Source organism: Pygocentrus nattereri, chromosome 15 (assembly GCF_015220715.1).
Source record: "Pygocentrus nattereri isolate fPygNat1 chromosome 15, fPygNat1.pri, whole genome shotgun sequence".
NCBI lineage: Eukaryota > Metazoa > Chordata > Actinopteri > Characiformes > Serrasalmidae > Pygocentrus > Pygocentrus nattereri.
This window is the reverse complement of record NC_051225.1, coordinates 30,315,046-30,381,248: the sequence shown is the minus strand read 5'-3', so window position 1 is coordinate 30,381,248 and position 66,203 is coordinate 30,315,046. Positions and strand designations below refer to the sequence as shown.

At 39.1% G+C, this 66,203-nt stretch overlaps 2 protein-coding genes across 7 annotated transcripts; both read right to left on the bottom strand.

The window, feature by feature from the left end:
- Window positions 1-5,993: 5,993 nt before the first annotated feature.
- On the bottom strand, window positions 5,994-38,580 carry LOC108430063 (interleukin-6 receptor subunit beta-like). 5 transcript variants are annotated; one of them, XR_005131529.1, is made up of 15 exons: window positions 31,090-34,396; window positions 30,271-30,351; window positions 29,526-29,658; window positions 24,591-24,748; window positions 21,882-22,042; window positions 20,286-20,442; window positions 18,693-18,775; window positions 16,665-16,872; window positions 15,348-15,551; window positions 10,512-10,613; window positions 10,041-10,184; window positions 9,355-9,486; window positions 8,486-8,582; window positions 8,213-8,378; window positions 5,994-6,492 (listed from the first exon to the last, which is right to left on the bottom strand). XR_005131529.1 is itself a non-coding variant. In XM_037545443.1 (14 exons), the coding sequence occupies exons 2-14, from the start codon at window positions 30,326-30,328 to the stop codon at window positions 8,312-8,314; spliced, it is 1,704 nt and encodes a 567-aa protein (XP_037401340.1). In that variant the 5' UTR covers window positions 30,329-30,351; window positions 38,458-38,580; the 3' UTR covers window positions 5,994-8,311. The 5 variants fall into 5 exon arrangements, 4 of the variants coding, with proteins under 4 accessions (XP_037401340.1, XP_037401339.1, XP_037401341.1 ...); XM_037545443.1 differs by lacking the exon at window positions 31,090-34,396 and adding an exon at window positions 38,458-38,580 and having other exon boundaries at window positions 5,994-8,378; XM_037545442.1 differs by having other exon boundaries at window positions 5,994-8,378.
- A 221-nt stretch (window positions 38,581-38,801) lies between these two features.
- Window positions 38,802-61,479, bottom strand: mier2 (mesoderm induction early response 1, family member 2). Of its 2 annotated transcripts, XM_017717564.2 has the most exons (13): window positions 60,735-61,476; window positions 59,868-60,043; window positions 49,896-50,021; window positions 49,128-49,242; window positions 48,650-48,741; window positions 47,830-47,899; window positions 47,561-47,712; window positions 46,837-46,918; window positions 46,444-46,538; window positions 45,502-45,632; window positions 42,623-42,723; window positions 42,183-42,308; window positions 39,202-39,272 (listed from the first exon to the last, which is right to left on the bottom strand). In XM_017717564.2, exons 2-12 carry the CDS (start codon window positions 60,033-60,035, stop codon window positions 42,226-42,228), a joined length of 1,215 nt encoding a protein of 404 aa, XP_017573053.1. In that variant the 5' UTR covers window positions 60,036-60,043; window positions 60,735-61,476; the 3' UTR covers window positions 39,202-39,272; window positions 42,183-42,225. The 2 variants fall into 2 exon arrangements, with proteins under 2 accessions (XP_017573052.1, XP_017573053.1); XM_017717563.2 differs by lacking the exon at window positions 42,183-42,308 and having other exon boundaries at window positions 38,802-39,272; window positions 60,735-61,479.
- Window positions 61,480-66,203: the final 4,724 nt, after the last annotated feature.

The window sequence follows — 66,203 nt, the reverse complement described above, 5'->3', positions numbered from 1 at the left end:
CATGGTGGAAATATGGAGGGTGTTGTAAGGCAAGGTAGTCCTCAATAAAACTGTTTGTTTATAGATTTGCCACTATTTAACCACCATCAGCACTACATTGTATGTGTATTAACACTCCTATGTTAGTGTATGTGTATTAAGACTCCTATGGTCCACTGGTGGTTTTGGATAGTAAATACAATGGCTATATTTGTGTTGTGGTCATGGTGACTCCTGGTTCCTGCTGAGTCGTTAAGTTTCTCTACAATGAGGCTTTTCACATCAATTTCAAAATGAATTGGACTTCTTTATAATTTGTTTGTTCAGATGTAAGAAAAGTCATTCAGTGGATTGATTCAAAACGTTACATTGTAGAGAAATATAACAGGGTCACTTTTGTGAATTTTAATTTTGCTCATCACAGTCTGTTATACATATAAACATCCATCCATATTCTAAAGTGCTTATGCGACTGGATTGCGGGATGTGCTGGAGCCTATCACAGCGGTCACTGGGCGGAAGGCAGGATACACCCTGGATAGGTCGCCTGTCCATCGCAGGGCAGACACACAGACATACACATTCACACATAGAGGCAATTTAGTGACTCCAGTTGGCATGACTGCATGTCTTTGGACTGTGGGAGGAAACCCACACAGACACGTGGGGAACTTCATGCAGAAAGAACCCTGGTCGCCTGGCTGGGGAATCAAACCCAGGGCCTTCTTACTGTGAGGCATTACATACGCTATACTGCCAAAGGTATTCACTCACCCAACCAAAATCATTTAATTCAGGTGTTCCAGTCACTTTCATGGCCACAGGTGTATAAAACCAAGCACCTAGGCCTGCAGACTGCTTCTACAAACATTAGTGAAAGAATGGGTCACTCTCGCTGCCTCCAAGCCTTACATCATCAAGCGCAGTGCAAAGCGTCGAATGCAGTGGTGTAAAGCGCCGCCACTGGACTCTAGAGCAGTGGAGACGTGTTCTCTGGAGTGACGAATCACACTTCTCCATCTGGCAATCCAGTGGACGAGTTTCGGTTTGGTGGTTGCCAGGAGAATGGTACTTGTCTGACTGCATTGTGCCAAGTGTAAAGTTTGGTGGAGGGGGGATTCACCATCTCATTGTTAATGGTAAATGCTAATAAAGTAACCTTAACAATAGGCCACCCTAGAGAACAGTAAGAGACAAAAACAGAAGGTGTTACAAAGATGGTAGAGCTATTGCAGTAAACACTTGGTCGAGCTGATATTCATGTTTCAAAAATATTACAGCTTGAAGTTGATGTGGCATGAACGTTACAACTAACACACAAACACAAACCCATAACATTGACAGCATCTCACCACAACAATTCAAGTCCAACTAGTTCTCATTTTCAACTAGTTCAGCCTGAGGAGTCAACTCACTGCACTCTTTATATAACATACACATCAGATGAAAAGATGATCTATACCTTGTTTGTTCTGCATCTTGAGTCATCTAGTGTGGGTGATGAGGACATGTGCACTGTGTACTCACTTGCTAATTCTCTTTCCTTAAAAACTAGATTTGTGTGGCTTTGAACAAACTTTTACTATGGAATAGTAAATAGTGTTGCGGTAAGGACTCAGAAGTGTGGGACAGGCATATTTAGATGAAAAAAATCCTAATGATGAGTAATGAAAAAAGAAAAATAAATAGGAGATTGTGTTTTTTTTCCTGCGCCATGGAAAATTTTGACAGCAACCTTAGATGTCAGGTGTCTACACACACACACGCAAAGATTAAATACATTATTAATCATCATTACGTTGATTAAGGGGGAAAACAATGTAAATTTATCAGTAAACTATTCCTTCCTGATTGTGAGCTGCTGTTATCTGGTAGGGTGACTAAACGAACCTAAATCTACATACAAAAGTCTTGATATCTCAATGAAATACTGACTCAAGGAGAAGTAAAAAGCAACAAAAGCATTTTGATAAGTTGACAAAAGAAGTGCCCTACAGACCTGCGGAACCAGTTAATTCATACAGGAACTTGTTAGGTGCTGTTCTCAGTTTTTTTTTGGGATCCCTTTGATCAATGATAAAATGCAGAAGCTCAAAGGTGAGAGCTGTGAGCAACAGCAAAACAGTTCGTCAACAACATAACAAGAAATTAAACCAAAAAAGGAACTGGGAGTTAAATGTGGAACTGAGTAAAATGTAGATTAGTTCCTTCACAAATATACACATGTATCGTTGCTGTGAAAGGAAAAACAAGTATCTCCAAAATGGCAGGTATACAGTAGAGGATATTACAGTAGAGGTTTTTAATGTAAAGAGACTTTATTTGAAGCGATTTTGTAGCATTTCTGTCAGTCAAGTCATCATGGACTTCTTACACAATGTAAATGACAGCAGCTGTGCTTAAAACTAAACATGCAGAAAACTAAACATGGCAAAATTGGAGATAATTGTTTGTTGTTTAAGAGTATTATGGTTTTAAAATAGGAAACATACAAAGCTCAGGAAACACACACATCTATTAAAATGATGCTTAACCACCAACCAACCAACTCTGTAGCTACAGTACTCTGCAAAAATTGAGAAATCTAGATTTAAAAGCTATTTTTCTAATTGAGTAGTAAGTTTTTATTGGCTCAGGAAAATTACAATAAATGCACAAAATTAATATTCATACGGAATGTGGTGCTTTTATATATGGTCTTGGTTTGGCAAAACAAAATGTTATTATGTTAAAAAGCCATAACATTTGTTCTGGTATATACATTTTTTGCCCTGGGGTCCCCTTAGAACGTTTGTATGGTTTATGTGACAAAAACAGTCAGAATGAATTGTTACATCATTTTCCAGCATCTTGTTTTCCCTTTGTTATTAAGACTGATATATGTAAATTCACATTGTTCTGATTGGCATCCCTGCCAGTTCTGTGCATCATTCAATTAGTACTGCTGTAGGCCGAATATGCAGATATATGTAAATGTGTTCATTTTTCATGGCACCACAAAGACCACAAATGCAAAACAGGCTGTTTTTGAAGAGTAGTTTCCATATGTGGACTGTATGGACTATGAGGTGAATGATATTGACGTTGTTTACATACAACATCAGGCTCCTTTATAACAGAAAAGCAGAGTGAGTTTGTTTTTTTACACTGATTTTATTTAAATCAAGTACGCTGTTAATAAAACTGGACAAATCTGGGTGAAAGCTGGGAGCATTGAGGAAAAATCTTACCGTATTTAAGTTTATTTGCATTTATCATAATGCCATATGGTGCTTAGGGGTCTAAGACGTTTGCATAGTATTGTATATAAATCAGCTACACACGCATACCACTTTTTTGTCAGCTTACTCTGTTTTCTGGGCACAATTGACAAGCCCACAGCTATTAACATGAAACCAAACCAGTGGCCTTCAATCCAGCTCACAAGATCACTTTTTTGAAAATGAAAGATTTGTTACTGTATTTGTTTCTTTGCATTTATTATAATGCCATATGCTGATTTTACAAGCAAAAACACACTTTTTGCCAAGATAAATGGTTTTAAATAATATGATGTTTACACAGTGTTGGATATAAATCAGCCACACACACACATCACTTTTTTCTTTTTTTTAGCTTACTGTTTTCTGGGCTTTCACAATCGACAAGCCCACAGCTATTCACATAAACATACTTCTAAATGAATGACTGGCTTCAGCTTTGGTTCACAATGATCCAAAAACACAGTTGGCTATATTTGTATCCACGGATGCAGAACTTTTAAAAAAGAAAATACATAAAAATCCTTTCTCTTGTAGAAGTATAAGCCTTCCCATTGTGACCTTTGACACTAATTCTGTGCTTTGCTGTCCCTTCATGTGCTGCCAAGGCTCCACCTTGAATGTGTTGTGGTCATAAAACTCTATGTGCATTTAGATGTAACAGTGGGCAAATCAGCTTAGAAGGGCATTGCACTATTGAAATGTGACATGACTGGCCCACCCAAAGATCAGATGTCAAACTGTGAGTTCTTTCCTCTTTGCTCCAGACTCCCACTCCCATCCAGCGGGAGAGTGGTTTTTCCCTCATTGTGCGGTGTTGTGGAGATGGATAGTAACTTGTTCCATTTTACTACCATTTATTTACTCAGTTCCACGATGTGGTTTGAAACAGCGTCATGCTCTGCGGAGAGCAAGAATCAGTGCAGCCATGGGTGATGGGCTTTGGGGATATTAAATCAGGGGTGGGCAGTTCCATCCCAGCCACAGCACTGCAGGTAGGGTTGCCAAGGAATTCGCCGGAGCCTCCCGAAATGAGAAATATTCCGTCCTTGAGATTTTTCGTAATTTAAATTTTTCAAACGTCACTGTTCTGTGATTTATGCTCTACATACTGTGTGCATAGTAGAGAAGAATGTGGTTTTGTAGCACAGGGAGTTGGTTGGCACAGTATTGACTTCTGGGTCAATACTGAAATAGGGGGACCTCTAACAACAGTCTAACATAAAAATCATCTATTGACCAACACTGATCCATTTCGTCAAAGCTCTGAAATTACAATCTGAAAATATTTTTGTTTTTTTTTGTGTTAAAGCAACAATAGTCCTGATTGGACTATTTTGGATATGGTCAAACATATCGTATCATATGTGGTCAAACGTATCATAATGTGGACATCCTCCCAATTGTTGAGTTCAGGTATTTCAGCCACACTCGTTGCTATTTGTGAAATAGAAATGTCTACAATGGCTCAGCCATGAAGTAGCAGACCACACAAACTCAGAGAGTGAGGCCACCAAGTGCTGAAACACATACTTCCAAACTGCCTCTGGAAGAAACATCAGTACAAGAATTGTTTCGTCAGCTAAATGAAATGGGTATTCAATGCTGAGCAGAGGCACACAAGCTTAAGATCACTTTGCCAAGCATCACCTGGAGCTGTGTACAGCGTGCCACCACTGGATTCTTGAGCAGTGGAAACATGTTCTCTGTAGTGAATCATGCTTCACTACCTGGCAGTCTGATGGACAAATCTGGGTTTGGGAGATGCCTTTAGAACGCTACCTACCAGAATGCATAGACACAACAGTAAAGTTTGGTGGAGGAGGGATAATAGTCTGGGATGTTTTTCAGTGTTTGGGCCCCTTAGTTCCAGTGAAGGGTCATGTTAATGCTATAGAATACAAAGACATTTTAGACAACTATACACTTCTAACTTTGTGGCAGCAGTTTGGGGAAGGCCCTTTCCTGTTCCTGCGTGCCTGTGTCCCAGTGCACAAATCGAGGTCCATGAAAACCTTGTTTGATAAGTCTGGTGTGGAGGAACTCCAGTGGCCTGTACAGAGCTCTGACCTCAGCCAAACTAATAACCTATGGGATGAACTGGAACACGCCTCCTCATCCAACATCAGTGTCTGCCCTCACAATCACTTTTTTGACTGAATGGGCAAAAATTCCAAAAATCTTTCCATTGGGGGCCAACTCCACATTAGAGGTCATAATTTTGGAATGGGATGTCCACCAAGCTTATGAAGGTGTGATGGTCAGGTGTCCATATACTTTTGGCCATACAGTGTATAATTTGAAATCTCGTGCTAAGTAATGTTACCTAGCTAAAGTCAAGTAAATGTGTTGAGTTGTGTCCTAATGTGGATGGGGTCGGTTGGCACGTCAGCCTGTCCAAGTGTAGGGCTATTATCATAAACATATTTAATATATGCTGCACACATACTAAATAGCACATTAAATAACACAACTAGAGTGTTGTATTGTACTATATCACTGATTAAATAAAATAAAAACAAGTTGCTCTTACTTTTAAGGTCTGGGGCATTGATAATAAGACTCACTTTTTATCTCAAGATAAAAAAAATGGATGTAATGAACATATTTTTTTTTTTTTATTGGAAAAGAACATAAATGTTCGGTAACTTATACCTTATTTTAAAAATGCAACATTCAGTGCACTAAAATGTTTAGAATGAATTGATGTTTTAATGTAGGCAAACAAAAGAAAAAAAGAATTTAACGATAAAATACAAAATACAAAATAACCTTTATTTTTTGCAGTAAATTACATAAAAGGAAATGTATAACTACAAAGAGTTTGATGGAAACAACCTGCAGGGTAGCTAAAATCACAAAAAAAGAAAATGTTTCCATCAAATTCCTGCACAAGTTCAAACAATACATTGAAAATACATAAACAATTTTGCAGGTTTTGCTGCCCAGTGGCTTGTTTTCTTCAAACTGAATTTAAAGACTTAAAAATCTTTTAATAGTAAAAGAATTGCAAATTTCATTGTATCCCTTGCACTTTGCTCAGAAACGTGATGATGATGTAGCTATTGAGTGTAAAATCACAGGGATAATTCAGGCTCAAATTTGTTGAATATTGATGTGTTCCAGTGTTGAAGACATTATACTGTGCAGGGCCATAACACTCTGTGACTGGCATCGCCCTTCCTGCCCTTAAACCACAAACAAATGAAGAAAGCGACGCTCTGGGACACAAATAGAGACCACCCCCCACACCCTAAACAAAAAAAACAAAACAGTCTTACTTAAAAAAGCAGGAGCATTTCATTCAGCCAACAAAGAACATAACACACCTCAACAAAGTGATCATTTGGTGTGGCAGGACTTGATTTGGAAATGTTTTTCATCTAAAAGTATATGCTATTTACATGCTACATAAGGCTGGGCGGAGACTTAGATTAAAATGGCATCACTATTTCAAAACAAGGGAGCACCTATGCAACACCCAGCTATAATTTACTCAACTCAAAAACCAGGTCAGTCTGAATTAGCAGTTTCCTATCACAGTAAATGTGCGAAGGTCATCCTATATTTGTCTTCCTTTGGGTCCACTTTGCACACTTTTATGTACCAAAAAAGGTCATATCTCATCTTAACATGACCATCTTCCAACCTCTCTTTATCCTTTATAATTACACTGGTTTTGTTACTGTGCCTTAGGACTGATATATGTAATGATCTGTATTTAATCTGTATCTAAATATGTTATGAAAAGATTTCATTTTCTGGTTTTAATACCAGTTAAAACATGTCTTCATTCACTTGGCCTTACCATTCCACTTGGGGAGATCCCTGGTATTATCTTTAATCTCTGGCATCATCTACTTTTATTGACTTAAGTGAAGTTTCTTAGATGAGCCCCCAGAAGGGTGAGGGACCAAGTGAACACAAGTGTTGACATCAGCAGAAGCTGCCCAGGAATCGTGAGGTGACGCGTTTCTCAGAAATGGCTGACAAAGCAGCCATTATTATAAGCCAGAGAAATAAAATACAAATTTGCAATACAAAAAAAATTATGTGCAAATCATTTAAACCCTTAAACCCCTGATGCCAGCAACACAGTTCAAAACGTTTGGTAAAGGGGCTGCAAAAGACTGGTAAAGCTGTGTAATGCTAAAAAACACCTGGTGGAACATCCAACAACTAACTAGGTTAATTAGCAACAGGTCAGCAACATGACTGAGTATAAAAAGAGCATCTCGGAGAGGCTGAGTCTTTCAGAAGAAAGGCTGAGGAGGGGTTCACCACTCTGTAAAAGACTGCACAGGCAAATAGTGCAAAAATTCAAGAATAATATTTCTCAACGTAAAATAGCAAAGAATGGGGATTTAATGATCTACAGTACATAACATCACTAAAAGATTCAGAGAATCCAGAGAAATATGTAGCCCTAATTGGTCAATATGTGCAAAGCTTAATTCCATGATGTCTCAAATTAACTTGTAAATAAAAAAAAGCTGGAAAAAAGAACAGCTGGCTTATAACAAACTTTATCAAAAAAACAAGGTATACTTGGCATTATTAATCAATGTAGATCTTTGTTGTACGTGTGAAGCCCACTCCCAAAACATATATCATGAAAAAAGTGGCATTTAAGGAAGGAAACCCTGCATGTGTGTTGCAGCTTAGTTTCAATATAGGATTGTATGATTTGAGGAGTGAATGGTACATTTTGAAAGTTTTTTTTTACAAAGTTGCAAAGTTATTTATTTATATATAAAAAAAATCATCATAAGAGCCCTTTGAAAGACAACTGCACCTCCAAAAAGTAAATGTTTCTTTTTATATGATGTGGATTAATGATTAATGTCTTTGTATTTCTATTAACTACAGAATGTAGGACAAAAAATCCCCCCCAAAATATACTCTTGTGGGGAGAAATGCTATAATACACCTATAAGAATCTCTTTATGAACATAATATACAGTGTTATTTACATTTACTGTGACTTTCTTTTAGTCACCTGCCCCCTGGTGGATGGTTACATCCCCTGCGACTCCGATCAGACAGTTAAGGCATGAACAGTGTAGCTGTTGTTAGAGCCAGTCAGAAAGGCTGCTGAGAGCTGGGTTAGGGACCTTGGGCCAGATATTCTGCTTTATCCTGCAAATACATCATCATATCAACAACAGTGACTTATGAAATTATGAGTAACTGATTCAGTTATGCTCAGCACATTTTGGAGCTCTTGTGGTGTGGATTTCTCCTACCTCCATCTCATTCTCCAGCACATACAGAGCAGTATGGAGAATCCTGCTATGAATACACAGCCACTCAACAGCGCAATGTGCATGGAGGTACATGGCCCTGCCAATCAAACAGATTCAACCAAGAATGAACAGGAAGAGAGGGAGAAAGAAGAAAAAAAAAACACTTAGAAGGATGGTTCTTTAAGGGTTCTATATAGAACCATTGCATGCTTAAATGGTTCTTTGCACAGTGACATGGTTGTTCAGAGTGATGGAGAATGTGTTGTATATGGTTTTACACGGAACCTTTGTAAAAATGTTTATGGTTCTATGTAGCACCAACAAGGGTTCTGCGGAACCCTTTTTGGTGCCATATTGAACCATGTACAACACATTTTCCATCAATATGAAAAAAATGATTTCACCATGAAAAGAACCATTTAAGCATGAAATGGTTTTATATAGAACTCATGGTTCTAGACAGTACCACTGCCTTTATTAAGGATAGCATAAAGCAGCATAAATATTTCAACACTGCTATTATATTTTTAAAGGCTTTTGAAACTCCAGTTATAGGACTTTCTAGCAGTGCCGCATGTGCATTCATGACATCACTGAGTCTGAATATTGTGGATATTGTCAGTATTAAGGCCTGCAGTTTGTACAGTGCTAAGTGGTGGTGAATAGGCTGCCATTACGTACTGATAGTATCCCTGTTGCTTCAGAAGCAAACTTCAGACACTATGCATGTCTTAACTGATCAGCTACGTTTATCGTAAGAGGACACTTGTGTAAATCTGCTATTTTGCTAAATTACCGCTTTAGAATTTCACTGCTTTGACCACTAAAAAATGACGTCTATAAAGTTATATTGTTCTGCTGTGAGTCACCTAAGAACACAGTGAGAACAGGTCCAGCCGGTCCCGTCCCTGCTTCAGTGTGGGCTTTCATATAGAACCTGTACTGTCCAGATACACCAAGGAATTTGTACTGCTGCCAGTCCACAGGCATGTGTAGCTCTCCTGAAACACATAATCCACAGTCCACACACACGGTGTATGTCAGCATACACTGTTCTTCAAAGGACTGGAATCACTTATAATTGATTATACACTATATATTTTATTCAATAACAATACAGTACAGACTGAAATATTATAGATATGAAAAGGTATTTCAGATTTTTTATTGTACTTTATTTAAAAAAAAACTCTCTGGGGAACAACATGAAATAATTAAAGAACAAATAATATTACAAATAATATAAAAATGTAAAGCATTAATATTTGAAAGTTTGTGGGAACAACAAGAAATTATTAAAAGGTAAACAATATAGACATCACCATAGATAAAGAGTAAACGACCCAATACATATGCATAAAGTCCCCATAGCTCAAAGGGAAGAGCCTCACACATCCTATGAACTCATCCTATGCTGAACAGACAGATCTCTGGGGCAGCGATAACAGTGACCCAGGGGCAACAACTCTAAGGCCCAGTTCATTTACAGATTATGTTGTTATAAATTGTGTTAAAGGTCATGGTTATCACAACTACTGCCCTCTTTTATACTCACGTATGAGATCGTTCTCATTCTGATAATGCAGGGTGTATCTGGTAATAAAACCATTGCGAAGGGCCAAAGGTACTGGACTCCAACGGAGCATCACATTTAAGCAGCTGTTCTCTGCAACATACAGTTTTGGACCAGCAGAGGGTGCTGAAAATAAGAAGTAGAAATGAGGATGCAACATCAGGCCTCTTCCAAGAGACAAGGAGATAATCAAATGTAGTGAACTGAACAGAGCTGTATATTTGTTTTAGAAAAGATATGTGATGTAATGTAGCTAAAGAAGAAGAAGGCTAATAAATATGTCTGGTGCTTGGGCCCCTACATTCACAATATTTTGGCATCTTTTTCTTGTTTTTTTTGTATCAAATACATGTTTTTTTTCTTTATTATGTAACATTGCTGAGAAACAAGTGCAGCCCTTAAAGCTGATAAAGGCAAAGTGAGCAGACCTCACTTGTCTGTGTGTGCGTGTACCTGCTTGGCGGCTATAAGCTAGTACTGTTAAGCCAGGGTCAGACATCACTCCATACACTGCTCTCACACTGATAGAGTAGGGTGTGTTTGGTTCCACTCCCTCTTAATACACACAAAAAACACAAAAATAATTAATAATTTGACAGTGAATAATTATAAACATTAAAGGGCTTGTAGCCTACATTTCTCTTATCTTTATTTTCCCTCTGAGGTCCACATATAAGCTTATTTGGCTTTATGTGTCAAAACATAATTCAATTTTATGTGACCATTTTCCCTCCTCTGTTCATTCCTTACATGATGCAAGGCTTGGATGCAGCTGCTCGGCCTTGGAAACTCACTACATGAAGCTCTCTACGTTGTTCTTGAGCTAATCTGAAGACCACATGAAGTTTGGAGGTCTGTAGTGATTGACTATGCAGAAAGTTGACGACCTCCACGCACTATGCGCCTCAGCATCCGCTGACCCAGTTCTGTCATTTTACATGGCTTACCACTTTATGGCTGAGTTGCTGGAATATTTATCAGAGAGGAACTTGACGACTGGACACTTGTTGCACAGGTGGCGTCCTATCACGGTACCATGCTGGAATTCACTGAGCTCCTGAGAGCGACCCATTCTTTCCCAAATGTTTGTAGAAGCAGTCTACAGGCCTAGGTGCTTGGTTTTATACACCTGTGGCCATGAAAGTGATTGGAACACCTGAATTAAGTGATTTGGATGGGTGACAATACTTTTTAGAATACTTTTTAGTGTAGGTACCTTTATTATGCATGGTATATGTAAGTGACCTGTGTTCTGATTGGCTGGAACACTCTTCAAAGCTTAAGTGTGAATGGGCGAAGCTAAACTGCTGTGTTATATGTAAATGAATGAATACAATAACAACACAATGAATTTATAATAAGTTGATTATGCAGCTTAGTTTGTATATATGGACTTTATGGACTGGGCAGAGAATGGTATGTTTTAAAACTTTAACAGTGATGACATATCAAACTCTAAAAATATAACACTAGATACAAAACTAGATACAAAAAAAAATCTTTAGATTTTTTATTCCATTGAAGTACTTTGCAAAAACCAGCCATTAGGGGTGTACTTTGTGTACTTCTGGTGCCGGTCCCAAGCCCGGATAAATGGCGAGGGTTGCGTCAGGAAGGGCATCCGGCGTAAAACTTGTGCCAAAACTATCATGCGGATCACAAATATGATTGCCATACCGGATCGGTCGAGGCCCGGGTTAACAACGACTGCCTCCGGTGCTGTTGACCAGCAGGGTGCCGGTGGAAATTGGACTACTGTAGGTCGAAGACCATCAAAGAGGAGAGGAGGAAGGCGGGTTAGAAGGCAGCGAGAGAGAAGGAAAGGCAGGAGTGTGGAGATTAGAGTAGGGACTCTGAACATAGGGACAATGACTGGTAAAGGCAGAGAGCTTGCAGACATGATGGAGAGAAGGAAGATAGATATTCTGTGTGTCTAGGAGACCAGATGGAAAGGAAGCAAGGCCAGGAACATTGGAGGTGGATTCAAACTGTTCTATCATGGTGTAGAGAGGAAGAGAAATGGAGTAGGGATAATCCTAAAGGAACAGCTTGGCAAAAGTGTTCTGGATGTAAAGAGAGTGTCAGACAGGATCATGAGCCTGAAGTTGGAGGTTGATGGTGTGATTTTGAATGTGGTCAGTTCATATGCACCACAGGTTAGTTGTCAGTTAGAGGAGAAAGAGGAATTTTGGAGTAAGATGGATGAAGTGGTAGATGGTGTCCCTAGAGAGGAGAGATTGGTGATTGGTGCAGACTTCAATGGACATGTTGGTGAAGGAAACAGAGGGGATGAAGAGGTGCTGGGTATGTATGGTGTGAAAGACAGAAATGCGGAAGGTCAGATGGTTGTAGATTTTGCAAAGAGAATGGAAATGGCTGTGGTGAACATGTATTTTCATAAGAGGGAAGAACACAGGATGACATACAAGAGTGGAGGGAGGTGCACACAGGTGGATTATATCCTTAGCAGGAGATGCCACCTAAAGGAGATTGGAGATTGTAAAGTGGTGCCAGGGGAAAGTGTAGCAAGGCAGCATAGGGTGGTTGTCTGTAGAATGAGGTGAGAAACAAAGAACAGGAAGAGAGCGAAGACAGAGCCAAAGATTAGATGGTGGAAGCTGAAGGAGGAGGATGGTTGCAGAAAAATTGCAACAGGCCCTTGGGGGCAGTGAGGAGCTACCTGAGGACTGGGAAACTACAGCTAAGGTGGTGAGAGAAACTGGCAAGAATGTGTTGGGTGTTTCGTCTGGTCAGAGGAAAGAAGACAAGGAAAGTTGGTGGTGGAATGAGGAAGTCTAGGAGAGTATTCAGAAGAAGAAGGCAGCTAAGAAAAAGTGGGATAACCAGAGAGATGAAGGAAGTAAGTGTGAGGCTAGTCGCATAGCAAAAAGAATGGTGGCAAAGGCAAAGGCTCAGGCCTATGATGAGCTGTATGAGAGGCTGGACAGTAAAGAAGGAGTAAAGGACTTGTATCGTTTGGCTAAACAGAGATATAGAGCTGGAAAGGATGTACAGCAGGTTAGGCTGATAAAGGATAGAGAGGGAAATGTACTAGTGAGTGAACAGAGAGTGTTGAGTAGATGGAAGGAGTACTTTGAAAAACTAATGAATGAAGAAAACGAGAGAGAGAGAGGAGGACAACGGGGGAGAGATAGTGGATCAGGAAGTGCAGAGAATTAGTAAGGTGTAAGTGAGGGCAGCTTTAAAAAGGATGAAGAATGGAAAAGCAGTTGGTCCAGATGACATACCTGTGGAGGTATGGAGATGTTTAGGAGAGAAGGCAGTGGACTTTTTAACCAGGTTGTTTAACAAAATCCTGGAGAGTGAGAGGATGCCTGATGAGTGGAGAAGCAGTGTACTGGTCCCCATTTTTAAGAACAAGGGTGATGTGCAGAGCTGCAGTAACTACAGAAGTATAAAGTTGATGAGCCACACCATGAAGGTATGGGAAATAGTTGTTGAAGCAAGGCTAAGGCGAGAGGTTCGGATCAGTGAGCAGCAGTTTGGTTTCATGCCCAGAAAGAGTACCACAGATGCAATTTTTGCATTGAGAGTGTTGGTACAGAAGTACAGAGAAGGTCAAAAGGAGCTACATTGTGTCTTTGTGGATCTAGAGAAGGCATATGATAGGGTGCCAAGAGAGGAACTGTGGTACTGTATGAGGAAGTCAGGTGTAGCTGAAAAGTATGTTAGGGTGGTGCAGGACATGTATGAGGATAGTGAGACAGTGGTGAGGTGTGCAGTTGGAGTGACTAATGGTTTCAAGGTGAAGGTAGGGTTACATCAGGGATCAGCTTTGAGCCCCTTCTTGTTTGCAATGGTGATGGACAGGTTGACAGTTGAGGTCAGGCAGGAGGCTCCATGGACCATGATGTTTGCAGATGACATTGTAATCTGTTGTGAGAGTAGAGAGCAGGTGGAAGAGAATCTGGAGAGGTGGAGGTTTGCACTATAGAGGAGAGGAATGAAGGTCAGTAGAGATAAGACGGAATACATGTGTGTGAATGAGAGGAAGGCAGGTGGAAAGGTGAAGATGCAAGGAGTAGAGGTCGTAAAGGTGGATGACTTCAAATATCTTGGGTCAACCATCCAGAGCAATGGACAGTGCAAAAACGAGGTGAGGAAGAGGGTGCAGGCAGGATGGAGTGGGTGGAGACGGGTGTCAGGGCTGATGTGTGAAAGAAGGATAGCAGCAAGAGTGAAAGGGAAGGTTTACAAGACAGTAGTGCGTCCTGCTATGATGTATGGTTTGGAGACTGTGGCTCTGTCTAAAAGACAGGAGGCTGAGCTGGAGGTGGCGGAGATGAAGATGCTAAGATTTTCGTTGGGAGTGACAAGGATGGACAAAGATTAGAAATGAGCAGATCAGAGGGACAGTGAAGGTGGAGCAGTTTGGAGATAAAGCCAGAGAGGCCAGGTTGAGATGGTTTGGTTTGGACATGTGTTGAGGAGGAATAGTGGATATATTGGTCAAAGAATGTTGGAGATGGAGCTGCCGGGTAGAAGGAGAAGAGGTAGACCTCAGAGAAGGTTTATGGATGTAGTGAAGGTGGACATGGAGATGGTTGGTGTGAAAGTAGAGGAGGCAATGGATAGGGCAAGATGGAGGCAGATGATCCGCTGTGGCGACCCCTAAAGGGAGCACCCGAAAGAAGGAGAAGGAGAAGAAGGAGAAGGAGAAGGAGGAGGAGGAGGAGGAGGAGGAGGAGGAGGAGGAGAAGAAGAAGAAGAAGAAGAAGAAGAAGAAGAAGAAGAAGAAGAAGAAGAAGAAGAAGAAGAAGAAGAAGAAGAAGAAGAAGAAGAAGAAGAAGAAGAAGGAGGAGGAGGAGGAGGAGGAGGAGGAGGAGGAGGAGGAGGAGGAGGAGGAGGAGGAGAAGAAGAAGAAGAAGAAGAAGAAGAAGAAGAAGAAGAAGAAGAAGAAGAAGAAGAAGAAGAAGAAGAACTTTGCAAACAACAGCATGTTATTAAATGCATTTTTTGTCAAGTTATCTGCCTCACAATTTGCTCACTACTTTGGAAATACAAGCCATTCAGGATATTTTATTATATTTATTTTTGTATTTTATTATATGCTTTTAATTGTTATTATAACATCATTCACACTGCAGTACAGCTTTCCTGGTCATCTCCATTCAGTCTGGACATTTCTAAGATTCCCACATTTTTTTACAGCTTCCTACTAATTATTGTAAATCTCAGAAGTTGAACAGGCCTCTCACCTTAGAACCATTGTATACATTTAAATCTGCAGTAAGTACTAAGTGTAAGAATAAACAAACTGATCCATACCTGTGATAATGACTTTGTTAGTGTTGTTGCCCACTCTGTGCCAGTGAGGGTCCCTTTGACATTGAGTGCTCTCTGTAATACACCACTCTACTACAAAGCCAGTGATGGTGGGAGACTCCATGGCTCTCCACTGAACTTCCACACTGGAATCATTCAGTGAGGTCACTTGGAGCGATATCAATGATGTCTGATCTGTAATATTCACTACATTGCAGCATGTAGATCGTAGCGACACAAGACTATATTAGCTACTTTGAAAGCTAAAGTTAAAAGGAAAACAGGAAAGAAAAATATTGCAAGTTTGATTGGTGGAAAAGTGTTTTACTCATGCTGCTACAATTTTATGCAAAAGTTGATTTTCTAATTGAAAAAGAAAAATAACACATCCTCTACAGAGAACACACATCTGCACACTTTAGTGCACATTTACTGTTTATTTGCTGTTTTTAACACATTGGAAAAAAATAAAACATCCAATATGGCCTGTCCAAAATTTATGGCACATTTTCTATTTAATGTTTTATAAAAAAAGTGTTTTTATGGGTGTTCTCTGTAGACGATGTGTTCACTTATTTTCACTTAGAAAATCAACAAAAATGTGCTTATTCAGAATTTTGTAAACAGCTATATTTTATGTATATGTACCATTCTACAAAATTGGTTCCAACTACAGTCCCAATGAAGGATTATGATCTATTTAAAACCATATTATCATGTCACTCCCGAAACACAAGAATTTTAGTCCGTAGGCAGAGCCTTATTTTGGCCACGTCCCTGCATTGTGAGACTGCATCCCTGTCCATCATAGCCACATGGTGGAAGTAATTGTGTCCCAAAGTCTGGAAATCAGTGTAACATTGAAAATGGTCACTATCGAAACAAATATTTTCTGCTTTTAAGTAATTTTTTTATTTTAATGAAACATATTTTGATCTTGTGTGTGAACAGCTGTTCAAAGCTGTATTTGCTAGTCATGCACTGCCTAGCGTTTTGCTCAAAATTAGCTGAAATTGTCACTACAGTAACATTTGGTAAAGTTTTGGTAGTGTTATAATTGTTTTAGGAGCGACAAAATGGAATGTCCAAACATTTATTTTAATTAAAAGTGAATATAATATCATAAGGTATAGGGTCACTCATAGCACCAACCAGTTTAAACCAATTTGGTAGAATAATTCATATAAACTTTTACTCATAATTAAGAGCAAAACTGAAAGCCAATTCCTCATTAAGTCCTGTAGTATCAAAGTTACCTCTGTTTGTGAGAGTCAGCACTGAAAATGTTACTCAGTGAACACAAGACTTGCACACACATACCAGTCTGCCACTGGCTGGATATGGTGATAGAGGCCGGAGGGGCGGAGCCTGCAAAGTTGAACATGCTGAACGTGCAAATACAGGTGTTTCGAGGGACAATCAGGTGGCAGGACCTGTTGGCCAGGCTGAGGTTAGTACAGTCCCCCAAATCCACAGCTGCTGGACACTGCACACTGAACCATGCTGTGCATGCTGTTTCCAGTGCCGCCTGGGAAACAAAAGTTCAGGATGAGTTTTAATTTTAAATTCTTAAAAATGTCTTTAAAAGACTGTAGCAAGAGATATCTGTACTTTGAATTTACATTTTGGTGAGTGTCTTACATGAAGTCAGAAAATGGATCTCCATATACCATGTTTGCTCAGTGTGACTATTGCAGGTGAGCTAAGCTGGATGGCACATTAGACTTTGAGCAGTGCCCATTTCAGCCGACATGTTCCAGTAAAACCAACATACACTCACCAACCACTTTATTAGGAACAACCTGTGCACCTACTCATTCATGCAATTATCTAATCAGCCAATCGTGTGGCAGCAGGGCAGTGCATAAAATCATGCAGATATGAGCCAGCAGCTTCAGGTAATGTTGACATTAACCATCACAATGGGGAAAAAATGTGATCTCAGTGATTTTAACCATGGCATGCACACACACACACACACACACACACACACACACACACACACACACACACACTCAGATAACCACTCTGTATAATTGTGACGAGCAGAAAAGGATCTCACAATGCACAACACATCAAATCTTGAGGTGGATGGGCTACAACAGCAGAAGACCATGTCGGGTTCCGCTTCTGTCAATGAAGAACAGAAAGCCAAGGCTGAAGTGGGGACAGGCTCCCCCAAAACCGGACAGTTGAAAAATGGGAAAACACATAGCCTGGTCTGATGAATCTTAATATCTCCCATGGTACAAAGATGGCAGGGTCAAACTTTGGCAGCAACAGCACAAATCCATGGATCCAACCTTCCGTGTATCAACAGTCCAGGCTGGTGGAGGTGGTGTAATGGTGTAGGGAATGTTTTCTTGGCACATTTTATGCCTGTTAATACCAATCAACCATCGCTTGAAAGCCACAGCCTGTTTGAGTATTGTAGCTAACCTTGTGCATCCCTTAATGGCCACAACTCAATCTAGAATCATTTCTAATCCTTTAGAATAAACTCTGAACCTTTCTGTAGCTTTATTGGGCATGAGATGAGTCAATCATGTATGACAAACAGCTGATGACACAACTAAGCAGACTAAGCAGTCTGAAATGGACTATGTATAAAAGCAATTGGAATTTTTATGTACTAACTTTAAAAAAGAGGCTCTTTAAGGACTCTTTTTTTGCTAAGAGTTTGCATCCAGTATTAATGGAAACTTAAAAACAAAAGCTGACATTCTTTGCTTTAACCTCACAGTCACACAGTCTCCTTTCAGTTCCACTGTGCTGGGTTCAAAGCCAAAGCAATAGGAATTTGTAGGAGCCTTACTTTCCTTTCCCCCTACTTGTTTACATTCCCTAGCATCTCTGGCCTTGTGCTTTTATTTGTTTTGAATTTTTCTGCGCCACCCTTGTATCATTATGAATTCAACCCGTGGCTTTGCTGTGGAGCATAATTTAAAAAGGGACTCAAAAAAAATACAGGTTAAGATGAAACTAACCTTAAAGTATCTGGCTAAATGAGCAATCCTGCTTTGTGAGAAAGGCCCCTGGTCTTTTTTTCTGTTATTAGTTTAGTTTCTTTGTTCCATGTCACGATTATCTTTTTTACTGTTTCAGTGGTTTCAACAAACAAACCACTCACACTCGTATCGTGCGTCTGTTCCTCCTTGTTTACAGAACTGCTTTACTGTCCAAGTCAGACTAAACTACACAGCCCATTTGTTCTTGGTGCCAACTACAGGGAACTGTTTAGTAATGCTACTGCATAAGCACTGAGACACATGGCATTAAGCTGGTCTGCAGCGTTATCTGTATTTTAATCAGTGCAGTCTGTACACAGAATAAGGTCATGTAGATCACCTTCCATAGTAACGTCACACGCCTAAATCCTGCAGCATCTGCTGGCTGAACTGTCCACCACAGCTGTGGGACTGAAGATGGTGCTGTAGGAAACACACATACACAAAAGCTGATCAAAATCACTGATACTAATTTCTTATATCTACTGCCTTTAGACTGAGCACAGAATCTAGATAGCAGAATAAAAAGCTTCATTTCCAGGCAAAGTAGCAATTAAGTACAAGTTATTAAGTTTTCAGATTCAGATTTCATAAGTGAAAAAACAAAACAATAGTTTCCAAAACTGGAGTTCAAAAAATTGGTTAAAGGTTATAGAGAAGCTATGACTCATAACAACCACGCAAGATATAGCAAACCACCAAAACTGTCACCATCAGGCAAACAGTACATAAAGCTTTCCTCTTTGAGAGAGAGGAGAAAATCAAGCTGCTTCAGATCTGTTTCTGTCCATCCTTCTTCAGATTAGGTGTTTCTGTCCATTCTTACACTGTAAGAAGACGACTCAGCACTATGGGTCTGAAAGGACGTGTAGCTGTTCAAAAAGCCCTCAATGAGAAAAGAAATAGACAGAGAAGAACATTTGCAAAGAAAATAAAGATTGCTGGTGTTCTCAAAACAATGGACTGACCACTTCAGTGTCCAGACCATTAAATATGTTTGGAATTATTTAGATTGTAAGAAGCAAAAAAGGCAACTGACTTCTAAGAGTGAACTTCGGAGGTGAGGAAAAACAACTAATGTCGATTTCACAGCAGTATTATATATCACAGTAATATACACACACACATTTTTATATATATATATATATATATATATATATATATATATATATATATATATATATATATATATATATATATATATATATATATATATATCAATCAGGAGAGAGATATATATATATATATATATATATATATATATATATATATATATATATATATATATATATATAGAGAGAGAGAGAACACCTTCTGTACTTTTAAGTCAAAGGAACCACACATTTTTCATTTTAGGTTGTTTCTTTTGGTTCATTCATCATGAAATTTACACACAATGTAAAGGGCAGGAGTCGTTTTTCAGTTTACATAATTTGATAATACCTGGTGCCCTTTAAATTGCGTGTAAATTTCATGATGAATAGACTAAAGAAATTAAACAAAATTACTTGGACAAAAAGTCTGGTTCGATTGACTTACACTGAAAGTACACACACATCTTCTAAGCTGCTTATCCTTTTGGGTCACATGAGGAGCTAGAGCCCATGCCAGCAGTCACTGCGAGGAAGGCAGGATACACCCTGGACAGGTCTACACTGAAAGCAAAGTATGTATAATGTATATGTATAAAGTATGTATACTTTAGCTGCAATAGGATAGTCATCATGCCCACTGCCAGGTGGAGTAGACGGGTATAATACCCTTCATTTCAGAAGAAACATTGCATGAGCAGGTGTCTACAAACTTTTGCACTATATAATAACCTCTTTTCTTTTCGATACATCTTTAGACGTATAATAGTTTGTGTTGTTAATTACGCTGTATTTTTAAAAACCCTGTAGAACCCCCAAACGAATGACCTTCAGGTCATTACCCTGTACGTCAGTGTGGATAGTAGTAGTGGGACTCCAGTCGCTCCAGTGGCTCAGGTTGTGGTTGTAGCGGTAACGCATCTTCAAACTGTACTGAGTGCAGGGCAAGAACACACACTGCAGCTCCTCTCTCAGATCCACATCCAGGGGCTTACCATTCTGGAATGAATGTTTACAGAAATAAAACCAATTTGGTTCCAGATACATTCTATACTACATTCTATACTACATTCTATACAGCCTTATATTTAAAGTGGTGATCAAATCTTGAGCCAGGTTGTATATAGTCAGTACTGTGCAAAAGAAAAAGACCACCTTTCGTTTATTAAATTTCCAGTGAAAAAGGACAAGGTACAAATGATTAATTTTTCTGCAAACATATATTTAATGGATAATTACAAAGAAGCCTAACTAAATATAATATAAAACTTCTCAGTATTCACTGTGTCCACCCTTTACCTTTACTATAGCTTCCAATCAATTCAGGAGACTCACTTTCAGTTTTGCAAACATACTTGCAGGGACACTTTTCCACATTTCCAAAGTTCTGTCTTAGAAGTTGGTTGGTTTTCTGCTTCTCAAAATCCAAATAATCCCAAACGCAATCAGGTCTGGACTCTGGCTTGGTCAGTCCTTGTTCTGAGTCTCATTTTCTCTATATGTTCTGATCATCTTTTGAACTCCTATTATGGGAACCCCTGTTTTTTCACTTCCTTTAATGTTCCCTTTCCTTCTGCAAATGGATTATCTTATTTCTAATCTACAATGAAAGCCATTTTGACTGGAAATTAAATAAATAATAGGTGGTCTCTGACTTGCACAGTAGTGTACATATGTTAATATATAATGACTACATTTTTGCCATTCAATTACTTCTTGTGGTTCATACAACGAAACATGAGAAATTAAGACAGAATTAATCTGACAGTACAAAAAGAATAATTAATTAATTCATTCGTTCATTCATCTTCTACAAGAATAAAGATAAGAAATCAACAACCAGTTCAACAAAGTAATAAGAGATAGAATAAAAAACATAAAACACTAAATGTAAGCACAATATTGATATAAAACACACAAGTGAGATGACATACAGTAATGGAGAGCAAATATATAAATAATATAAATATATATTTGGGAGATTCCTCTCCCAAGACTCCAGCAGTGGTCTCCTCCCACTTCCCAGACGTTTACAGACTGTTGATAAAAGAAAAGGAGATGCTACACAATGGTAGACGTGGCCCCGTCACAACTTTTTTGAGATGTGTTGCTGCCATCAAGTTCTAAATGAGTTACTGTTTTTCATGAAATGGCAAAATGTTTCACTTTCAACATCTGATATGCGTTCCATGTTCTACTCTGAATAAAATATGGGCCTATGGTATTTGCAGATCATTACATTCTGCTTTTATTTACAGTGATCTACATTTTACACAGCATCCCAATATATATATATAAATAAAGGTTTAAACCATGACTTAACCAAAAACAAAATATGCAGACATTCAGAAAATATTCAGAAGCCTGATAATGTGTTTTAATGTCAAATAAACAGGAAGATTTTGTGCGTGTGTCTCTGAGGTTCAGAGATCTCTGACCTGATCTGCTGTGCTGTTCTGCAGTTGATACAGCAGATAACTGCTGTTGATCTTCTGAGTGGTTAAAGGGAAGTTTTTTGGAGGAGACCAGCGCAGTCTCAGACACCGTGGACTCCCGTTCTCCGCGATCAGCCAGAACTGTTCAGGTGGAGGCAGCTTCACTGGAGAGGTGGAGGAACCAGAGGGGGAGATAAAGAAGAGAAATCAATTACTAACTTGCTGCTGTGACAAAGATAGAAGTGTCTTAAATCACGGCTGCATGACACATCACACATTCATCAAAAGTGCAGTTTTGCCCTGTGCGATTAGCTTACTGTCCAAATATGCAGTTTTTATTTACATCATTAAGTAAAATATCTTATTTTTTTATATTCTGTGTTTATAGTATTTTATACTTTGGCCTTCACATTGACCTAAAGCACACTGGCAGAGAATTCCAGCTACTCCACATTTCTGCTCAACTGCATGATGATAATAATGGGCTTTAAAACATATATCAGTTGGGTGGATTGGCTGGAGGTTCTCAAGGACTGGTTGTATGGATGGATGAATGCTTAATCCCTTAATCCAGAGGAAAATGTTGCAGTTATAGCAGCAAAAAAGTTAGAAAAAAAAAAATCTTCACAAAAGTCTTAAAAGAAAATTTAATAGCACTATAGATTTACCAATATGTGCTTGACTCCAGGAAAATAGATACATATGATACATATGTGATTTGTAACTTGAAAATTATTCAGTAATGACAATAAAAAAAAATGTACAAGTGAAAAATATACACGTCTGCATTGCTCAAGGTTACAGTCAGATCCATAAACATCTGGGCCTCAACCAAGCTGTTCTTTTATCTCCCACAGCATATTTTATTTTAATAATTATTTAATAATAATTATTTTAATAATAAAGAACTTTAATAATGACCTCAATGAGCAGGCTTTTAGCTTTAATCTGGTGGCACTTACATCTAAATCAGGTGAAAGGTGTAGGAACTCTTTTCATACACAGCGCTGTATTTTTAGGGGCTTAAAAGTAATTAAAGAGAACGAACATTGTAAACTAAATTGTCATTTTTAAAGATGGTTGCAAATCTTTTGCAGTAATTGACTTCCTGACAGGTAGGTTCCAGACCTACAGACATCACCAGATGGTGAGTTTCTTCCCTGGTGATGCTCTGCCAGGCCAAATGGTCAAGTGACTGACTTGGCCATTGCAGACCATTCCACTTCTTTGCCTCGGCTCACGTTTTTCCGTTTGCATTGGGTCACTGTCCATCTTCGCTTTATATTCACTATATGATTCACTATCCAGGGAGTTTTGAAGTTTTGAATTTGGGGGAATCTGAGCAGATAATATAGCCCTATACACTTTAGAATGGATCCCGCTGCTTTTGTCAGCAGTCACATTATCAACAAATACAAGTGAAACAGTTCCATTGGCAGCCATACACTCCCATACCACCGCACTAACTCCACCATGCTTCTCATATGAGGTTTTGTGCTTTGGATCATGAGTTCCTCCCCTTCTCCATACTCTTCTCGCTCAGTTGATTTTGGTCTTGTTTCTTTAAGATGTTATTCCAAAACTGCACCGGCTAATTTAAATGTTTTTTTGGCATGCTCTAATCTGAGCTTCCTGTTTTTTAGGCGTTCTGACAGTTTACTCGTGGTAAACCATTGTGGTAAATCCTCTCTGTTTACTCTGATGAAGTCTTCTCTTGATTGTTGACACCAGAGAAAGAATCTTTCTCTCATCTACCCCTGTTTTTTTTTTTTAGAAGTTTTTTTGGGCCCTTTTGTGTTATTGATATTACAGATGAATTCTTTTTTTTAGCATGTACCAAATAATTGCTTTGGCCACACCTAATTGCCATCTCACTGCTGGATGCGTTTTGATTTTTCAGTCTAGTGATGTTTTGCTCCACTGGCATTGACAGCTCTTCGGACTTGATATTGAAAATTAAAGGCAGCGCATTCCAAATCCAAATACCATGCTTGAAATCAACTCTAGACCTTTTATCTGCACACTTGCAAGTGAAATAATGAGGGAATAACACACATCTGGCCATAAAACAGCCAGGTATCCAACTACTTTTGAGCCCCTAAAATGGCAGGGATATGTACAAAAATGGTTGTAATTCTTACACCATTCACCCATAAATAATACCCAGAAATTAAAGCCAAATATTCACTTTTAACTTATATTCATTATTTAATTTGTCTATTTAACTCTATCATGCTGTGATAGACAATAAATAGACAATAAATTAACAATAAAATAAACAATATCTTAACAATAAAGTTAGTCAATATTTATGGACCTGACTGTAATCAATATATGTGTGCCTAAAGAAGTGCTAAGAACTGGCTCAGCACTATGTTGTGTCAAGTGACCCATGTCCATTCCCTCACCCAATACAAGAACGAACATAGTTGTATTCTTTATAACATATTTCTAAATTCTTTATATATTATATTCAGCACTTTAGCAGCCTCAAGAATACAGTTCAGAAACCCCTGCTACAGTACCTGTGGTTCTTTAGCTTGTACCTGGAGCTCTACAGGCAGTACCTGAGGTACCAGAGGCAGCCCCTGAGGTTGTACAGGCAGTACCTGAGGTTCTAGAGGTGGCCCCTGAGGTTCTATAGACTATACGAGGCCCTACAGACAGTACTTGATGTTCTGTAGGCAGCACCTGAGGTTCTATGGGCAATACCTGCATCAGTGCCGTTCAGGCATAGCATATCAGAGCTGACCGTTGGGTGGTGGTCACTGTGCGCGAAGACCTGAATACAGTATATCCGGTTGAGAGAGCTCACAGGCACAGAACAGCGGGGCAGAGACGAGGTACATTGATCACTTTTCCACCCTGTCCTACACACACACACACACACACACACACACACACACACACACACACAGAGTTAAAGTGACAGTTTGCCATTAAAAAATGTACACCCTTTAAAAAGATGGTGCTTCAAGGGTTCTTTAATAAAGAAAATGGTTCTATATAGAATCTTGAACTCTCAAAAGAACCATTTTCAAAAAAGGTTCTACACAAAACCATTTACAGCACATTCTTCATCAGTCTGAAGAATCCTTTAATGATGCAAAGAGTTCTTTGAGTGTTCCTAGTTTTATATAGAACTATTTTATTTACTAAAGAACCCTTGAAGAACCATCTTTTTACAGATTGTAGTAAAGAAGTAATGGAAGGTTATGCACACCAACTTAGCATTGTGCTACTCCATGTCTGAATCATCAAACACCACTCACCGAGTCGTTAAATGATCTCAAGTACAGTTGTTTATGCAGCCTATGACACTGTATATCTATCAGAGTTGGGATAGCTACTAAAAATGAGTAGTTAGCTGCTTTGTAGCTACTTTCCCAAAATGTGTAGCTAGATACAATTTAGCCACTGTTCCAGGAAAAGTAGTGCCTATTTTCAGCCACTTTTTGAAGAGTACTGCACTACTTCTTAGCTACTTTCAAAGCACGATTGTCAGTTTGTGAATCTCCACCTGACACACCAATCCCAACTGACAGTGTGAATAAGACACTGCATTTAATGATGTGCCATAAAGAAACACGCAATTGAAAAGCTGCAAATGTACAAAAAGATCACCAAATAGTGTAACCAACAATCAAACTTACACAAAAAAAAGCGTGACATCCAACAAAAAATTAGACTAAGCAAAGGCAAAGTCATTCTGGGTTTTTCCTAAAAAAAAATCAATAATTTAGTGCAAAGCACTGTCAACTGCTGAAATAAAACTGCTCCAATTAAACATTTCAGCAAAATGTACAGACATGACATTCAGAGTCCTTTAAATTTCAGCAACACTTTAGCGTCAAAATTTTCATCAGTGACTGTGGCGCTGTTTGGGGTGAGAATCAGGCCTGAATAATCTCTCCACTGTTGCGGCTCCACAGCAGAACTAGATTTTAATGTAAAATAACATAATCCTCCTTTGCTGTGAAATCATTATAACACAGTTTTCACAATAAATGGGCTTAAACCCTGGAGTTAATGTAGAATTGCTAATTCAACCTTTCACGCTGAAGTCAGCTTCTTTCGAATTTTTCTGTTCCACCCAAAATGGCGCAGCAGTACAGTCTGGCGAACAGAGGACAAGGAGGAATGGGACAATTCAAACAAGAAGCAGGTGAATGAGACATGAGTTCAGCCTTATAAAAAGTCAGAGACATTTTACAAGAAACTCGAGGACAAGTTTCCTGACTGAGATGTGAGAGAAGTGGCTACAGCTGAGCTAAAGGTTAAAGCAAGTAAATCTACGTTTGTGTTTGTTCGATTTTTATCCTTTACTAGCACATTAGCTCTTACAGCCATGATAGTAAGACAGACATAAAAAGTTGTGGCTCCCAGGGTGGGTTCATTTCTGTTGAAAGAACAAAATGGCTCTTCTTAACATTTCGGTTGCCACCCTTGAGCTAAGCTTACTATAGTAAGGGGTGATCAGAGTGTAGCCTTTTGCATAGCATTGCACAGTCCCCACCAGCCCAGTTAACAACTGTGTACGATGGTTCAGATTTTGTGTGGATTGTCTGAAGTCTGTAGCGAAATTGCAGTGAAAATGATCGTTATAGCTACACAAACATTTGTAGGCGCTACAGATTAGCTATATTTCATAAAACTATAGCAGCTACAGCCTGAATTTTGTCTGCAATTTGTCCATTTTTTTGAAGGGGGAATGTGTGAATTTGATTTTTGGCCAAACCATCACTAATAAAGTTTTCTGTATCAACAGTTTCTCTATAATGTCACGCAGCTCTTTCCTGAGTCCTGTGCAGTTCAAAATGTAGGCATCATTTCTGCTCAGTTTACCAGAGGATCATTTTAAACAGTCTGATGCCCCTGGTCAATTAAAACATTTTGTTGTTTTTCTAAGTGTGTACTATTCGATGGTATATTGTTATTTAAGTTTGTTTACTGGAGCTGTGCTGCAAGACAAATCTTTTCATGTGAGATAAAACACAAATAAAGAAAGTGAAACTAAATATACATCCTCTACAGAGAACACACCTCTGCACATCTTATTACTCAGTTACTTAGAATTTGGGGCCTGAGGGATGGTGCAAAAGTAATCGGAGATGATTTTCTATTCCATTTATTTGAAAGTTATTTGGAGTTTATTTTTTTCCAATATGTTAGAAACAGTGCACTGGAATATTTTTTTTTTTCACAACAAAATTGTAACTATTCTACACATATCTTTAACTCAGTTCTTTAAATTCTTATTATATGCACCTTCTATTTATGCTTCCAGTTAAAATATGAAGACATTAGACTGTGAAATAAAACTTACAGGTGTCTGCAGAGAAATAAATCAAAATGATCTTTTATGTTCCCTCAAGCAGCTTCATGAAGAGTCACCTGGAAGGCTATTTTTACACTATATGGGCCAAAAGAACGTGGACATCCCCTTCCCCCCAATTACTGAGCTTAGGTGTTTCAGCTACACTCATTGCTAACAGGTGTATAAAATCAAGTACATATCCATCTGCATGACAAGCACTGGCAGTAGAATGGGTTGTACTGAAGAGCTCAGGGACTTTTAACATGGCACTGTAATGGGATGCTGCCTTACCACAGGTCATCTGAGTTTGGTGGATGCCAGAGGAGCGATGCTTGGAATGCATAGTGCCAACTGTAAAGTTTGGTGGAGGAGGGAGAATAGTCTGAGGCTTTTAAAGTTGCAGGGTTTGGGTCTTTAGTTTCAGTGAAGGGTAATAATGCTACAGCATGCAAAGACATTTTAGACAAGTCTATGCTTTCAACTTTGGGGCAACTGTTTAGGGCCCTCTTCTGTTCCAATGCAAAGTCCATAAACACGTTTTAACAAATTTGGTGTGGAGGAACTCCAGTGGTCTGCACAGAGGCTGTTATACCCACAAACTGGGAAGGTGCGGGGCTGGGGGAAATACATATTGACATCCATAGTTTTGGAATTGGCTGTCCAACAAGCTTGTACAGTTATGATGGGCATACCTTTGGCTATATATCATACTTTTTGAGGGCTTTCCAAAAAGAAAATAATGACGTTTTCATTTCAGAAATAAACAAAAAAATAAGCATGAGCTGCAATATCTACATATGTTGTCCACATTTCTGACTAGTGGTGAAATACTGAAATTCAATTATTTGCTCTTTTTTTGCATGCAAATCTCCTCTAAAGGGCAAATGAAGGTGCAGCGCCAAAGTGGTGCACATAATTGCTCAATTTGCCACTCTGATCAAATCTTCTTAAACAACCAGCGTTGCATTTTTGTACATCCTGTTACTGAAGGACAAAGCAGACCTTTATCATCAACATGCCCAGAATGCAGCAACACAGAGAAACCAAAAGGGACTTTTTTTCTTTGAAAAATCTTGACCTGTTTAAAATTTAGAGTGAATTTACTGATGAGGGATTTTATGCACCGGTGTTTGCTTTATGAATCATTAACATGCAGATATAATACAGTCAGAAAAACGTTGTTGGTTTTAAGCAGTGTTCTCTCATTTACGTTACTAAATAACTGGATGCCACTGAGTGAAACCCAGTCAGTTGTGTTGTTTCACTGAGTTATCTGACAACACTGAGGGGCAAACCTCATCATCCTTCTCATTGGCTCCTGATATCAATTATTTGCATTTTTTTTACTTGTTTTACTCACCCTCTGTGTGTTATCTTCCCCTCAGCATACCTTCACTTGTGTCTGCATCTTTCCTATGCTTCTCCTACCATATAAGAGTGAGTTGTATGTACTCTCTTGCGGGCATTGCGATGGCTGGGCAGTAGAGTAATGACTTTAAGTATGTTGTATGTGTACGTATGTTGACCTCGTAGGTGGAAATGTGTAACGTGCAGAGGAACATGTGCTTTGGTCCCCTTTCACAAGAATATGAATCTGATGATTACAAGCACACTGAAAAAGTTTTGAAAGAAGCTGTGGCTGCTGAGAAAAGAAAACTGGGCCAATCAAACAGATTCTGGTGTTCTCAACACAATGGGCTGCCCACTCAGAGTCCAGACCTCAATGTCTATAAATATGTTTGGGATTATGAGAAAGCAGAAAAATGCAACCAACTTCTAAGACTGAACTTTTGGAGTTGTAGAAAAATATCTCTGCAGATTTCTTTGAATAGAAAGGCAAGTCTCCTGTAAAGCGTGGAAGCTATAATAAAGGCAGAGAGACATACTGAGACATATTTAGTTGTTGAAGTGTCTGTACAATTTTCTGATGTTTTTTGCTTTTACTTGCCGCTGAAAAATGAATAACTTGTACTTATTAGCTGTTGATTGAACTGTAAACCCTAATTACTAGAGGCTGTTTCAAATGAATTTGGTTTTAAGACTCTGCACTGTGCTCATTGTTTGTCTTTTTAAACAAGTATACTTGAATTTTCAACCAGACGGTACAAACAACATGCCTGTATTAAGTGATATCAACTAATTGCAGAAAATAAGTGATAATAATTTTATTATTTAAGTATAAATAACAGGGCTTCATAAATAAAGGGACTCAGACTTTCGCACTGTACTGTAAGTAAAACAGATATAATCTCAAAAGTGTGTGTGTGTGTGTGTGTGTGTGTGAGGGGATGAATAGGTGCAGAAGTCTGTGAGACGGATCACACACTCACAGGTTGACTTGCAGGGTGTAGTGTGTATCAGGTTGAGCATTCACAGCAGGAGTCCAGTGACAGGTGACGTTCGCATGAGCCATGAACACACACTCAAGATCTCTGGGTGAGAAAGGTGACTCAGAGAAAGACTCTGAAAGGAAATAGTTGAAGTATGAAATGGGCACATAAAACACACATCTCATCAATTTAAGGGTTCTTTAAGTGTTCATGGTTCTTTGCTAAATTTTCTTCACTGAGGAACCCTTGAAGAACCACCTGAGTGTATAATTCTCCATATAATCTAGAAAAGCATCACCAGTAGTGGCCACTAGGCCCAATGCCAAGTGCCGGCAGGAGGGGTAAGAAGTCCCCAAGCACTGGGCTGTGGAGCAGTAGAACTGTGTTGTTTGGAGTGATGGAGCTCCATCTAGTACTTTTGGAATGAGCTGGAGTGGAGTCGCGATCTAGAATTAATCATCTCACAGCAGTGACCTCATTAATGCTCTGGTGAATGTAAACCTCACAGCAACGTTCCAACATCTAGTGTAAAGCCTTCCCAGGTGATGTTGCTGCAGTAATGTGGGGACAAACTCCCTATTAAAACCCTTGATTTCAGAAGAAGCTCTAAATGAGCTGGTGTCTACACTTTTGGACATACAACATAACAGACTTCCCTTCTATTAACTATATTCTCTAACATGACATTTCAGAGCCAAAATATGTGATTTTAAAGAGAATGAAAAATGTCAAAAAGGAAACAAACCTGATGCTGATAACGGTCCATTGAAAAGACACAACAGGATAAGCATGTTAAAGTCCATATTTCACCTGATACGTATGAATCCTGTGGTAAAGGCAAAACAAAAACAGTGTAAATGAAATTCACTCCACAAGCTATAGCATTAAAAAAAATATCATCGCAATAAATAAAGTGTGAAATTTGTATTGCAGAATACTGGTGCATTGTTTGCTGTCAGTAAGGTGGACAGAGTGATTGAGTAACTGAGTTCACGTTTAGCAGCATCATTTTCATAAACACAAAAGTCAAGCAAGACCATTCACAGTCATAAGGGAAAGTTTGGGCACCCCTGGCGAAATGAAATGTTTTTTGATTATTTTGGAAGTAAAAGTAAGTTACACATCCTCTACAGAGAACACAACGCAGCACATTTTAACAAACAATAACTGTTTATTTACTGAATTTAACATATTGGGAAACAATATCTAAATGTGGCCTGTGTAAAAGTGGCAGACTGTATATTTAACACTTTTTTAGTTTTATCTTATATGACTCAGAGCCATAAGCACTTTGGGAATATTTTACCTTCTAATTTTAACATTCAAATCAACTATGAGTCTACTAGTAGGTAAGACCGCTGTTCAAATGAATGTAATGTCATCAGGATCACTTAAAATAATTTTACAAAAAAGTTCGGTCACCTCACACAAATTAGTGACTGACTACAGCTACAACTTAGTTCTATAAACCAGTGGAATAAGTTGCTTGAAAATATGCACAGTTTTGAGGCATTTTGAAAATGATAAACACATTTCTTTCTATTATTTATAACATTCAAATTACCAGTTTAGTCCAGCGTGGTCCAGTGTGTTTTACAATCCATAAGTCCAGATACAACAGCAACACGCTCCCGTCTCTTTAATAAGTCTCCGGTACGTTTGTTCCAACCAGTACAAAACAACTGCTGGGGCCAGCCCCCTGCTGTCATCAGAGGAAGTGATATGACAGCTGAATGATTCAGCCCATAAAACTTAACCTGCTGAACCATCACCTGCTTCCTTTTCCATTCTGTTCTATACTTCACTCCGTCCTACTTCATTCAATCCTTTTCATGCTCAGAGAACAGGTTATCTGTACTGTACAGAACTGTGCAAATATCAGGGGTCACCTTCCCGGTCAGAAAGGAGACTAGATAGAACACAATCCACATGCATAAGGAAGAGAAAGTCAAAACTGATGAAAAAAACAAAAGTTTCCAAAACTGAAATTCAAAAATTGATTAAAAGATACAGAGCAAATGTGTCTCTTAACCACCATGTGAGACCTGTCAGACCGCCAAAACAGTCACCATCAGATAAGCAGTTCAGCGTACGCTGCCTTCAACATAATGGTGCTTGATTGAGGGGAGACTGGTTGAGGGAGGGGAGAACTCTGAGAACTCCGAGACTAGAGTTATGGGCAGCTTCTGACTGGGTGCCAGACCCCTGTTTTTGGATGGTGGTAGGACTGGAACATGGGACACAGGAACAGGAAGGAAATGCTGACTGCGAAAACTTTGTCACAGGAAGCCAAGGGCAGAGATGAGAATTTAGGAGGAGGGGTTTCAGGCATGAGCAGAAAATGCAACCAACTTTAAAGACTGAACTTTGTAGGTGTGGAAAAAACAGCCCTGCAGATTTCATGTTTTTTTTTTGTTTTTTTTAAATAAGCCCCTTAAAATTTCTAGGACCCACTGGTACGTCCAAAGTTTCACTACACGCTTCTATAACCTACACTGAAAATTTTATAACTTGTACTCAAAGAGCATTTGGCCCAGAAATTAAACAATAGAAGGGTTGCTTAGTTTTACATAGTAGTGTGTTTGCTGCCTATTTACACCAGGAAAATGCTAGTTGATTTTTCACATAATTAAAGGTGCAGTAAGTGATTTTAATCCAATTCACTTTTGGTCAAATTAAGTGAAAAAGTCCACTAGCTGTCTGCTGTGTGTGCATGCTGGAATAAAATGCTGGGTTCATACACAGCCCTGGTTGTGTAAATGGAAAACAAAGAAAATGGTTAGGAAAGAGCCACACAACACTATTCCAGCCAATTAGCAACAGAGGGGGTTCATGCTCAGGCACAGCACGGGGGAAGAAGAGTGGGAGGGGCAACTGTATATCTGGCACAAGCTACGCGTTGAACTCTATGCATTGTCCAGAAGGAAAAATGGCTGAGAAACAGCCAAAGAGGAGACTATCTGAAGAACAAATATTAAGAAAAATGTTCCGTGATCAGGCAAGGTGGGAGAGTTGTGTTAACATTGTTGTGAGACATTTATGAACAAGGGTGACCTCAGAGAGTTGACAAGGCTGAATATGGCTTCCTATTTGCCAGCTTCTTGGTCCTATTTTCAGGTGACAGACTGTAACTGTTCAACCATTTAAGATGGAATGGGAAAATAAAAAAAATAAACTGTCGAATAAGAAACTAACTTCAGCTTCATCAAGAGTTGATGAAAAGGGATGAGGGGTTTGCTAGCCCGGTGTCATTCACCTGAATTTGAGAGGCTTACCTTCTGAGGTAGCACTGGAGGGAGGGGTTCAAATATCAACAATTGTTCTCCAGAATCACTTACTGCACCATTTAGACGCTGCTATTGTACCCTGATAGCTATGTATACTGTACTCTATTAGATATTTCTACACAAATGTTTATTGACCCCAACGTTAGTTTACCATTGACTCCAGGGTACTTTACCAGAGCCATGGAGTACCAATGGTAACTCAAACAAGACTACTAGAAGTGCCATGTGCCTTCTATCATTTGTTATTCTATCTGCTTCTCCATCTTTTAAAATTGTTATACGTGTCTTAGTTGGATCTCTCTTTATATTCCAAATGACAATAAAGATACTTTCCGATTCCCAACCAAGCACATAATGAACAAATCACAAAGAACACAGCAGTCAGCCTCTAATACTAAGCAGTGAAACAGTTTTTTGATGAAAAGGCAGTTTTTGATGAAAAGGCTGATTCTTCAGTAAGTGACCACAAACACACCAAACCAACCAGCTATTTCTGAAACTGAAAGTCCTCCATGTGGAGCTGATACAATGAAAACGGTTTGTCAGATCAACCATCACTGTAAAGTTGACTATGTTGACAAAATTCTTTCCATTTTCATGACTTTTATCTACAATGTAAAAATGTTTGTGATCTGAAAAAGTGGACTAGTGCAATTACTAGTTTGTGGAGAACCTTTTTGAATGTACTAATTTTTTCCAGCTGTAGCTAACATTGACAGCAACTAGCTTTATCTCAATGTACTCTTTAGCAGGTCATATAACAGATCAGATAAGAACCGGGTTTCACAATTGCAAAATGACACCAGTATTGTGAAATTCTTACACATGTTCCACACTGATTTCCAGACTTTGGGACACACTTCAAAACAATGTGATGTAGCTGCTCATCATGTGGTCATTTAGGACAGGGATGCCATGCCATTTCCTGCTCTAAAATGCAGGGGTGTAGCTAAAATAAGCCTCTACATACTGACTAAACTGCATTTTAGTAGTGACTTGAAAACCTAGGACAGCATTTTTTATATTTTTAAATAAGTCTAAATCGAAATCTATCGAAGTTCTGAATACTGAACATCATAATTGGCTATAAGGTTAGGTTGGAACATGTATAGAGTCACCTGTACTGTTATTGAGGATTATTTAACCTTAGTATTGCAGACCAAGGAAAAGATTCTTATTTGGAAATTCTACCAATTTTTTAATTGTTTGAGGGGTCTGATGTTGCTCCAGTCTGAACTATTCAGTGATGGTGATAGGAACCAGACGTCTGATTAATTGAATGGCTTTAAGAGCTCCCTCATAGACAACTATGAAATGGTTATGAATATACTGATGGATATCAGATATGTATGATATTTTTGAGATGGATGTATTGGCCTAAAACATCTATTTTCTAATCCAGTGATGGCAGAGGGGTGCATGCAAGGTGCTTTAAGACAAAATAGTCCCCAAAGAAAACATTCGTACAGATTTATGTCTGTTTAAACACTCACAATCCACGTGTAGGTTCACTGGAGGTTCTGGATACTGAATAAAATGGAGAGATTTGTGTTTTAGACATTGCACCCCTGCTTCCCATCACCAACATTATAAAGAAAAAGAGTTGTTCAAGACTGTCTACAATGAAATATTTCATATGGTACTACTATTAATGATTTACTTTATGTATCAGTGAGTGTGTTTACATGCACTCAATCAGATTTCTGCAGTTATCTGATTATTCAAATAGCCATGCAAACAGCGCACAATAATTTCTTAGACTGGAGTAAGGTAAAGAAATCTGATTAAGAAATCTGATAAAGAGGGCTGGATTTTAGCTCAGTAATCAGATTTCTCAGTGCAGGGTAAACTCTTACTCTGATTTCTTTTGGATTTCTCGGTCTGCGCATGTGCAAAACATAAACGGTACCGGAAATAAGCAGCGCTGCTGTGGCAGCAAAACACTTTCGGAGCGACACAAAAACCAACTACGTGCTTGACGAGGATTTAAATATTCATCTTCTAGATGATGTATGTTCATATTTTCAGGTAAAGTGATTAAAAAATAAAAAGCTACAACATGGAGTTTTATGTTACGTTTATGTTACATCTTCTGCAGTGACTTTTTTGGCAGACATCTGTTTACTGCCTGACTCATGTAGACCCAGTTTTCCCATTACCTGATCACCCAAGTGCATGTAAACACATTGATCAGATTATTTACAAAACCTGATGGTCTGCGGTTATCGGATTATGGAGTGCATGTTGACGCACTCACTGTATTTTTTAAATAAACTAAATCAGCTTTTCTTAATTATATTCATCCTTTGACGGAACAGCTTTATGAAAAAAAAGTCTATTCAAAGCACAGAACGTTGAAACTTCATGTTTGTGTCCATTTGACTGGAGACTGCATCACTTAACACCCACCTACATCTGTTTTCTATAGGAAATGCACATCAGTTTTCCTTTTTTTTTAATTATTATTATTATTATTATTTACAAAATATAATCGCAATAATAACAACAAATCAAAGTAACAGAAGCAATAATATATAAATTGCTTAAAAAAAAAAAAGAATAAAAAGCAGTGTCTCCAATCCCTTTAATAATCCTAAAACTGCTGGAACTTATAGACAAAACGGAAAAAAGACACATGGTTGTGCAACTAACAAAAGCAAAGACCAGGAGTGAGCAGTACCAAAGAAATTTGGGTGATGAAACATAAGGTGACTCAGAGTCTGCCAAACCAGAAGACCAGTCCAGAACAGAACCAGTTTCTCAAAACGCTGGATTAGCGTGACTGGAAGAGACACTGCTTTTCCCACTTCTTCACACACGCAAAACACAAGCAGACAGGTCGGCCGAGGGCTCTCCACAGCAACACTGGCAGAAACCTGAGTAACTGTATGCAGTGAGTCAGCTACAGTAGCATCAACAAGATCACATCACTGGCAGTGAAAGTTCAGGATGCACTCAGTAATGGACCATTCAGAAGAAAACACTTTTTAAATATTTCCAATCAATAATCCAGACCGTGAGAAAAACCAAGTCCCTGAAGAAAAAGCGCTTCTTATTGCACAAGGAAAATCTACCATGGCAAAGCAGGAACCATGTGATTGAGGGCAAAGCAAAAGAGTGCCTAGAAGCAGCTGCATCACAATCAGACAACAAATAGGAAAGCGTCTCGCTAGCTTTGTTTTTGTTGCTTTTCTCTCCCTCCCCCGCTCCCCCCAATAGGCAACTGGACGTTTAAAAAAAATTGTACAAAAACTCTTTTACTGCAAAAATCACGTTTTCATAAGAACTACATGCAAATAAGAAAATAAGTCAGACAAAACCAAGAGGTCCATTATCCAACACCTCACAGATGTGCAAATTCATGAAGCCTCAATTTTTCTGCTTAAGTAGTATTTCTATTTGAGAGCTTGACTGAGTAAATCGAGAACTCCTATGTTGCTGAGTGAAATCAAGAATGAAGGTGTAGCCAAAGCTAAAAGGGGAATCCCACCGACAAATTTTTGACTGGAATAATTAAAGGGTTGATGTAAACAAAATCATTCAGAGAGGTTTGATGTGCAGAGAAACTCAGAGAAACTTCAAGTCAAAACTGTTCAGTGGTGGTGATAAGAAAGTATAGCACGTAATGCTTATACTAAACCACAAAAACATCCGTCATGAAGTGCCATCAAATATGTTGCTTTACAGGTTCTGAGATGAGGTTTTTGTCTACATTTGGATTTTTTAACCCATTTGTGGCAGAGATGTATACTGAACAGAAACATAAATGTTACACTTTTACTGAAAAGATTTTTCTCAAACCCTGTAAAAACAGTGCAGGATATGAAACAGAATTTCCATGTTAGTATCTTGTGTGAGTACCAATTGCCTGTAGCAAACCTGCTGCAAAACAAGCGCAAAGCCAAAAGCACTGCATTTTTTTTTTTTTGTTTAGCATACATACAGCATGCTTATAAGACAAAAAACAGAAAAAACATTTACCTAAAACTTAGTTTCACTATGATCAGAATTAAAATAAAATGGCTACATTTGTATTGTAGTCTGTGTGACTCCTGGTTCCCAACACCACCACTGGAATGGAAAGAAATCTGAATCAGTTTCCATTCAATAATCCCTCACACATGAAACCACTCTGAGTGACTCAACCACTGAATTAGACAGGAAGTTTGAAAAATTAGCGCAATTTCTCTTTTAACTATTTCCCAACATTAAAATGGGTGGGCAGTAGGACACACTAAATTAAAAAAAAAAATTATATATATATATATATATATATATATATATATATATATATATATATATATATATATATATATATATATATATATATATATATATATATATGTATGTATGTATGTATGTATGTATGTATGTATGTATATGTATGTATGTGTGGGTGTGTGTGTGTCAGGAAACATTTATAAAGTGTGCTTTTAGGAATTATATACTGGGGTTCACACAATTCAAAGAAAGCCACAACACTTCTGTTTTTCTTCTGGAACCTGTTGGTCAGTTCTCTACATGTGAAGCCTTTTTTGACTGCACTGGGCAGATTACTATCAGAACGACTACATTTACTACAGCTTCATTAACTTACCAGAATGCACGAAACATCATTTTGAGGGGGAGTTTCTGTTACAATCACCTAATCATTACAATCAGAAGACTGCATTAAAAGCTAGTCATTCTGAGATCTTTTAAAGATTGAAAACAAAACCAAGGCCAAAGGTGCACCCACTAATACACATTAAAGAAGCATCAAAGGCCTTTTGATCAAGTGCAGGATTTGTAGATACCAAGCTATTCAATAAAACACAACCAGAGGAACAACTTCACAGTTGTACTAACTGGGCCTAAAAATCGTTCCTTCAATTAATTAAACAGCATTCAAGCACATATAAATGTGGTGCCTGATAACAATAAGCAACTCCGAACCCTCTGCATCAGAGAAAGGCTGTATCTAACAGACCGATCAAGCTAGCCAATTCATCAAAAGGTTACTTGCCAGACATTGCCAGAGTAGTCATTTACCTCTGACCTCATAATGCAAAACCAGTGACATTCAATACATACATATGTAAGAGATATTACGTTTACAGAGTAAAAGGTCACCTCTGTTTATTCCAGTGGAAAACTATCTTAGCTCCTTTTTTGAGTCCTAAGCCATCATGTTCATTCTCCCATTTAACTTTTCCAATATAGGTATTCACAGAGTATGAACTAAAATGTTAAAGCACACATGAACCTACAGATCTCATGTATTTGAGCTGCTGGGACGGCATGTGAATGTTTAGGATTCCTAACAATTTAGAGTTACCAGGAAACGCACACCTGCCTGCAGTGGCTGTCAGTTTTTAACTTTCGTTTACAATCAGTGCTCCTGGTTCACTCATGCCAGTACAAGCCAAAGACTGTGGTCAGAAAAATCCTCTTGTAGACAGAACTGTACTACTGACTGACTGGATGATTAAGCGCAGCATATGTTAATCCCATCAGTGAGACCCCCAATAGTTATGTTCATATTCATTGTAACTAAATGGATAGCAAGATTGAATAGGATATATGGTAAAATCAATGTCACAATAACCCTCAAAATAAATTAAATAAAAAAAAAAAAATTCATTGCAAAACCTGAAGGAACCTACTTGTTCAACTGACCGTAGCTTAACCCTGCTGAGAAACAGTTCTTAAAGGCTTTTCAGATGTTCTTGGTAAGACGTTAATTATATGTGTCAGTCCTTGTAGACTTGCAGGGATGTGGTAACGCAGGAGATAAAACAAGGAAGCCTGCGTAAAAAGAGAACTAACCAACAGGACACCAAGAAAAAAGCAAGAATATCAGAGATTCACAAAAGTAAACAGCTCTTGGACATTTCTTCTCTTAACTGCTCATACAGTTCACACCTGTCCCCAGTTGAAGGCTATGCCATGCTTTGGCAAAAATGACAGCTGACAGGGGAAAAAAAAATCTGGAAATCTCCAGCTGAGGTTTGAAATGTCTTCCAGAATGAATTCTGTGCCGATCTTTACTGCATAAGTGATCGTGGCTGGAGGGACGGACGATACAGAGCAGAGGAAGGGCAAAGGAAGCCCCCCACAGGCCCAAAGTCCTGGACTGAGATGGAAGGAGCGATTGCAGGAGCTGGAACAGGGGTAGAAGGTAAAGAGAAGTCGGTCTGAAGTCGCCTGGAGGCTCTGCACTGAGAGCCAGAAGGTACATTGTCTAGAGAACCCAGCTGTAGCTGGTAGAGGTCTGGTTCCTGCTGATGGTGATGAAGAGAGGTATAAAGCTGACTGGAGGGAGAGGCTGCCAAGCTGTCTGGGCTGAGACAGTCCATAACAGGCCTCTGGTGCTCCTGTAAAGGCAGGACAGGTGAAAAAGAGCTATAAAACAGCTCCCTCTGCAGGCTGGAGTGAGGACCTGCGCGCAGCTCCATCTCCCTGATTTCTAACTCGGCACCTGAGGAGTGGAGCAGGAGCATGAGAGTCAGCATGAGAAAAGAATATTTTGCATTCAACTGTATACACACTGTTTCTTTTTTTCTGAATTTGACCAAAGTCAAAGCTACTTGCTACATATTACATATAGTTTTCATATTACATAATCAAACTTTGTTTTTACGCTCACTGTCCATTTTATCAGCTCCATTTACTATAGGTGCACTTGGAATCAGACAGCAGTGCTGCTAGAGTTTTTAAACACCTCAGTGTTACTGCTGGACAGAGAACAGACCACCAACCAAAAATATCCAGCTAACAGCGTCCTGTGACCACTGATAAAGGACTAGAGGATGACCAACGTAAACTGTGCAGCAGCAGATGAGCTATCGTCTCTGACTTTACATCTCCAAGGTGTAAAAAAAAAAAAAAAACAGGAGCACTGCTGTCTGATCCACTCAGACCAGCACAACGCGCACTAACACACCGCCACCACCACACCAGTGTCACTGCAATGATGAGAATGATCCACCACCCAAATAGTACCTGGTCTTTGAGGGTCCATGGGGCGCTTGACCACTGAAGAACAGGGTAAAAGGGGGCTAACAAAGTATGCAGAGAAACAGATGGATTACAGTCTGTAACTGTAGAACTACAAAGTGCACCGATATAGTAAGTGGAGCTGATAAAAATGGACAATGGGCATAGAAACAAGGAGACAGTCATAATGTTATGCCTGATTGGTGTAATTTGACATGTTATATAACTTCACAGAAGTTGCAGAAGTTATATACCAAATTAATCAAAACCCAGCTGCTGGATTTTCCACCTCATTCTATGTATGTATGCCCCATATACAACAACTATTATTCTGTTTTTGCTTAAGGGCAGCATGTCCTGCATTAAGAAAACACAACATTAGACATCTGACAAAACTTGATTAATCCAGCCTAGGGGTGTTATGAAATTATATTTTCCTAGTCAAAAAAAAAATATCACAATTTCACGGTATCACTCCCTCATGCATTTAATTATACTTATCAACTTGGCATTATTAACTTGAACATCAAAGTCTTGTGATGTACACACTTGTGTGAAAAGAACAAAAAGCAAAGGGCGACAGATTTAACCTTCTATTCCCTTTTAAACTGATTCCACTGTGTGTTGCTTCTGTCAGTTGATCTCAAATGTTGTTCATTTTGGGAGGATTACTGAAAAAAAAAAAATGCTATAATTACATAAGATGTTTTGCTAACATCCTTTTGAAAATTACTTGCCCCAATGACATCACATTGCATGTATATGGGATATGGGGTTACACCAAGAAAGAAAAGTCTGTAACTGTAACTCTGTAACTGATCTTGTTTCAACATTACATTATTATATCTAGGTCAATGGTTTTCAACCTGTGGACCGAGGCTCCCAGTTGACCACAGTGGTAGTGCTAGGGGGCTGCAGATGTTTGTTTTTAACTGCAAATTATAATTTTTTAATATTTTTTTTTACAATATGTAGACAACTTACCAAATGTTATTTAAAATAAGAATTAATAAATACACTATATTTGGAAAAAATCACACATCATATTTAAGTCAACCTCATTTATTAGTCTGGCAAGATGTTTACTATATTTAAGGTTTTCAGTCCAAGTCAATGTAAACTCTTTCTCTTTTCATTCATATTAAATTTATCATGAATTAATTGTTATGAACAAGATTTTTTCAAAAACAACGATCCCAAGGCTTGGTTACATATAGGTGAAACTGTCACTGTATGCCATACTTCAGAAAATCAACCCAAGTATAAATCAAAATGATGAAAAACACAGTAGTCAGTACTGAGCCTGATCGCACCATGACAAAAAAAAAAAAAAAAAAAAAAAAAAAAAAAAATGGGCAGAAGCTCAATTTGAGCTGTTTTTGGAGATGCTAACACCATCAATAAGAAAGCAGGAGGCAAATAAATCTTGCTAAATGTCATAAAAAAAATGTAGCAGTCACCATTTCAAAAAGCACATTTGATGTGCAAGGTATTAGCAGTTACACACATGATCGGTCTAATCTACTGTTGTCCAAAAATGTTGCATGAATAAACTGTGTTCTGTGTGTAAAAAATTTCAGGCTTCACAGAAAACAACAGAACAGAAAACAAGTAACTACCATTCAATGCTGGATGCTCAGGAGGTATTTTTATTAATAAAGCTTTGAAAACAAATGACACCATCAGTTACAGGCTTACAAAGTATGCATCTAAACCTACTGAACTGAGCCAGACCTCCTTTCACAACTTATTTCTTCCGTATGTCATCGAGCACTTGGTAGCTGCCAAACATTAGCTAACTCGCAGGTGACTTATATGGTGAAACATTTGTTTCTTTTTAGTGTTTGTGTTGCATTGCTATATAAAATCAAGCGAAAGTGACAGGCTACACTGGAAGCCTTTAAGGTCGGTTGCGTGGGCCGCAAGTTAAAAAAGGCTGGGAAGTAGAAATCCCTTTGTCCGAGTTGCGAATTTTGCGTTTGCAAAATTATTTCACTTATTTATACTCATCAATAAAAAAAAAATAATAATAAAAAAAAAAAATAAAAATAAAAAAAATTAAAAAAAAGATTTCAGGGCTAATTTTCTTCTGCTATGAAGGCAATGTGGAGAAATGTGAAGAAGGCTGCTGTAGTTTGATTTAGGCTGATTTAAGAGGGCAGGGTCAGAGCTCAAATTATAGGAGAACAACTGATTTAAGCAACACACAGAAAAATACTGCATATGCAGCAACAGACGGAAAAGCATTTTATGCAGTATTCATGGGGTCAATGGGGTAAGAATCATACCACACGTGATTAACCGTGAAACTGTGACAATGTAACAAGCCTAATCCAGCCTCAGTCTTTCTTTCAATCTGCCTCTCTTCTGATCCCTGTTCATCTGCTTTTACCTGGGTGCCCTGAATGGTATTGTGTGCTCAGTGTGTAGGGAGCTCAGGGCTTTAGGAGAAAGCGGGGAGTGCGTTTCCGTCTAGGCCGACCCTGTACCTGAGCAGCGAATCTCAGGCTTGCCTCCTCTGGAGCCCCATGCAGGTGAACACAAGACCATGAACAACAACAACAAAAAAAAAAAAAAACACAGCACAGACACAATGGGGAAAAAACAGGCCAATGAAGGAATGGATGGAGCAAATTAAAATTATGATACAACTTAAATCATTAAGCAAGATTCCACATAATATCAAGCTGAATAATGCAGTGCAGGGAGGAATGGGTGTGACAGAGCAGAAGGGGGTCATGAAATTATCAAGAAAAGGGTGTGGAATGGTGTTTTAAAGCAGTCTTGTTGAGAGCTGTGGAGAGGCTGTTATGAAGGTGTAAGTGTAGGTACCTGACTGCTCCACCTGCAGGACAGTAGATGGTGATGGTGGGCGAATCTGCAGGCTTGAACTGTCCACTTCACTGTGCTCTCCATCTGCCTCTCCATCCTCTCTAAAACCCAGAAACACACAGAGGAAGATCGGTAAATTATACAGGCCCTAAACAGCATTTTACATGTTTCAAATAATCAGTCATGATTGTAATTGAGTACTCACTCAAAATCACCCTTAATGACAATATTTGAAGTGTTCTTTAGTTGAAATGTGCTTTAGTTGACACAAATGTTCTTAAGTTGCGCAAATAAACTTCCATCTTAACTGATGTTTCGAACCTTTACTGATCTGATTCGTTTTTTTATGCATGGAATCTATTTTTTCTGAGTGAATTGTAAACACGATTGAGATCAGGTCAAATCACCCACACACACACTTTCTAAAGTGTTCTAAACCAGGACTTCTTCTTTTCCAACCCAAGGCCCACTTGTTTGTAACTATAAAGCATAGTGGCCCACAGAAAAATTCAGATCAACTTTTTTTAATAATTTTTCTTAATTATTTTCTTAATTGATCACACTGCAAACCTGTGAATTAGGGCATGAAAATGAGATGTCAAAAAAGGAAGAAAAAGAAAATAAGGGAGTTGTAGATATGCACTGTGATTTGGAGCTGCAGTCCATCATGTTTTCACTGAAAATGCTGTTGTGGCTCCCAGAGGAGGAACTGTTTGGTCTGGAGTCTCTTTAGTTTTAACGGTTTTAGTCCCTCATTTGAAATAAACCACATTCCACTCAGTGGGCTTCTGGATTAGCATCACCACAATTAACAATAATAATAATAATAATAAACCTTACTTGATATCTGGTTCTTTGTCAGTAGTCAATTTTGTGAATTTCCCCGCTGTGGGACTAATAAAGGATTATCTTATCTTATTTGATTTTAACTACTCAGGTCGCAGATGCTCATCCAAAAAAACAAAAGCAGATCTTCTTTATTATTTTAAGGCTAAAACAGCAGATGAGAACGTTATGAGCAATGAGAGACTGTAAGGAGGTTATAGCAGGCAGATTATGCTGACAGTACAGCGCCGATGTGCTGATTGAACAGGAGGAAAGCCAGCGCTACTGATGAATTCCCTCATTTAATCATAAGATGCGTCTCGCCAGCAGTGAACTCAACAGGGTTCAGTTGGAAGTGGATTGAGACCCGCAGGTTTTTGCCGGACCGGTTCAGCTGTTTGATGCAGACCTAAATGCAGTGGAGTGTTCACACATGTCAAAATGGAGCAAATAAAGAAAAAAGTCTGATAGGTCCACACCAAACAAGCTAGGAGAAATACCCCGAGGAACCTCTCCATCTCTGGCTAATTCTGCACTGCACGCCAGCGGCTGCGTTGTATCAGACAGAGAACGTTTAATTAGCCTGTGACTGCAATATTTTATTTATACATCTTTACTGGCCCACTGCAGACTACTGTTTCTTCCTGAATACAGGCCCACAAACCATTAGAAGGTGCTTCAGGACCCACTGGTGGTCTGTGGCCCACAGGTTGAGAAACCCTCTTCTAAACTATATTTAAAACAATAAAAAAGTGATGATCTTGGTTGCCTTTTAGTTTTAGACAAACTCTTGCTCTCTTCACGTGCTGTATGGTACTGCAACGGCAGTAATAACTTCTGATTTTAATTTCGGCAGAATTAACATCTGCTGTTTGTGCAATTAGGTTTGAAACTTGCTGTTTGATTAGACAAGAAAAGGAGAAAATAGTGCAAAATTTCCTGCCTGAAGCAGTTAAGCTGAACTGGAGGCAGTGTGAATTTTGCACATTTTCATGTCATCTGAACAATTAAAGTGCTCCCACACTTGATTTCTTAGTCACCTCTGCTCTTTGGCTGCCTGTATCATTCAGGATAGATTTCAAGGTTCTGCTACTAGTCTTTAAAGCTCAAAACAACCTAGCACCTGCTTACATCACAGAGTGTCTGTCTGTTTATGTTCCGGCACGTAATCTAAGATCCACAGACAGCGGCCTTCTACAAATACCCTCTGTAAAATACAGAAAACATGGAAAGGCCTCTTTCAGTTATTATGCATCTAAACTGTGGAATTCAATTCCACCTTTTATTAGGCTCAGTGCTCACGTTAAAGAAGCACCTAAAAACATCTCTCTTTAAACTAGCATTTAACTAAAACTGAATGTCTCGTGGTGTTTATCTTTATCTTGTAATTTAATCTTCTTTTTTCTTCTGATTCTAATTAAATACTAATGATCTCTTCTATAACTATATTTTATCACATATCTGTAAAGCACTTTGAGCTGCCACTGGCATGAAAAGTGCTACATAAAGTAAAATTATTATTATTATTATTATTATTATTATTATTATTATTATTATTATTATTATAGCCTCAGTGGCTGTGTGGCAAGCAGTGTACTGCACTGAACTCTGAGGCAAGGTGACATTATTTATGATGCATCCAACTAAACCAGTAAATATTTAAGTCATTCTTAATATTTTAGATAAATTAACAATATATATTAACTCTAAAGGCGTTTGCCAACAACATGTTTATCAATGTAATAAATCAGCACCGGTTTCTGGCAGCGCCTTGACTTGATAGTATCCTTAGCCTGTGCCCTATTCACGCAATTTCCAAGACAGGTTTTCTAAGAAGAAGCAACAAAGCACTGCTGTTTGACAAGCGTGCCTTCCAAATGGTGCAAATGTAATGCGAAGATGGATTAATTCCAACACTGGATAAGTAGATACTGGAAGGGTTAATGACGGGCTTCTGTCAAACTTTTAAGCAAATTAAGCTTATAAAACTAGGTTAAACCATCCAATTAACTATTTGATACACAGGGCTCCAGCCAGGAGTCCATCCTGCTCACATGTTTCCTGACTGCAGAGGGTACTTTCTGCGTCCCAGTTTGTTGGACTGTTGGGTGAAGTACTCATGACGCTCTGACTTCTTCCACATGTAGTAGTACTCCACACACTCTCCTACTGAGCGTGTGCGTACCTGAAAGAGAGAGTGAGAGAGGTCGAGAGAAAACGAGAGGAAAAGAGAGAGATGAGAAAGAAAGATGAGTGAGAAAGATTAGAGTCCGACATAGTTTTGCTGCATATGCTGGTAAGTGAGATGGGAAATATTCTTTGTAGTTACTCAGGGTTTGCACTCTTTTTAGGAACCCATTTTCCAGGACTTTTCCAGGACAGATTCCAGGAGAATTTCCATGATTTACACACACATACAACAGATGTTGCACACAAAAGGTCATCTGAAAATGACACACTGCTGTCTACATCCATAACATTAAAGGCAACAACACAACTCATATTGACCCCTTAGTGAACAAACAATATACTGTCTCACACTCACACAAACAATTCCTCAACCAAACATCATCTGATCATAAGCTCTACAGAAATATTAGTTGTGAATGAATATTAGATTTCTCCTGAAGAAGCTGCTGTGTTAAAGTAGCTTTGCTTTATCAGGGGTTCCGATAAGAGTTCTGTCCACATGCACATTGCAAACTACAATAGGAATAAATTAACACTAAAAGTTGGCATAAGTAGCTAGAATATGTTACAATCTGCCAAAACAACAACTTGACACTTTTTCAGAACTTTATTATTCTTGTCAGGACATCTGATCAATTTTCTTTCATGTGTTTAATGTGGCTGGAAAACTCAACAATATTCCAGGTTTTCCAGAATGCGTGAGAACCCTGGTAACTGGGTTTAAAGTCAGATAGTCACAAAGGTTCTCTTAATAGTTCTTGTTTGAATAAAAACACTAATGTCGGGTAACAGGCATAGCCACTCACCTTGTTGGCCTGTATGAGGTGGAAATTTTTCCCATGAACACGATATCCATGCTCAAAGTTTCGACATTCCTCCTCACTCCAAGCACAAAGCTCCTCTGAGAAATGAACAAGGTTTACAGTTTTCCATCATAAGTAAACTCTTCAAAAAGATATACTTAGCTGCAGAGTAAGCTTTCCTAACTGGAGTCAAATTGAAGTCATCATGCATATTAATAAATTAATTAAAAAAAAAAAAAAAAAAAAAATATATATATATATATATATATACACACAGGCTTGTGAGAATCAAAGCAGACTGAATTCATATACGAACAGGTTTGCAGCACACAATGTGGAAAAAGGAATCAGTTGCATGAAACTATAAGATGTGGTCTTAAAACTGGACTGTCTTACCACTGAATACTTTCACATTGAATCGCAGTCTCCTCAGAGCCTCCTCTGCATTGAAGTTACATTTCACCAGCTCATATAGTGCCTGCCAAAAGACTCTAGGAACGTCAGTTCATGGTGTCAATGTTTGCTAATCAGCAACTGTTATTACCCAAAGCTAGCCTAAGCAGTGTAAAACTGGGAAGTGAATGCATACCACCATTACTTAGATGCTAACAAAACATTCAAACTCCCATAGAATAGCTAATGGAGATTAATATTGTCTTAGCACTGGTATATGGGCAACTCAGAAACTGAAGATTTCAGCAATAATGACTGCTATATACAGCATTGGACATGTGTTAGGCACCAAAGCACATCATTTAAGACAATTTATCTTTGGAATAAGTGTGTCTGTGCTTGTAAAAACACTGTCATTTATCAATAAATGCAAAAAAATATTAATTCAGTAAAAAGGAACAAGAATGTGTTGTTTTAAAACGTTTAAAGAATACATTTCGGATCTAGATTTATCCTGGATGTCACACATGGATTTGTTCAATTCCTTCACCAGTACACTTGATTTAATATAATAAAGTACTGTTCAGCCTGAATGATAATGACAAATAATACCAGGGAGCCATGAGAAGAGGTTTGGAAATGGTAAAATAAACAAGCAAGCAAACTACTACACAATTCATTGTAGTTGATGGTATACAGCGGACAACCACTGAATATTTTTCCTAACCTGCTCATTGTCTTTGACTAAGTCTCCTGAGGTTAGGGTGTCCACAGCCCCTTCCTGTCCTGCTCGTCTCTGTGCATGCAATAAGAACTCCTCCACAGCCGTGGTAGACATCACCCCTGGTGTCCATAACAACTGGTCCTTGCTTTCATAGGCTGCATGGTTAAGAGGACACATTTCCGTTAAAGACATCTACTCCAACTAGAACAGTATGGAATTTCATCTGAAACAGTGAAGGGGAAATTGTAAGTAGACCGCTACAGACACCTCACCTTTGTCATAGCACGTGTAGGAGCCGAGAGAAGGAATGGTGGCTTGGTACTGCGGGCCTACCATGATGTCCTGATTTAAAACAATAATTCAATAAATAAATGGGGAAAAGAATTATGCTTCTGTTACTGAGCTGAAGTAGCTGAATAAATGTTGATGAGCCTAAGATCATTATGAGCAATGCTAAGTGTCAGCTGGAGTGGTGTAAAGTCCCCTAATTTCCCATGAAGGATAAGTTTAATGTCCCTGTGCACAAATCGAGCCCCATAAAGACATGGTTTGATGAGGAACTCCAGTGGCCTGCACAGAGCCCTGACCTCAACCCCACAGGACACCATTGGGACAAACTGGAGCACTGATTGCAAGCCAGGCCAATGTTAGTGCCTGACCTCATAAATGTTCTTTTGTCTGAATGGGCAAAAATTCCCCACAGACACACTCCAAAATCAAAGACTTTGAAGAGCAGAGGCTGTTGCAGCCACAAAGGAGCAGCTCCATTTTAATGTCCATGCTTGTAGGAGGGGATGTCCAACAAGCTCACAAAGGTGTGATGGTGAGGCATCCACATACTTCTGGTCATACAGCGTGCATGTGATTATTTCTTATGTTATTACATTTTTCTTAAAAACCAGAGCATTTTCTTAGTTTCTTTTGTTTCATTCATCAATTTATTCATTGTACAGAAGACTCAGGTAATGTAATTAGGTAATGTAAGCCAGTGACTCTTAGCTCTGTATAGTGTTGTATCGTACCGTACCATACAGTGTAGTTTACAAGAGTGTAACAAAACAACACTATATGGTCTATGTGCTGATGCTTTACCTTGCGTCCATCATTGGATGGAACAGTGCTGTCTGAATCTTCGTCTGAGGAGCTGACTGCTGCGTCTTTGTCTTCATTTGGAAGGGCTGGGTCTGATGTGTGAAACAACATAGAACACACTTAGATACAAGAGGTTAAATAATACAGGCTATAGCTTTATATAATGTTTAGTAAGGCGCACACAGAAGCTTTCCCTAAGCTTATCATTTATGTAATTTAATCCTGAACTGACAGACTTATCTTAAAAGCGATTTGCTGGAATTAGTCATCACAAAATAAGTTTTGTTGACATATTCTCGTCCTGTGACTGGAGTCACAATGAATATTTACAGTGCAAGATTTTATCTTAATCTTAATTTCACTTCTTTCCTATGTTGTTGATTCTCACCAGACTCTTTGTGATAATCTTTTAGACATAATTTTCACTCCCTTAGCTTTTTTTTGGACTTAAACAGGCCCTACATCAACGATGTCATACCTATAAGATGGCATTGCAAAAGATCAGAAGAATGGGAAGTAACCAATGTTTTAAGGTCATCAGCAGAGGACTGAGTGTCCTCATCCTCCTCTCCTGAGAACAGATCCTTGGCAATCTAAACAAGCAGAGAAGTCCATAAACCTATCATTCAATCAAAGAGCAACCAGACTCATTCTCTTTATGTTTGTCTAAACAATACAAAGACAGCTCTGTACTGATCAAGATGCGTGTTTCCATAAACCCCACATAAAACATTATCTGATAAATTTCACCCCTAACAAAGCGTAAAAATTACCCCACAAAAAAAACGCCATATTTACTGATCAGGCATAAATAGCACCCAAATAGTACCTGCTCTGTGAGGGTCCAGGGGTTGCTGACCACTGAAGAACAGGGTAAGAGGGGGCTAATAAAGTATGCAGAGAAACAGATGGACTACGGTCTATAATTGTAGAACTATGAAGTGCACCTATATAGTAAGTTGAGCTGATAAAATGGGCAATTAGCATAGAAACAAGGTCCTAGCGTTATGAATGATCAGTGTAAGTTAAAGTGAATTCACACATTGCCAAGAGTCAGAAGAGCAACAAACTACACTGAACATGGAAAAAGAATTTTATTTAACTTTCAACTTTAAGTGCTTTAATACGTAGATGTTATCCTCTAGAATTTTACTTCAGCAGAAAAAAAGGTCAGTGAAAACTCCTACATCCCACAAAGGCAATGTTGTTACTGTTGAGCTCAGCTGATGCGTTTGGTGGTTCTCACCTTGTCTATTGTAGTTTCTGGCAGTGAGGCTGCTGTCTCGCTGGGCTGGCGGTTCTGCTGCAGGACAGGGTGGGACATGTCATAACCATACAGGGCCAACAGTTCCTCTAGGGGTATTTCTCCACCCTAGAAAACAAAAATCAGAAAAATCCAAATGATTTTGCCCCTAACAAAATGTAGCACACACTTTCACCTTTATATATAGTTTTTTGTCCAACCCTCTTTTCACTAATCCTACCCTGTCTATGGAAATTGCAAGGCAGCCAACAGATAGAGCTGTGCTACTTAAGAAGTTGTATTTAAAGAGAGACAGAAGACTGTTTATAGTAGTTAAGCCTGTATTTGTGCTCCTCCTAGATGCCATTAGCTGGTACTCGACATGAAGTGTATCTGAAGGGCCAGTTTTCTCTACTTAGACAGCTGAAGCAGGTCCCCGAGCATAGAATGCAGAGGGGAGCCTATGGTTTAAGTAAGTTAATGAAGTCCTCCTTCTTGCACCTTTAACAACTTGCCCTATCAAAACATTCCCTCAGGCTTCTTACTCCTAACTGATGCAAGTGTCAACAGTGTCATGCATTACAAGTGAGAAGATCCACCACCCAAAAAGTACCTGTTCTGTGAGGGTCCATGGGGGTGCAGACCACTGAAGAACAGAGTAAAAGGGGGCTAATAAAGTATGCAGAGAAACAGATGGACTACAGTCTGTAATTATAGAACTACAAAGAGCACCTATATAGTACATGGACCTGATCAAACGGACAAGGAGTGTAGAAACAAGGAGGTGGCCACAGTGCTAAGCCTGATCAGTGTATGCACTGGACGTATATTAAATAAAAACTATAGTGTCTGAATACTTGTTTGTAACTAGCAAACAATAATGTAAAGTATTGCATTATTATCAGGCTTAGGATACATTTATTACCTTTTTGAGTTAAAATACTTCCACACTGTTCCTTGACCAGCTCTTTGCTTATTTATATAACCACACAAAATTATTTTGCCAAAAAAGGGAACAGGAGGTCAGAATGGGAGCTAATATGCCTTATATCTGACCATTGTTGACAGCCTAAGGACCTGATATCTTTTGTTTAAGGATGAGCTACAGCTACCACCTTACAGTTTTCACCTGTGTGTTACAGTGCCATATAAAATAACAAGAATGAAACGGCACTCTCAGTAATGTATTCACTGTTAAACTAGGTGTAAAATGTATTTTGCATGAAAATACCTCTATGAATATGGATAACAATGATAGTGATCAGAAATGAATAGAAATGTGTCTTAAGAGATTGACAATCCATCCAATCTCACAAAAAACAGGCAAATAAAGCTTTCAGTAATTTCCTTTTTTGTGTTGCTAAGCATTTAAACTCATATTCTTCAGAAGACACAAATCTCCTATGACAAAGACTCCATTGTCCTTCACTTACACAGCACAGAAAAGACCTTCTTACCATAGTTTCTAATGCATTGTCTATTTCAGCAATGTTTTATAGCAAACTCCAGCAGTACTTGGGCATTGAGGTTTTCCCCACCTATGTACAATAGTACACTGAATTTGCAAAAGTCCCAATAATTTAAAAGCATTTCAGCCACTTCAGCTTAACCATTAATGTATTATTGTATTTTTGCTTTACTTTAGGGCAAATACTTGCAGCTGTTTTTAATTGTGTTATACTATAATTCAGTATATTCAGGTCTGTTAATTTGCAGTAATAGCATAGGGATGTAAATAATTAACCATTAACTGCAAATGCCATCATGATTTTTCTCAATAAACAACACTTCCTGTTTGAATATAATTGCATACAATACACAAAGATGCTACAGCCCATTCAATCTGCTGGGTAAGTCTAATAAGACCATGTTTCGAATGGACAGTATCACAACTACAGTGACAACTACATGTCATTGGCAAAAGCAAATATCTGCAAATAATAAGATATGCAACAATTTCATCCATGTCCTCTAAAAGAAAGTGTGATGCAAGTGGTGAAAGTAAATTAAACATGGGCATGCAAAAATATTGAGAAATCACAAGACAGAAGACAACACCTTTCCAAAGCTACTGAGCAAAGCTAGCACCTGTAGTTGTTATGCTTATTTTGGCTTAGTAATAAGTGGCATGACTAACTTGAGAACGCAAACCTTTCAATAGCTCATTACAGTATATATCAATCATTCCATCATCTTTCTAGCTTTTGGTCAGATATAATATATTACAGCTGTCAGCCCTTCACAGATTCAGGTACTTAAATTGGGTAAGTTCCACATGTTTCAAGATGTTTACATACACACAAACTTACGTCTGGCCCCACCTGGTCTATACAAGTAACTTTAATATCTCAGTGCGGTAATACAGAATCCATACCATGTATTTTACAACAGTTTTGAACACGGCTCAGCCAATCAGATCTCAGAACAGGAAGTACCCATTTTATAACTGATATATAGATGGGTCAAGCTCATTTTAGGACTTCAGGATAATGGATAATAGTTGCCAACTAATGGCAGTCAGTTAAAGGTAAAAAAAAAAAAAAAACCTGAGATTTGACTTTCCATTACCTATGCCATCTAATGCAAATGCAGTTTTGAACACCAAAGTTTACAAATGATCAGCACCAATCAACAACTCTCTCCAGCGTTCCTCCTGCCTCCCAGCTCTAGTAACATTGGTAAACTGTGTAAGTACATGAAAACATACTCATGTCTTCATTTGATTTTTGTTTAAAATACTGTAAAAATACTGAATCTTGAACAAAGTATTGGAAACTGAATAGTGGATTGAGTGTATCATTAAAATCCTATCTTGTATACAAAAGACCGCTGGCACTAGCTTTTGTTTTTGCTCTTGGAGTCCGCCACTGGTGGCTGACGAAAAAAGAAAAGTGCCAAAGCAAGTAAGGCAGGGCATCAGAAAGCGGAAAAATCAATCAGAAAAATAGCCAAGACATAAATGCAGCCAACATCAACTGGCGACCACCAACTGCAAAGGGTCTAGCAAAGCAAAGAAGAACAGAACAGAACAGATGGCCAAAAGGTTTGTATAATAAAAGATGGTACAACAGACTAGGAGACATATAAAAACATCAGAAATTATGTTAAAATGATTCAAACAAATCGCCTGGTTAACAGTAATAGATGTCTTGGGGTGGGGCACTTTGAGGCCCAGCCATACAGTAAGCCAGCTATTGTAAACCCCCTTCACCCTACAGCTTAATGGTTGTGTACTGTTTATTTAGTGAGTGTAAGGTGATGGGTCATGCGTCTTTTCCTCTCTTTGACTATTTTGGACACATCAGCATACATGCATTTTCCTTCTGGTAAAAGTAAACTAAGACAGAAAGTTATCCAGTCGGCAAAAAATGCAAAGGCCAAAATAAATATATGCCAGTGGTGTGCTAAAAGGCCAACAACTACAAAGAACTTAAACAACTCAATCAGTGACCCTTTTACTCACAAGTGTCCTAAAGATCAAGTATTAAAAGGTACAGAACAAGTTTAAAAAATGTCTACATGTGTTTTATACAAACATCCACACTGCCATTTCTTAACCAAAGTGTTGATTTTGCAGAATGGATATAACAGTCCAATAGGTCTAGTTTTATGATCACCTGAATGTCTGTAATGAGTCATTTTCTTAAGCTGAAACTTGGTCTTACTGAGGTTCTGCTGGTAAAACACAGTCATTTCCTCATTCACCATCCCACTCACAAGTGGTGCAAGTTTTATTCTTTGAAAGGTTCTTAAAAGCTTTTCCAGTTTTAGGATACACCCTTTAGCCTGGCAGTAGTCAGCACTGAGAGCCAACATTCACAAAAGCTGAACATGAAAATGGAACGGCAGGAAACAAGGAAACCTCTTTTTTATTTTAAGCAAGATTTCTTTTTTTATTTCCATCTTTCACAGTTTTGAAATAACAAAGAAGGCAAAGGGCAAGAAGCAAAGGTCTGGGCACATTACATTGCATACTTAGTGACCCCCTCTCTGGCAGGTAGGACAGCTTTTAAATGCTTTTTTTAGCCAGCTAAATTAAATTCTTGTTTGGACGATTTTCTCTCATTTTTCCTAGCAAAAGTCCTCTAGTTCTTTAAGAAATATCTTCAGCTTGCACCTCTTAAGGTGGTCCACTATGGATTTTGAGGTCCGTTTAGGATCATTATCTTGTTTTAAGAACCATCCTCTTTTCATCTTCAGCTTTTTTTTTTTTTTTTTTTAAAGATAAGTGTGATGTTTGCATCCAAAATCTGGTGGGATTTAACTGAATCTATTCTTTCCTTTACCAATAAGTGCAACTGGCTGTAACACATACCCAAAGCATGATTTATCCACCTCTGTGCATAACATATGTTGAAGAGGTCTTTCTTTCATAAAATTCTTCAGCCTTTTTCCTCCTCAGACAGCCAAAAACGTAATGTTAATCTCATCACTCCATAAGACTTGTTTCCAAAAAGGCATCAGGCTTATTTAGGTGTTCCTTTGCAAACTTTTGACATTGAATTTTGTGGTGAGGACACAGGAAAGGTTGTCATCTGCTGCAACACCAACTCAAAACATGACACACCCCTGTGCTTAACAGCTGGATCACATTCCTGTACTTCCATGAAGGTCATATGTGTGCTGGTGTCACTGCACAGTTGAACAGTGGACCACCACTTCAGGGTCTGATAAATCTTCCTCAAAGTCTTTTGGTACCAAATATGCCAAATTTTAGTTGCCTATTTATCGAACAACTTGACGAGCAGTTCTCTTTAAAAGTTTTCTTTGTCTTTCAGAACTCAACTTTACCTTTATCGTTTCTATTAAGAGCCATTTCTTAATTACATCAGACACTGAGGAAATGGCTACCTGAAAATGCTTTGATATCTTACAGCCTTGGATCAAGGTTTAAGGACGCAGATGACTGTGTAGAAGCCACAGCCCTAACAAGCAAATTATTGTCTGAGAGCTTGGTAAAAGTTGGCTGAGGACTGAAATCTCTTGGGGTGCCCAAACATTTGCATGTTGCTCCTTTGCTTTCCCCTCATTGTTTGAAACAAAAACAATACAATAATCTTGCTTAATATGTTGAAAAGAGTGTTTCATCTATATGCCTTTTGGAGATCAGTACAGCTATTCACAGCAACAGAAATCTGTAGACTTATTTTTAACTTTTTCTGTTTTCTGGCTGAAGGCACATAGCCAAAATTTCCTTTGCTAGATCACATTCGGGGGCTAGTATAGCGTTTCAGTACTGAAAAAATTAGCTGCTGTAATCTGTAGTCAGTCGTTCTTAACCATTCATCATCTGATATGTAATGTTATTTTAGATTTTAGATGCTAGACACTGTGTAAAGCTTCAACTATAGCATGCTTTTTCTACAACAACTATTTCAGAGAGTTCATCATTTGCAGGGTCCTTAACAGCAGCAGTCCATGGACCTTCGAAGCTTGCAGCCCCGTAAATGAGACACAACCTGCGTTTGTTACCACCCTACTAAGTCAACATTTCAACCTACATTAAACCCAAAATTTCTCATGGTTGTTCTCAGACATTCTTCTAAGATGTAAAAAATAAATAAATAAAATGAGTCTTTTTTAGTCTATTTAGCTGAAGCTCATATATTGTAGAATGTTGCAGATTTTGCAAAGAGAATGGAAATGGCTGTGGTGAACACGTATTTTCAGAAGAGGGAAGAACACAGGGTGACATACAAGAGTGGAGGGAGGTGCACACAGGTGGATTATATCCTTAGCAGGAGATGCCACCTAAAGGAGATTGGAGATTGTAAAGTGTTACCAGGGGAAAGTGTAGCAAGGCAGCAGAGGGTGGTTGTCTGTAGAATGAGATTAGAAACAAAGAACAGGAAGAGAGTGAAGACAGAGCCAAAGATTAGATGGTGGAATCTGAAGGAGGAGAATGGCTGTAGGCAGTTCAGGGAAAAATTGCAACAGGCCCTTGGGGGCAGTGAGGAGCTACCTGAGGACTGGGAAACTACAGCTAAGGTGGTGAGAGAAACTGGCAAGAATGTGTTGGGTGTTTCGTCTGGTCAGAGGAAAGAAGACAAGGAAAGTTGATGGTGGAATGAGGAAGTCCAGGAGAGTATTCAGAAGAAGAAGGCAGCTAAGAAAAAGTGGGCTAACCATAGAGATGAAGGAAGTAGGCAGGAGTAAGTGTGAGGCTAGTCGCATAGCAAAAAGAATGGTGGCAAAGGCAAAGGCTCAGGCCTATGATGAGCTGTATGAGAGGCTGGACAGTAAAGAAGGAGTAAAGGACTTGTATCGTTTGGCTAAACAGAGATATAGAGCTGGAAAGGATGTACAGCAGGTTAGGCTGATAAAGGATAGAGAGGGAAAATGTACTAGTGAGTGAACAGAGTGTTGAGTAGATGGAAGGAGTACTTTGAAGAACTAATGAAGGAGTAAAACGAGAGAGAGAGGAGGACAACGGGGGGAGAGATAGTGGATCAGGAAGTGCAGAGAATTAGTAAGGTGGAAGTGAGGGCAGCTTTAAAAAGGATGAAGAATGGAAAAGCAGTTGGTCCAGATGACATACCTGTGGAGGTATGGAGATGTTTAGGAGAGAAGGCAGTGGACTTTTTAACCAGGTTGTTTAACAAAATCCTGGAGAGTGAGAGGATGCCTGATGAGTGGAGAAGCAGTGTATTGGTCCCCATTTTTAAGAACAAGGGTGATGTGCAGAGCTGCAGTAATTACAGAGGTATAACGTTGATGAGCCACACCATGGAGGTATGGGAAAGACTTGTTGAAGCAAGGCTAAGGCGAGAGGTTCAGATCAGTGAGCAGCCGTTTGGTTTCATGCCCAGAAAGATTCATGCCCAGATGCAATTTTTGCATTGAGAGTGTTGGTACAGAAGTACAGAGAAGGTCAGAAGGAGCTACATTGTGTCTTTGTGGATCTAGAGAAGGCATATGATAGGGTGCCAAGAGAGGAACAGTGGTACTGTATGAGGAAGTCAGGTGTAGCTGAAAATGTTCGGGTGGTGCAGGACATGTATGAGGATAGTGAGACAGTGGTGAGGTGTGCAGTTGGAGTGACACATGGTTTCAAGGTGAAGGTAGGGTTACATCAGGGATCAGCTTTGAGCCCCTTGTTTGCAATGGTGATGGAAAGGTTGACAGATGAGGTCAGGCAGGAGTCTCCATGGACCATGATGTTTGCAGATGACATTGTAATCTGTTGTGAGAGTAGAGAGCACGTGGAAGAGAATCTGGAGAGGTGGAGGTTTGCACTGGAGAGGAGAGGAATGAAGGTCAGTAGAGACAAGACGGAATACATGTGTGTGAATGAGAGGGAGGCAGGTGGAAAGGTGAAGATGCAAAGAGTAGAGGTCGTAAAGGTGGATGACTTCAAATATCTTGGGTCAACCATCCAGAGCAATGGACAGTGCAAAAAAGAGGTGAGGAAGAGGGTGCAGGCAGGATGGAGTGGGTGGAGACGGGTGTCAGGGCTGATGTGTGACAGAAGGACAGCAGCAAGAGTGAAAGGGAAGGTTTACAAGACAGTAGTGCGTCCTGCTATGATGTATGGTTTGGAGACTGTGGCTCTGTCTAAAAGACAGGAAGCTGAGCTGGAGGTGGCGGAGATGAAGATGCTGAGATTTTCGTTGGGAGTGACAAGGATGGACAAGATTAGAAATGAGCAGATCAGAGGGACAGTGAAGGTGGAGCAGCTTGGAGATAAAGCCAGAGAGGCCAGGTTGAGATGGTTTGGACATGTGTTGAGGAGGAATAGTGGATATATTGGTCAAAGAATGTTGGAGATGGAGCTGCCGGGTAGAAGGAGAAGAGCTAGACCTCAGAGAAGGTTTATGGATGTAGTGAAGGTGGACATGGAGATGGTTGGTGTAAAAGTAGAGGAGGCAGTGGATAGGGCAAGATGGAGGCAGATGATCAGCTGTGGCGACCCCTAAAGGGAGCAGCTGAAAGAAGAAAAAGAAGCTGAAGCTCATATATTATTAGTTATTAGAGGCTCACAGTATACACAGTTTCTTTTTAACAAGACCATGACAACAGACAACTATAATAACTGCTTAGTTTTCTAGATGATGATGCAGAAATCAAGACCAAGAAATAAAAAAAAGTGAATTCACAGATCCTACTGGTTCTACATTGCAAGCTTTGGCAGACATGTGCTCGAGGCAAAACACACAACATGCCAAGAAGACAGTAAAAAAAGATTCCCCTCGGCAGAAATGTCAACGCCCAAAGTGACCTTTAATGTACTTAAAATTTACACCAACAGATTCCTCTAAAAACAATACCACTGCAACCATCTAACTAGTATTTATCTTAATACTGATAGCTGCCATAGGAAGAAGTGAAAGTCTACTGAAAATGCCTGTGCATTTAGATTCCTCTAAAAAGACTGCCTCAGAAAATAATGAGATACTCCATTACAAGCATGGCAAAAACAATGACTTCCAGCCAATGAGCTTTTTCTATTGGTACAAAAGGTGGATTTTTCTGGCTAAGACAATCACTCAATCCACGTTAAATAAATCATGCATAGCAATGCTGAGGACAAACAAAGGACAAAGGCCTGAAATCAGCAGGATCTGGGGAAAGGTGGAGGGCAAGCCTGGTTGAGCATCAGCAGCATCTGATGTTTTCTCTGCTTCACAGACATTAAGAAAAAGACATTGACAGGAAATTGTACAAGAAAAAATTCTTGTAGGCCTGTCATGATCATGATATTTTACCTGAGGGTAAACTACCATATAAATAATTGTGATCAACAAATCAACTTTTTTGTACAAGCCTAAAGCAGCCAAACTGGCCGATTAGCTAGCTTGCTTCCTGGCTGTCAATACGCATTAGCTCCTAACTGACGACAGAAACGAGTGCGTTTACATGGATTCAATAATCTGATCATCATCGGATTTCTACAGTTATCTGACTATTCAAATGGTCATGTAAACGGTGAACTCTGATTTCTTAGATTAGAGTTAGGCCTAGAAATCTTATTAAGAAATCTGATAAAGAGAGCTGGATTTTACCTCATCCTCTAGATGATGCATGTTCATATTTTCAGGTAAAGTGGCGCAATGTTTAAAAAAAATGTGGCAAGTGTATGTTTTTTTATATTACATTGCTTTCTTCTATGAATGTATTGGACGGTTACAAAGCAGAAATCTGATTAATCCCTGACTCATTTGAACCCGGAGTTTCCCCATTATCCGATTACTCAAGTGCATGTAAATTTGTTGATCGGATTACTGACAAAATCTGATTTTCTGCAGTTATTGGATTATTAAGTGCATGTAAATGCACTCACTGTGAGCTCAAATAAACAAGCATTACTCACTACTGCCCTCTACAGGTGTTGGAGCACTAGTCAGGAGTTAAAAAACTTTTATTGTTGTAATAAGATTCATGATGAGATTTCTTTTATTTACATGAATTTGCCTCAATCCAACCGATGAAAATGCACCCAATTCATGTTCTGTTTTTTGTGATGGAAAACACATGATTATGAAAAGGTTGTGTGAAAAATGTGATGGCTAAAATGATTGCTATCAGCTGAACAAACTGTGCGGAATGTATTATGTGGTACTATGTGTGACAGACTTAGTTTCTAATACACTTTCTAAAAAGTTCATCTGTATATAGAACAACACCTAATTGAAAAAAACAACTATCACCCAAACACCCTTGGAACTCACTATGCCGAACATTTGACGGAGAAAACCCTGGCCAGAGCAGTCTTACTTGTGAAGAATAAAAAGTGAAATAAAGTTATATTTTACTACAATTGTTGATGTGTAAGCACCTACATACAGTTTCTAATCAGGGTTCCCTTATCACTCATTACTGGCTCTTCCATCAAAAACCCTGCCAGTGAACTTGAGGGGTGGTAGGGTGGTGGTGCGCTTCCAACCACTTCCTTTGCTTTCACTCTAAACGAAGCGGTGGGGCCTACCTCCGTCCTAAATAAGCGCAGGTGGGGAAGACTGAAAAGCTCTCACTCACTGAATGTGTTCGTTGTGTTTGTGCAGCCATCTTCTTTGGCTGTAACTCCCAAGCCCCCCGGATCTTCTGCTGCTCCTCTAAGGGTGTGGATGGTTGAGGAGACAGCTCCAGAGGCACTGCATAGCCCAGGCAAAGAACGTGTGCTAGGTGGTGATCCGTGGAGCCCATCCGCCCAGCTGAAAAACAGACGTGAATAAGAACAGTCTGATTTTTAAAAATGTAGTAACTAATCAGTCACTAGATTCTGAATTGTGGTTCCTACTAAACAGGCCACACTGAGCCAACATTTACTTTAAATAAAACAGTTAAAACATCTTCACAGCATTCCTTTAAAACTGTTATTCAAATAAAGTCATTGGATGTACACAGTCATATAAATATGTGTATACGTGTGTGTAAAACTGAATACTCAAAGAACCATTAATGTATAAATGCCTGTTTGCCTGATTAAATGGTTCTTTTCTACGACATAAATGCTGTTACACATTTTTTTTAAAGAACGCTTTTTTACAAACAGTTCTGTGTAGCACCAAAAAGGGGTTCCACAAAATCACAGAACCTTTTTTTTGCTAATAGTGTACAACACCTGGAGTAAGATCTAACTGCGAATAATCCTTTTTCCCCTTCCAGCCTTCTTCAAACAGTTAAAACAGCACATAAACAGCCTAGCAGCGGTGGCCTTTTCAGGGTCACATGAAAGTCTTCTTCTAAGGCCACAAGTTATGCTTTGGTGCCTCAATCTGCAGTTCAGCCAACCTTTAGCCCTTGTGGGCCTAGACCTCTGTGTGTAGGCACAGTCGATGGACGTCAAGCTCCACTACTCTACTTTGCAGAACATGTCAAGACACCACGTACATGACCACTCACTAGCAAGGCTGGGAAGCTCCTTCTGGTCTCGTTTTCTGTCTGGTTTTGTCTGAAACGGCGACGGAAAAGCTGCAACTCTGGAGAAAGTTGGAAGACTTCAAGCCAAAGTGAAGTGAAGGCTACTTCTTCACGGAACAGTTGAGTTGAGCAGGGCGCTTTCCTGCTCGCTGGGTGCTGAACGGTCGACACACTCTCCACCGGTGTGAGAAGGAAATAGTTTTAAAGTGGCGGTGGGGGGGACGCGGAGAAGCAGAGAGCCGCTGACACGCTCTTGTCACGTTTACTTTACTTCCCGGCGTCTTCTCGGCGTCCACCTTCACCGCAGTTCAGCACCACCGGTGTGCTGCTGTGTGGTTTTTTTCTCCACAGAGCTCAGTGAGGAACGGTTCTTCCACACAGACGGGGAGAGAGCAGGGGAGAGAGAGAGAGAGGGAGAGAGGGAGAGAAGCGACGCGGACACAAGAGCACACCCTTCATAACTTCCTCATTTGTGTGCACGGCGCCGCGTTATGCTCCTTTCTGACCGCCCGGTGCCACCGGCAGCGTCCTTAGCCGTCGTTTTGAGTGGAAAACGTTTGTAAACGCGGCGCGGCTCGACGAGCTTTTTCAGTCGTCTTCTTCCTCCCCGAAAGCCCTCCGCCGACTTACCTCCGCCATTCCGATTCTGCGCGAGCGGTGGAATGCCCGGATGTTGTGGAGGACTGCTTCAACTTCTTGGTTTATTGTTGCAGTGTTGATGAGAGCGCATGATGTGGGGCATTAAAGAGTTCTTAACCTGTTTATTAAGCGTTTTTACACCGTGAAGCTCATGTTACTGCATATTTACACCTAGTAGAAGAAAAAAATGGCATATCATTTTTTTTCCGCCCTGGGTCTGGCAGCAGTATGTCAAAATGTGGTTGCTTTCTCAAAAAGGACTTGCGTTCAAATAATTACTTACATTCTTGAAATGTAATATATACAAGCTAGTTCCTCAAAATCTCAAGAGAATACATCATTGCTTCTAGATATTAGGTGAAAACGTGGAGGAAATAAGTCGATGATTCGACATAGTAAGTCAACATTTCAATAAGTCATTCTTTTGAAATACTGAAGTCATTATATTTAAATTTTTTATGTATTAAACAGAGAAGCGGAAAAAACAGACAAGTTTTCTCCAATACCTGGCAGAAATGGGCTTCCCCTGCTGAAAAAAAAAAACAAAACAGCTGGCTTGTGCTGGTCTGATGCCGGTTCAGCTGATCACCCAGCAGGATCATGCTGGTTGACCATTATACCAGCGTCAAAACACTAACGCTAGTATTGCTGGTATTGCTGGTTACTAGTAAAGCTGGTTTTAAAAGTTCTAGCAGGGTCCAAATGTTACAGACCACATTATGTATACAATTTAATTGCTTAATCATAAGCTCCCTATTCGCTGCTCATTCAGGATGATCATGCTAGGTGATCAAAACCAGCACCAGACAGAGCATAAACCAGGATATTAGGCCTCCGAAGGTTTTGACCTAATTATATATTACGTCAAAACGTGGGGAAAATAATAATCAATTTGACAAAGTACGTCAACATTTCAATACACTTTTATTTAGAATACTAAGGTGAATATTTTCACATGCTGCATGCATTTCATGCTGTTCTATGCTGGTTTAGCTGGTGACCCAGCATGATCATACCAGCATCAAAACACAATATATACTGGTCATTGCTGTTTTTTTCTAGCAGGGTCTATATGTTACAGATCACTTTATATACGACTGAATTGCTTAAACATAAGCTCCCTGTTGTTGATTAGACAGCCACGGGTGACCAGGAAAACCAGCACCAAACCAGCACAAAGCAACAGAGAGAGTTTTGCGTTAGTAACTAAGATATCTCAGAAAAAAAATTGTGACTACCAGATTTTATTCTCTGTTGATTATGGAGTTCATTATTAAGTTCAGCTCATCACTGGTTGTTTGCTACATACAGTGGCCCCAAAAAGTATGTGGACAGGCTACTTCAGAAAATGTTTAACAAAGCCTGGATATGAATTCCAGCCAGACTGCACAAAGCATACTGTAAAGCACACAGATTGAAATATCAAGGCCTTGGGTGTTTTTCTTACAGTAGTGTTGGTGAACTTGTGTTTATTGATGGGATCATGAACTCAGAAGTGTACAAAGGCATTTTAGATGCAAACTGACAGACTTCTGCTAAAGTAATAACTCAAACGATAACATGCCAGCTTTACCAAAAAGAAAAGTATAGTCTTGGAATGCTCTGTTTCAGATAGATGTGACATTTGTGTTCTAACAGGATGAACTGAATACAGTTTATGTACGGCACAAACATCCAAATAGTTCTGGAGTCCACTGTATGAGCAGAATGTTTACAAATTTAGAATCTTCTTCATTCAGTGACTCTGAATAAGCTACAATTGACCATAACTTCAGCATTAGAGTAATGTAGTGTAGTGTAATATATAGACTTACTATTTTAATCATATACATTATAAGCACAGCTGATCACCGATAGCACACTCACTGAGTGAAGACACCAGTTAATTCCCTTCAGACTTACACTACAATCACAGTAAATGATCTCTTCCATGTTTCTGGGTTTGTGACTACACAGCCTTGGAGAAAGGGGGAAGGGTGACTCACACACAGGGAACTTGCAGTAAGAGAGCTGGCATTCAGACACCATATTGCTTCCATGTGATCTAGTCCAGCAGCTAGACGAATCATACTAGCCAGGATAGGTGGGGAGGGGTAAGTGCGTGTCATTCACTGATAAAGTCACTAGGTCCTGATATGTGTTGCTCTTTAATGCTGATCTTAGACCAGCATTATCTGCCTGCCTTCCCTTACTGTAGAGCTTTATAAGAAAATGGATCAGCAAGGAAAGGACCACTTACCTGTGTGTCCCGCCAAGAACGGGAAAAATGCCCTTTTAAGGCGGAATTTAAGGCATTTAATGCCTCTAAAGCAGGGGTTACAGATAGTGGCCTAGTGGCCACTTCCAGCCCATGAGATAGCTTCATGCAGCCTGTCACATATTTACAGTTAATGCTTAAATCCGGCCCACAAACATAACCTATATGAATTCGGCCTATAAGCCCAATTCCTATGTTGTTAAAAGTAAAACTAGAGCACCGTGTGAAAGAGAAAATGAAAACCTGACCTGACACAGCATGAATGCTGCACACTGGCCATGCGTGGTTGTGGCTATGTAAATAACTTATCATAGTAATTCTGACTGATAGTTAGTTAAATATGCCTTTGCGGATTAATTCATGACATTGGTATTATAATACACAACATTTTCCTATAATTTACAAATTCAATGCAGGCTACGCATACACTGTATATTCTAATCCATAAAACATCTCTATCAGCAATATGTATGCAAATCCGAGCTGTAGAACAGAGGGGGAACTAAAAACACACTTTCTATCAGCTCCAATGTGACGATGGCAAGGCGAGCGGTAGTGAAACATAGACTGTGTTCAAAATAGCCTACTGTGTGCTGTATACTGCATACTGCAGCAGTTTATACAGAGTACTGCATACTACTCTTCATCAGTAGTACACTGTATAGTATCCAGCATGCAGCACAAGCTGTGTGCCATACTACAGGGAAGGGGCAAGACTAGACTGCAACCATCAGAGACTGACCAGTCAGACCATCTCAAGACCCATTCAATTTTCCTCAGCCCTCCAATCACTGCTGAGCAATCGTTGCAAGCCACTTTTCCACAAGTACATTTATATTTTGGTTGAGACAGAGGGCAGGGCATTGTTTTCTACCCATCTTTAAAGCACAAATAAAAGCCAGCTTTGGGTTCATCTGTGTGGTAAACTTGTGCAAGTTGTTTCATCACTCCACACAGGAGCCTAAGAAGCTGTTGCTGAGCATGTTATTCAGCAGAGTTAACATACTGTTTTATCCACGTTACGCAGAAAGTTACATTTTAAATAGACAAAGTAATCAAACCCATCCCAAGTTCAGCAGTGAGAGCTGGTATGGCTTCAGTGTGGCACTGAGTGCAGCAGCATGTGACCAAAGGCATAGAAAAAAATATTCACATCAGTGGTCACATACACCCAGAACAGCCACATTGCATTTTGGGATATAGTTTATTACAAAAATAGCTCTTATAACTTACTGGAAAAAATTGACTGGAGCAGTATGTCATCCAGGGATCTTTGGCACCTGGAGAAATTGATGTTGGTCACATACTGCATACTTCAAAAGTCCTTATAGCAAAGCTTTTTCACTCTGTGGCCATCTTTGCAACTCAGACCAGCACAACACATACTAACACACTACCACCATATCAGTGCTGAGAATGTACCTGCTCTGTGAGGGGGGTCCTGACCACTGAAGAACAGGATAAAAGGGGGCTAACAAAGTATACAGAGAAACAGATGGACTACAGTCTGTAACTACAAAGTGCACCTGTGTGTAGTAAGTGGAGCTGATAAAATATATATACCATTACCAATCAGGTATAACATTATGCATTATGTATGCATGTACGTACACAAATGTGCCCACAACTTCACAAACAGCACATCATGCTTAGCCACTTAGCCACGTGTGACTAGTGTTCTCAGATGCATGTCCTTCATATATTGCTTATTCAGCATATGCATGGTCACACAGACAGCTATGGGATCAAAACAGAAAGTAGTTGCATGTTTGACTCTGCCACTAAAAGAAAGACAGCTCTCCGTGATTTGACTGTGAGCAAAAGTATGAGTTGTGGACTTCGGCTCTCTTTAAACCCAAGCCTCAGAATCTGGATTAGTTCTTCAAAATGAAGATGCATCATGTTCAGTTATTCTGAGTCAGTCTAGAGGATTGTCTAGCAAAAGACTGGAAAAGGTCTTTAATCCAAAATGTAGAATTTGGAAAGCCATTTTTGTAAATGTATAGAAAATTTCTGTTGCTTTTCAAAGATAACTTTTGATTTAAATGAGAGTCCATCAGTGCTGAACTGACATTGTTCATTTAAAGGAGAATTCCACCAACTTTCAAATATTAAATGATTACAATGTAAACAGAGTTATTCAGGGTGATGTGATGTGCTATGTTGCCTGTTTTTGAATAAGAGAACATCTCACAGTGGTAGTGATAGGAACCAGACAGCCAAAGAGTTTAATACTTTTAAAAGCTCACAGAAGTTACTACACAAAATAATGATGTGTTTGCTGAATGTGCTTGATGTGCTGTTTTATGATAGTTTAGGGATAAGCTTTTGGCCTTTTATAGGCAAAATAATACCAGAATAAAGTTTCTTTTTGTTTGATTTACTGCTATTTTACCATTATTAACATTACATTTTTTCTGAGTTTTTATGTGTAGAAATGTATCTGGCATTTTGAATAGTAAATCAAATGGCTATATTTGTGTTGTAGACATTGTGACCCCTGGTTCCCATCACCACCACTGTAAAGAATGGGTAAATTTCTCTACGATGAACCA

Coding starts and splice junctions, on each gene's coding strand:
- mier2 (XM_017717563.2), bottom strand. CDS start 60,035: ATGGGCTCCACGGATCACCACCTAGCACACGTTCTTTGCCTGGGCTAT. Junction 50,022..59,867: donor AAACACAACGAACACATTCA/GTGAGTGAGAGC, acceptor TTTGTTTTCTAG/GGTGGAGAAATACCCCTAGA. Junction 47,713..47,829: donor CTACACGTGCTATGACAAAG/GTGAGGTGTCTG, acceptor TTAACCATGCAG/CCTATGAAAGCAAGGACCAG.
- LOC108430063 (XM_037545443.1), bottom strand. CDS start 30,328: ATGGACTTTAACATGCTTATCCTGTTGTGTCTTTTCAATGGACCGTTA. Junction 18,776..20,285: donor TATCCACACTGACGTACAGG/GTAATGACCTGA, acceptor TGTTTCCTACAG/CACCATCTTCAGTCCCACAG. Junction 15,552..16,664: donor ATCCAGCCAGTGGCAGACTG/GTATGTGTGTGC, acceptor GCTGCAATGTAG/TGAATATTACAGATCAGACA.